The following is a 72,089-nucleotide window of genomic DNA, read 5'->3' as shown; positions in this document are numbered from 1 at the left end:
CTTTTTAAGGACAGCAGTCCACGTGGAGTGGGGGCCCACCCTACGGGAGCACAACCTCATCTTAACTAACAACATTGCCAAATAGGGTTGCATTCTCAGGTACTGGGGGTTAGGACTTCAACATATTAATTTTGGAGGATCCAATTCGACCAATAACAGCAGTTAAAATATGCTCAGGCCTGACCAGGCGGTGGCGCAGTGGATAGAGCGTCAGACTGGGATGCGGAGGACCCAGGTTCGAGACCCCAAGGTCGCCAGCTTGAGCGCGGGCTCATCTGGCTTGAGCGAAGAAAAAAAAGCTCGTCAGCTTGAAGCCAAGGTTGCTGGCTTGAGCAAGGGGTTACTCGGTCCGCTGAAGGCCCACGGTCAAGGCACATATGAGAAAGCAATCAATGAACAACTAAGGTGGCGCAATGAAAAACTGATGATTGATGCTTCTCATCTCTCTCTGTTCCTGTCTGTCTGTCCCCCTCTCTCTGGCTCTCTCTCTGTCCCTGTAAAAAAAAATGCTCAGGTATACTCTACTGTACCCACTCCATCCCCCCAAAAGCCTCTCCTGACCTTCCCCTATTGTTTACTCTCTGCTCCCCATTCTTCAAGAATGTATTGTTTGCATTCACTGTCTCTTTATATTCCTCCACCACCTTCTTCCCACCTCCACCTCCACACCCTTATCCTGGTAGCAGCACTCTGATTGGTCAAGGTCAAACTTTGGTTGTCAGACCCAGTGGGCTATGTTTGGTTCTTATTGTATTTGACAAACTTGACACCAGTGGCTACTTCTTCCTTCTGGAAACATTTTCTGTCCTTAGTTTTTGACACCCTCTCTGAGTTTTCCTCCTGCTCCTCAATTTCCTCAACTGAATGCCTCTCCTACAGGCCATTCCTGAAATGGTCCCCAAGGTTCTCTCTGGTCTTGTCCTGTCCTTTCCTTCTCTACATCCTCTCTGTCCTATTCCATCCATTGTCCTCATTTCAGTTATCATTCATATGACGGTTGTTCCCACAAGAAAATCTCCAGCACAGATCTCCAAGTAGAGCTCCAGATCTATATACATAATTGCCTTCTACACAGCTATTCTTTCTTTCTTTCTTTTTTTTTCATTTTTATTGAATTTACAGGAGTGACGCTGGTTAACAAAATTACACAGGTTTCAGATGCACAGTTCTACAGCACACCATCTGTACGCTGTATTGTGTGTTCATCGCCCCCAGTCAAGTCTCCTTCCATCACCGTTTCTCCCCCCTCTACCCTTTTGGACCTCCCCCCTCCCTACTTTCTCTGGCAATCGCCACACTTAGACAGCTATTGTTGATTGTTCCACAGATCTCTGCAGTTCAACAAGACTAAACTCATCTCCGAAACTAAAATCATAGTCTCCAATGCCAAAGCTGCTCCACCTCCTGTGTCCTCTATTTTATTTACTTAATAAACACACATTTACTATGTGGCAGACACTATTCCGAGTAGGTCACTATGATCTCATGTAATCTGCATAACAACTCTATGATATAAGTACTCTGCTTATCTTTATTATAGATGAGAAAATGAGGCACAGAGAAGTTAAGAAGCTTTCCCAAGACCACACAGTAGTAAGTGGTAAAGCAGGGATTCAAACCCAAGTAGCTCCACTCTGGCATTTGTGCTCTTAACCATTATTATCTGTTGCCTTCGTTGAAAGGTAATACCCATTCCGTTTGTTCAAGTCCAGAAATGTGAGTGCCATCTTGATTCTTTTCTCTCACTCAGTTCAACTCCCAGTCCCCTTATTCCATCACCTACCAAGTCCTGCCTATTGTGTCTTCTAAATAAATCTATTGGTCCTCTTCTCTTTATCTCTAATGATACTGTCCATTCCTTCAGCAACTAGAATCGTTTACAGGGCTGTCCTTGCTCCCTGTCCCACTCTCCTGACCATCCTCTCTGCCCTGCTTCACATTCCCTATCATAGCTCTACTGAACTATGTTCCATTTCTCAGACAGACCCTGAGGCTTTTGCCCATGCTGCTTTGCCCACATGCTTCATTCGATCTTTCGCTTTCCACCATTTTGGGGTTAACTCCACCTGATGTCTCAGTAAATATCATTTTCGGTTCAACGTCTTCTCTGGTTCCCCAAACCTGGATTCTTCCTCCAACCATGTGCTCCCACCATGAGCCACTTATTGCCCCTAAAAGATCAATTATCACTCTGTATTAGAATTGTGGGTATAGTTGTTTTTACCTCCCTCTAGACTGGAAACTATACATAGGCTAAGGGACTGTAATTTTCTTGTTCACTATCTTATCCCAAGTGAGTAGACAAATTCCTGGGACAGAATAGATGTTCAGTAATATTTATGGAAAGAATGAAGAGTCAATTAATTTACAGTGAGAAATCACTGTCACGGGAGCTGAAATACTCTTAGTCCATATGACCAGCACATTCTTTCTCTACAGGTAGGTCGACACAAGAAAACAAGCTGTTTTTGGATGACAAAATCAGAACTAAAGGATACTTACAAAAGCCAATGTTGAATGGCAACTGGCTAGGATAGCATCACATAACCATCTCAGATAGCAAAGGTCTCACCCATGGGGCTGGTATTATCAGTCTCCCTTTCTCCTAGACATTGGTAGGAGGAGCTCAGACATCCTTTCCCCCTCTCAGCATCATAAGACTGATAAGCTCTTTCCTTAAATAGGCAACTCTGGCACAGTCAGGTTTTGAAAATCTGAGAGCTGTTCTGTTTTAGGTGGCTAAGGTGACTCTAGATATGGTTTAGCTTGTCCCAGACAATCTTTCTCTCAATTTCAAGCTCTGGGGAGAGCCCCTCTATAATCCACTCTGCAGCGGCAGACCATCCCAAAGGTTACTGCAGTTCAGAGGTGCAGAGGATCACTTCCCATTGGATAATCAAGAAAAGATTTTATGAAGATAGTTGCTTTTGATTTTGCCTTTGATTCTGATAGGGAAAATGGGTTGTATTCTAGAATATTAGGGAGAAACGACAATTTCCAACTAGAGGCCGACGAGTAGGAGAGGCAGTGTCTGGAGGTTACAGGGAGCTAGTGAAGGTTTCTGAGCAGGGGAGTGATATCAAAAGAACTGCTTCAGGCAAAGCAGCCTGGCCTCTGTGTATAGGAGACGGGGCAGACAGAGGTAGGAAGAAGAAGAGAAGGCCCAGAGAGCTAGACAGGAATTAGAAGGTGACTATTTTCAAATAAAAATAGTTGATCAGGGCAACGGATACAAAAGCTGTTTCTCTAATTTGTCACTACAATAGTATAATATTATACCCCCATACATAAGCATATCATACTAAAGTATAATGAATACTGGTGAAAAGCAAATAAACAAAAAGAACTTCATGTCTGAATAAATATTTACTAAGTGCAGATTGGTGGTGGGTGGGTGAGATGGAAAATTGTCCATCAGGATAATACGGTCTGGTTCATTTTCCTCACTCACTAGGTGAATCTACAGATTAAATCTGGTTACAGTGGGCTCTAAGAACTGTCCACATTCAACTGATTGGGTTAAAATAGTCTGAGATACTATTCAAGTTGGGACACCAACTGGAAAACCTTTTTGATGGAAATAATTGAAATACTTTCTGTTGTAGTGACATCCACCCTAGACCCTTAGGATTATTTGCCCAACATTTCATTTACAAACCCAAAAGGGTTGTGGAGGTGAGATGAAGGTAGGTAGGGCTAATTCTGGAAGGGGATGCCGGCAGGTAGACTACCTCCTATATCAAACCCATTTATATTTCAAAGTCTTTTCCTGTAGCTGTTCTCCAGCGATCAAGTTGTTGGATGGAAGGGAGAGTGAGGTGGTTACATATGGGTGCTACTATTGTTATGTTGGAAAATACTTTTTGATGAACAGTCATTTCCTTCCACTGCCAGAGGGTGTTGATAATGAGCAAATTACCTTTTACTCCCTCTGGTATGAATGTGAAATTGGCTGTTAATAGAGTTGCTAATGCTACCGGGTTAGGATGTGATTGTTCTATTTTAAGCCAATTTAAGTTATATTTGGGGAGTAGCCAATCAGACAGCTCTCGAGGAATATGGGCCCAACGGCAGCATTTAATATCGAGAAACCTGCCTCCCCCACAGATGTGGCTGTGTGCAGAAAGTGCTGAACATGCCGTCGTTAGCACGAACTGTTTTAATACAATGTCTTTTTCCCTTTGTAGGTACAAGAATGGTCTCATTAGGCAAATACGGAATGTTTTTATCAGAGGATGGGACCTATTGCAAACCCCATCAATATAGAATGCTATCAGCCAACGATGTCCTTGGTTTAATTTAACAATGGGTTAATATTGGTCATTTCATTAGCGCTTGTTATGCAGAGAAAGCTTATGAGAAAATGAAATGTTCAGAAATTAGTTGAAAGGAGCAAAAGAGGTGAGGGATTTTACTGAGTTATTTGCTCGACTGGGCTAATTAAAGGTACAGATGCATTAGTAGGTAATGGGAATATCTCTGATTTCTAAAGATGCTTGCCCAGGAGTGGGGGGGGGGGGGTGTTCTAACCATTTCTGGCATTGTGAGTCCCCCAAGCGAAGAAAGCACCATTTTTCTCTGGCATTTTTCCCCAGCCTCCCCCCGACAGCACCTCTAGCCACCTGGCACCTGGTGGCTAAATTGAACGCAATGCCTGGGAAGGTTTCTTGATTAAATAGGATATTCTCAAACAAAGTGCTGTTGATTTGTGATTTTCATGTTTTACTGGCTTTTCATGTTTTAAATGTAAAGCTCATTAACTACAGATGGAGAAGGAAACAGGTATGAGGGATGGAAAATAAAACTCAACCGATGTGACACAGAAAGGTCCAGTGTGTGCCATTCTGGTTTGGATTAATTGGGCTTGGCACCCTTACAGCTCCCGCCACCTGATCAGTTTACTGAGCTGAAGAAATTGCGGGAATGGAAAGTGCTGGTGGCCCAACAACACCCTCACCTCACCCTCTGCCAAAATATCTTCCCAAGGAAAATTTCAGCTCGTGCTCTCTGTCTTACCATCGGGCCTGGCTGCCTATGGAAGGCCCACCCCTTAGGATCGTCGCTCACTCAAAAGACATGTAGAGAGCCTGACCTGTGGTGGCGCAGTGGATAAAGCTTCGACCTGGAACGCTGAGGTCGTTGGTTCAAAACTCTGAGCTTGCCTGGTCAAGGCACATATGGGAGTTGATGCTTTCTGCTCCTCCCTTCTCTCTCTCTCTCTCTCTAAAATGAATAAATAAAGTTAAAAAAATAAAATTATATATAAAAAAAAGACATGTAGAGAGCGGCCCTGTGCCAGGTTGGGACACAGAAGTGACTGGGACAGGCCCCTGGCCAAGGGAGCACACAGTGTTCTGTCTGGGGAGACCCTTATCTAAAAAACATAATACATGGTGGTGAGGGGCTAATAAGAGATGATTAAAAGCTTGAGCATTTGGAAAATGCATTTAGAATTGAGCCCCACCCCCCCTTAAACAAACACACATAGTACTTACAATGTTTCAGGCACCTCTCTAAGGGCTTTACAAATATTAACTCCAGAATTCTCATAACAGTCTTCGGAGGCAGATACTATCTTTATTCTACAGTAGAGGATAATGAGGCACAGAGAGGTGAAAGCTTTGCCCAAGCTTGTCCACGGACAGTCACGATCTGAACCTATGCCAGCTGGTTCCAGAGCTCATGCCCTCAGCCACTACCTGCTGCCCTCCCTTCAAGCCAGTCCCTGAAGGGCAGATGGAGAAAAGGGCACTGGGTGAGATGAGGTCAGGGACAAGCGTTGGAACAAAAGGACATGCTTGCCCAAGGGCATTGCTGTGTGACTGCCTGTGGCACATGAGGAGGACCCCAGTGGTCAGAACGGCAAGGTCAGAGGGAGTGCAGTTTGGGGTGTGAGTGGAGGGGTGGGGAGAGAAAGGGGAGTTGGCCAAGAGGGATGAGAAGGAGCCCACAGAAGGAAAACCCGCAGAGGGACCTCTCCAAAGGGAGAGGAATAATGGCGGGGTCCCTGGGTCATGGCTGCTACAGAAGCAGGCCATTCATTCTTCGGGAGAGCAGGAGGTCACTGCTGACCTTAGTGAGCACAGGGTGGGTGGAACGGAGGACTGAAATGATGCTGTAGTTGCTGAGGAGTTTCTGGGAGGAGAGAGTGGTGTGAATGTTCTTCTAAAAGTTTTCCAGTAAAGGGAAGAGGGGAGAGAGAGGGAGAGGGAAGAGAAGGGAAAGGGAGGAAGTGGAAGGGAAGATAACAGGCTTGGCTAAGGGTCCAGAGAAGGGGGCAAGCAGAGCCTGAGGAGGGAGGGAGAGTGGGGCGGGGGAATCCCTGGAAATGAATAAGGTTGAGGTTCCGAACTTCTCCCCTGCAAACCTCAATCCGATGTGCTCTCTGGAGAACAATACAATTATTACTATTCAGGCACTAATAATAATTATTTTCAGGCACTGAAACATACCATAAAAAGGTTCAGATACAGATTTAATTCAGGGCACTTTACAAGACCTCCTAGGCTGTGAGGACTTAGTGAGAAAAGTGAGCAGAGTACCAAGCAGAGAGCAGGGTCTCAGAACATGTTTGTTGAATGAATACATGGGTCTTATTTACATTGTTATTGTGAATATTAGAAAAAAGAATATGGCACAGATTTTAAAACACTCAGAAACACAGTAATACAAAACTAGCATTTTAGGGACTGCAAGTTAATTTATGAAATGTTGCAAATGCACATATCCATCTTGCCTGAGGCCTTAAAGTAATAGGACCATTATAGGATTTCTCATTGGGTCATCAAAAAAGTTTCTGCTCTCCTATTCCTGCTACTTTACAGACAGACTCTGTATTTTATTAAAGGTAGGAAAAATAAATTGTTTCTGAAGCACAGGGTATAGTTAAAGGTGTTAAGAAAATGTAAAACAATTTTACTAGTGTCTTTACTACTAATTTGGATAAATGTTTATTCTCAAAATGTTCCAGCATTATCTTTTCTCTTCCAGAAAGGTCAGGCGCATGCCACTAAAAATACATTTGGTACATTGAGAATATTTTTCAAATGATTTATTGGGGTAATGTATGGACTATTTATTTAAATATATCTCTTATTTCCAGTAATGCCACAACCTCATTAGAAGTGACTTGGCTCATTGCTTAAGCAAAATGATTTCGCTATTTAGGACCTCTCTTTTTAAAATAGGCTATTTTCCTCTAACCATTTACTAGAATTGGGATCTATTTTTAGAAAAGTCCACACGAATGGGCAAGGACAGAGCCCTGAGCCTTAGGGAATTCCTCCCGAAGTTGTGCCTGTTGTACATTCTGGTTCATTTTTCTCCTCTCCCGATTCTCTAGAGCGGAGGGATTCTCCACTTGAGGTGTGAGGAGACAGCCACTTCTCTGGGGGACTGCGGAAGAACCCTCCGGAGAGACTCTGTCCTGTATTCTCTGTGGCAGGCACCCAGACAACAGTATGGGGCCTGGTTTTAGCAGTGAAAAACTGCTTATGCTCTTGGGGGACATTTGAGCACTACATTTGACATAGTAGCCAATGAAATTTGCTAACTAGTGAGTGTGCAATACACAATTGCTTCTCTGTGGTTGGCACATTCAGGTGCTTATCATATGCATGTAAGTTATGGAGCAGAACAGTAAAAATGAATACGTGCGATAACTCTGGGGATCACATTCCCAATGTGGCATCTAAGAATTCCCTTTGCTTTATTCCTCTGCCCCTGCCTTCCTGCTCAGAGGTAACAACCACTGTCCTAAATCTTCTGTTTATTATCTGATGAAAAAAATGCTTTTATTACATATATATATGTACCCCTAACCAATATGTTCTTAAGTTTGTTTGCTTTTTAACTTTATAAAAGTTGCCTCATACTGTACTTAATCTTCTGCAGCCTGCTATTTTCATTCAACGGTGTTTCCAAGATTCAGAGGTTCACGTGGTTGCATTTAGCTGTGGTTATCCACTTCACTGCTATAGGACAGTCCACTGTGGGAATGTGGCACGGTTTATGCATCCCTTTCTCTGCGCAGTTGGGTTGCTGGCAGCTCCTCGGCTGTGATGGACAGGGCTGCTGTGTGTGTCCTTGGGCGTTCTCATGCTGTCATGCAAGCGTGTGTGCCTGGTTCACAGGCCTGCAGACATTTAACTTTATAAGACAGCGCCAGACTGTTCTTCTCAATAGTGCTGTTTGAATTTCTTACCCAACTTAATGAAAAATATGTCAATGCAGCTTTGATTCAAAAAAGATAGGCAGACAGGCACGCAGGCAGGAAGAAACGAAGGTAAGAAGGGAGATAGAGAGAGAAGGAGGGAAAAAGGAGATTTCCCAGTAGTTCAAGGCCAGTATAGAAAATATTATACATACATTTCTTCAGGTGTTTTGTTTCATCTAATGATCCAAATTCAACTCTTATAGGATGTTTGTTATTGAATTGAAAGATTAAAAAGTTTATTAAATCCAGTTGGTGTGCATATGAGGAAACTGGCATTTTCATTTATTGTTTGTGGAGTGTTAATTGCCTTCTTTCTTGAAAGCAATGTAGCAGTATGAGACAAAAGTCCTAAAAAACCCTACAATTGACTTGGCAATTCCCCTTATAGAATTATATCCTAAGAGAAGAAAACAATAAGTATACAAAGCAAACAAAAATGTTTGCTTAAGGGTGTTGACTGCAGTGTTCCTGGTAGCAATAAGAAAAAAGGAAAAGTAATCTAAATGGCTAAAAATTATTGGTTAAATAACTGTGCAGTGAATTAAAATGATGGGTGTACATGTTACGGTGAGTAGAAAAAAACCAGTTATTTAATACAGTGGTCTCCAACCCCCAGGCCATGGACTGGTACCGGTCCATGGACCGTTTGGTACCGGTCTGCAGAGAAAGAATAAATAACTTATATTATTTCTGTTTTATTTATATTTAAGTCTGAATGATGTTTTATTTTTAAAAAATGACCAGATTCCCTCTGTTACATTCGTCTAAGACTCACTCTTGACGCTTGTCTCGGTCACGTGTTACGTTTATCTGTCCCACCCTAAGGGCCGGTCTGTGAAAATATTTTCTGACATTAAACCAGTCCGTGGCCAAAAAAAGGTTGGGGACCACTGATTTAATATATATATGGACCATCTTATATATAAGAGCATCTAACCTTTAGAAAGGCAATTTCTACATTTATTTTCATAGGGAAAATTATGGATGCAAATACATCAAATTTTATAAGCAGTGGCAGGATTTTAGGTAATTATTATTATTATTGCTTACCTGTATCTCCCCCCCTACAAGATTAATGTATTATTTATTTTGATTAATAAAGAATAACTTGTTGTAGTCTTTTTATTAAAGATGAAGCTTGGGGATTTTTGATACTGCCTATACTCCATTGTCCACCTGTGAGTTATCCGTAGAACATTTAACATCAGGCCCTGGCTGGATGGCTCAGTGGATAGAGTGTTGTTTTGGCGTGCTGAGGTTGCAGGCTTGATCCCCAGGCAGGGCACATATACGAAGCAACTAATGAGTACACTTTTAAATGGAACAACTAAATGAGGCAGTGAGTTGATGCTTTCTCTCTCTCTCTCTCTCTCTCTCTAATCAATGCAAAAGTTAAAAAGAAAATTTAACATCATAGGTTGACACATACTTCATGTGTTGACACATGAAGATTTTCTCTCCCTTAGTCTCCGGGGGATCTAAACTGATTTTAGATCAGCCTAAAAAACAAAAATACAATTGTGTACCCCCAAATGCATTCCACTGAACAAAATGTTGAGTATCTGTATTACTCCACAACACCGCCCGTCAGCCCGGAGGGCACGTACCACCACCAGCTGCTCCCTCCCTTACCATGTTTTCCTCCAGGTGGTTTAATATTTCTAATTTCATCTGTCATTATAACATCCCCATGATGGGGGGGGGAGACTGTATAGTATCAGGTAATTATCGAGGTCACTGTTTGTTTTTTTAATTTGGTAAGACAGGTCAAATAGTTTCATGTTTAAATTTTTTTTCTATTGATAAAGAGAGAGAGGAAGAGAAAGGGAAAGAGAGAGAGAGAGAGAAGCATCAACTCATTCTTACGCTTCGTTCTATTTAGTTGTGCCCTCACTGACTGCTTCTTGTACATGCCCTGACTGGGAATTGAACCTGTGACCTTGGTGTACCAGGATGACACTTCATTCGCTGAGCTGCCTGGCCAGGGCCCAAATATTTTCATTTTATAATCCCTGGTTTCTTGGAGCCTTTGAAAATAATGGGCAGTAGTTCAGCAAGTTCATTAACTAATCCCCTCGAGGTTGGGGAATATACATGCTCTGGACCTGCTGATTTACATATTGTACCATGTTTTCAAGTATTCCCTTACCTGGTTTACTTCAATATCTATATCTAAAGGTCTTCGTTACTTCCTAATTATCTATGCTCCCTTCTTTTATTTTTCTTGTTAAAGACCAATTTAAAAGAGCAGCTTGGTATCTCTGCCACTCAGAGTCATCATTAATTCCACTCGCCTTCTCATTGATTACTCTAGCCACTTTATTGCACATGCTTCCTCTTCTGTAGCCTATTTTCACTGCCTCAACCTCTTGGGTGGCATTAACTCATTCTGCAGTCTCTGCTGCTCTCATCTTTCCTCGACAAGCCTTACAAAGAGTTTGTACATTCATTCGTGTTAGGGAGGCTCCTTCTCATCCTTTCTGGATTTCCACAGTAGGCTCTTTTTTTCACTTTTAGATCTTTCCAAGGCTCTTTGTCAAGTGGCTCCTTGCATTTTTTTTTTCAAGGTGTTCTGGACATCTGTGGTTTAACTGTGATTTGAAAACTTTGTACCCTTGCCCGTGGTCCTATCTGGGTTTCTTAATTCACCCAAATTGGATTTATAAAAATCCTTGAACTTGAGCAAGTTCCTCAATGTTTTTAAATACAGAGATCAGGTTGTATCGCCAGGGCAGGGGCATCTCAGGGTCAACAGCATCAAGGACCGTTTATAGGAGGGAGAGAAGCAGCACAGATATGAGGTCATTGTTCATGCTTGGGAAGGATATCGACATTCAGAGACCCCAATCCATCCTCAACAAAGAAGCTCAAGCGCTACTGGTGTTCCAGGTTATTGACATTGAACTTGGTTTCCTGGGCAGAGAACACACCATGGATGGCAGGCAGCTTGCCATTTAGAAAGGTGAGATTAATAAAGGCTGCTCAGGTGTCCTTCTTTTTAGTTTACATTAGTTACTGAAATGAGAACAAGTGATAGAGTTTACACTTATCAATTCTGACGCACCCACCGTGTTCCTTCATTCTGTTTTTGATAGTGTCCGTGTGTGGACAAGGGAATCTGCTGGCACATCTGTGAAGGAACAGTTTTCCTTCAGGTCTGTGGCAGAGACTTCAGGGTCATGCTGCTCAATCTGCCCCGAGGGGTGAAGTTCGCTGGCAGCCTCGAGCTGTGTTTCCGGGGTAGCCCTCAGACAGCAGCCAGGCACAGTGCCAGATGTAGGGATCATCTTTTCTGGATCTTTGCACCAGCTCGCCCTATGGGGCCGGCCAAGCTCTTCTCCAGATGCCCTGCAGTCTGAGGCTCTTCCTAGCTCATCTTCCTTCCTTCCCCCTCTCCTCTTCACCGCCTGCTTGGTGGTCTGAAGGCTCTCCCGGCACACTCCTGCTTCCTCTCCCCTTCATCTTTCACAGGCGCTAACTCCACCGAATCTCTTGCACTTCTCACACCATCTCTGCACTTGCTTCTTGGAGGATCTGAACTAACTAAGGGTCCAGCCTTCTTTTAACCTTGTTAACCCTTCCTGCATCCCCCACCCATCCTGCCAGGCATGAGCTCAGCCATATTCTTTTATGTTACTTGATGGGAAACCCATATGATGTTACACAGTCACAGGAGGCATTTCAGGCTAAATAAAAATGGAATTGGGGGGGTCATCTCTAGTCTAGGATTATGTATAGTCCTACTCTCATTCATTAATATGGATAATTGATCCCTTTCCAGCTTGACCAAATTGGTCAATCCTTAGGAAAAGAGCCTGTACTTAAACCACAGGATCACTAGGTGACGCTGCTGCCCCACACAAAGGCGACAGCCTGAGCTAGGCTTGGCCACAGCCATCCTGGGCTGGGGGTCCAACTGTATCCTTGGCTGGATAGAGCCTATGGGTCTGTAACCCACTCCAGAATCTGAAAAAGTAATTTCCAGTTCCCCGAGTCCAGACTCTAGAAAAGCAGGATAAATCAATCTCTCCCCCCTCCCACCTGCAGAAGAGTGTATGTGCTTGTGTTTGTGTGTGTTGTTCTCTGGTACCCTTTAATTGATTCAAGAACTAACCATGGCTGATCTAATCTCTCCAAGTGCCTCCCCCCCAGTTTACCTCACACGACTGCAACCAACTGAACAACTGAAAGCTCAGCAATCCCCACCCTTGGACCCAGATAGGGGAGAACAACACATTTGAGTGGTTTTGACACCAAAGTCTTTATATCTAGAGTCCCTCAAAGAAGTTGTACGTCCAGCCACCACTCACTGGTGTTAGGGGTATCGGGAGACACCAATCATAGGGTGCAGGGGCCTCTTCTATGCCTGGCAGCTTCTTTGATAAATACAGAACACACGCCTCCCTGGCCGGGTTTCTGACTTGAGCACTGCCATCTTTTACCGTTGCCTCCCCTGCCTTCTCACATGCACAGTCAGCAGTCTGTAAACATAACACCTGCCTTGTAAATCCTCATAGACAAAGCTGCTGAGTGGCACTAAAAATTTAACCCTGCAATTCACTCATCATCCCCAGACAGCCCTATCTGTTCTATATGCACAGTGCTCCTTTCTTGGAGCTGTGGGTTGGCACATTGATTAATCTGAGTTTTAAGAAGTTATTTTCTTACACATGGGATGACTGGTTGCATAGAAGATACTTTCATATTTACAGGACTGAATTTATTCATGCTTCCATTGGGGAATTTCCAGAACCACAACCATCAATCCACTCTTTACATTTCTTTAATATTGCCCAATATATACAGTATATATTTTTTTGTCACATTTTACACCAATAATGGTTAGGGAATTCTCAGAAGACTTTCGGCTCAGTGCCTTATATAGAGACAACGTGAGGATGTCAGTGGGTAATTTTTGAAAGATAGCCCTAATATTGCTAATAGGCTCCACAATCCAAGAGAAATTCTACTCAAATTTGCTTGATTGTAAGAATACAGATTCCCAGGCATCTCCCTTGGAGATTTTCACTTGGTCGATATTTTAAACAAGCACCCTAGTGATGCTTATGCTCAGAAAAGTTCAGAAAACACTGCCCCACGAAACAAAGTGAGATCTACCCATGAACCAGGATAAAATTTCAATCAGACACAGCAAAAGCTACAATGCAAAAAAACAAAACAAAACAAAACAAAAAAACCCCAAAACAGAATGAGAGAAAGAAAGAGAGAGAGAGAGATTTTTAACAGCAAGAGGAAGAACCATCTGAGAGTCATGCGATGCCCTCTCCAGGTAACTGCGCACCTAGGATCATTGCTGTCACCTGGAAGCTTCTGCTAGAGAAAGCACTGGGGAGTCTTTTATCAATATATTTAATGTGCTTGACTATAGGGTGAGGTAGGGAGTAGAGAAAGCCAGGAGGCCTTGTTAGCAACCCCTCCCTGTATGGTGGATGGCTGGAAAACAAGCTTTTCTTTCTCAGGAAAGGTTGAGTTCAACCCTCGACTGTTTTTCTTTGGGGAGAAGCCAGTGGGCATTTACGAGACTAAACAGTAGTCTTTCTGAAAGGACTTGAGGGGGATCCCTGGGGCTCCATGGGCTCTGCGTAGGGGATGGTGTGCCCAGCCAGCCACAGAGACTTGTGTCATGGGACTCAGTTATGGATTCTAGGAGAGTGCGGTCTGTCATGTAATGTCCCAGGCTGCCCTCCGTTCCTGAGGTTGGCTTGAGAATCCCTGAGGGCCCCAGAATATAGACCCACTCAGTGAGAACTCTCCCCACAGTCTCCTCATGGCTGAGGGCCCCAGAATATAGACCCACTCAGTGAGAACTCCCCCCACAGTCTCCTCATGGCTGAGGGGCCAGGGCAGCTCTACCCACTCAGTGAGAACTCTCCCCGCAGTCTCCTCATGGCTGAGGGCCCCAGAATATAGACCCACTCAGTGAGAACTCCCCCCACAGTCTCCTCATGGCTGAGGGGCCAGGGCAGCTCTACCCACTCAGTGAGAACTTCCCCCACAGTCTCCTCATGGCTGAGGGGCCAGGGCAGCTCTACCCACTCAGTGAGAACTCCCCCCACGGCCTCCTCATGGCTGAGGGGCCAGGGCAGCTCTACCCACTCAGTGAGAACTCCCCCCACAGTCTCCTCATGGCTGAGGGGCCAGGGCAGCTCTACCCACTCAGTGAGAACTCCCCCCACAGCCTCCTCATGGCTGAGGGGCCAGGGCAGCTCTTTCCCAGTTGGGGGCTGGCTACAAAAACCAATGCAGAACCTTCATAGGAAGCTGAAATGGGAACCACGTGCCTCAGAGAGCCGAGTGGCAACTCTGACCTGCAGGTTTTCCAGGCCACTTCTGTCACTTTGCACTCAGACCGACATTATACTTGCACACACACCACAGCAGGTAAGATTCCCACCTGCCTTCTCCCCAACAAAGTTGGCTACCCCATGGAGAATTTTTTGTTTGGTAGCAACAGCTAATTGGAAATGTAATAAATAATCTCTTCTCATCTGAAGACCTATATGCAGATACACAGTGGGTATGTAGATAAATCATACTGCAATTGGGCCATCTTTTTGTTTTCTATCCCCGAAAGTGTCTGCCGTGGCTTTTTGTATGTGTGCTTTTTTCATAAATAAATATTTTAACTGGAAATTTCCAAGCGTATGACAGGCCTAGAATGTGAACTTGAATGTACTGTAATAGAAATCATCAGTTGCCATGGCGACGTGTTCCAAGAGCAGATTGCACCAAGTCACATGGTCAGAGAGTGCTCAGTAATACTAACACATCAGAGAGCGAGGCCACTTAACCTCAATAGCTTCCAGCTATTGTGCAGAATGCAATTGAATTTATTCCTAATTTCTGCCTGTGCTAAGGAACAAAATTTCCCTGCAGATTTTAATCTTACTCAGGCAGCCCCAGCCAGTGCTCATACACTGTTCAGCACCAATATTCAGCCCAGTTATTCGCCCACTTTACAGTTCTATTTTCTTAGTCTTATTTTTAATAATAGCTTCCCTCTCCCTGGATCCTGCACGTCCCCCTGCCCTGGGGAGAACTCCCCTCCTCTTTTCTGAATGGCTGCACAGTTTCTCTGACTCCATTCCACTAACACAGGGAATGCAGCGTTCAGAATAATACTGGTAAAAAAAAAATTGACAGGGTTCCATTCTCAGCAATAGTTCCCCCACCCCAACCCCAAACCTGTTCTGAAATATAATTCCCACCGGCTTTGGGCTGTACCTTGGAATACTACAATTAACAGCTCCTTTCTAAGAAAGCAAACCTGCAGATCAGTAAATGATGGAAACAAAGTATGTATTTTCAGTCATCTCCCACTTCCCACACACCACACGTCCCCAACCAGGAGGGCAACACAGATTAGCAGGAGGTACAGCTGCCGATCACAGAACACTCATTTCGAGAGCTTATCCGCTCTTATGAAGGCTGATAAATCAGAGTCCCTCATATACGACAGTCTCAAGTTAGCGGCGTCATCGATCTCCCCTGCCCCTTTAAAGTTATTTGTCTTATTCCCTCCCAAAGATGGTATCAGAGATGCCAAAAGCGCCTTTGTTTTCCATGCTCTTGCTCTTGCTCTTCCCAGGGTGAGCTGCGGTGTTGTTACAAGAACCGAGAGGAGTGCTTCGGGGCCCAGCCCTTTGTTTTCAGCCCAAGGTCACCTCTCCCCATTGGTTCAGGAGTTGTCCACGGTCTGCCTGTGTCCCCAGGCAGGAGGCAGCGTCCTTCCCCCCTGGCTGACAGGTTTTGCGTGGCCCTAGCCTTCCAGTGACCTCCCCCTTTTATGAATGGCACTTAAAAAAAAAAAAGGATGTGAAACCTGTTCTAATAACTAAATGAGAAAGCAAGGAGAGTCCAGCCCTCAGAGAGCCTACGTGGAAGGTCAGGCAAAGGAATCTTAAAAACATAGAGAAATTATGGAAAAGGTCTTTTGAGATTAAAAAAAAAAAAAAAAAAGGAAGAAAGGTGGTTTCTGTGGTGGCTTCCTTTAGAGGGCAGGATCTTGTAATAAGGGGGGAAATGGAGTAGCGACAGGAGGCTCACTCAGCTGGGACTAAGCCGCTGTTGTGAGGCTGCTGTGCAGCAACAAGAATGTGGGGAGAAGCAGAGGAGATGGAATGGCAGCGTGAAATCAGGACGGGCTGCTGGTGCTCGCTGCCGATTCTACAGAGAGCGTGGTGACGATGGAAATGCTCACGGAACCCGAGACGGACATGTAGCCAGAGAAGAAAGGAAGAGAAGCCTTGCGATGAATTTTGGATCAGCACTGTGACGTTTGGATCCGAATAGAGAAAACCCCTTGCTGAGATGCTGGTAGCCCACAAGGTTCTATACTCTATACCTGCCCTGCTGCAACAGAGACTCTGGAAGGCCGTTGCCAAACAGCCTCGCCCCGCACCTGCCTGTCCACAGGTCAGGGAAGCACGGTGTCCTCAGGTAGAGTCGGCCCTCCAGCCTCTACCAGGGACTTTAAACCAGCCCCCCCACCCCCAACTATGAAGGGGAAGCGCAGTACTTGTAATTGGCAAATTGTCCAGCTACTCGCAACACTGAACATGTTTTCTAATCAAAGTTGGTTTGATTTATACTGGAGCATCATTTCCAAACTTACTAGTTTAAAATATAGTCATGCACTGCTTAAAGACAAGGATACATTCTGAGAAATGTGTCATTAGGGAATTACGTTGTTGTGTGAACATCATAGAATGCATTTACACAAACCTACATGGTGTAATTGTAGGTGCTATACTTCTAAAAATATTTTTTTTATTGATTTTTTTTTAGAGGGAGAGAGAGAGAGAGAAGCATCAATTTGTTGTTTGTTGTTCCCTTTATTTATGCCTTCATTGGTTGATTCTTGTTTGTGCCCTGATCAGGGATCAAACCCACAACCTTGGTGTATCACTTCAACACTCTAACCAGCTGAGCTACCTGGCCAGGGTGTGCTATACTTTCAGACGATTGGCAGTGCAGTAGGTTTGTTCATACCAGCATCACCACAAGCACGTGAACAAGGTGTTGCCCTGTGACAATATTACAGCTACGACACTAGGTATAGGAATTTTTCAGCTCCATTATAATATTATGGGACCACTGTCATATAGGCAGACCCTACTTGACCAAAACATCATTGCATGGTGCATGACTGCTTGCTGACTCTCTTGCTAGAGTTGTTCAGGCAACTAAGGCCTTGGAAGGTTCTAGGAGGATGTTTGATCTATAGCTGAGCAATGTCTCTTCAGGCAGAGTGGCCCATACAGAGGTATGTGGCTGGGGACCACTGAGCCTTATGGCTTCCCACTGAAAAAAGATGGCAAGAGAATGTAGGCAAAAAGCCTGAGCATTCTATCCTGGATGAATTTCATTAAAGAGAAGCGCAATCTGTGCTCTCATGCTAATATCTGCAATAGCAATTTTATTATGTTCATTACTCTATAGTAAAGGAATAACATTATTACAGTTCTTATAGCCTTTCAATGTACTTTCATAACTATTACCTTATTTGAACTGCACAGCAACCCTGCGATTAGGTGGGGGACATTTTACAGGTGAGAAAATTAAGATCCAGAAAGTTGTGGCTAGGACACGATCAGACAGAATAAGGATAACTCTAGGTCTGAGGATGCCCATCTCAGTATTCTTTCCACCATCTGTGGCCCACAGACAGGCTGAGGCCCTGAAGGCCTGCCTTCTCTGAAGGAAATGGTCCAAAGAGGCTCCTTTCTGCAGTTGGAATAGTCCTCTATGTTTGGAAGGAACCAGCCGGCCCCTGAGTGAATGGAGGGGAGTTGGTGTCTGAGCAAAAGGCAGTCATCTCCAGTAGAGCATGAAGGAGCCAGCTGCCTCTAAACAAGCTGGTGTGGATTCTGCTCACTAGAGTTGTCTAGATTAAATGGAGGCAACCCAATGCCTCTGACCTTCTCTTATGGGAGGCGTGAATCCTGGTGGCCAGTGAGAAGGCAGTTCTCGTTCGCCTTTGCAAGAAGCCAGTTCTACAGATCTACTAAGAAGCAGTGGGACTCAGAAGATGGTGGCATTTGAGGTTTTGGTGCAGTTGTGTTGACTCTGCCAAAATATATACAAACGATTGCTGCATCTTCAGCTACATGCAGAAGAAACAGACATCCCTACCCCTTCCCATGTCTCCCTCCATCCAAACTCTTTTCTCTACCCTCAGAGTGATGTGCGATGTGGTGCATGTGGGTAAAGGGTTCTCACCATTGGCACAGTTGACACTGCAACCAGGTGATTCTTTGTTGCGGGGCCGTCCTGTGCATTGTGAGATGCTTAGCTGCACTCCCTACCTCTACCCACATGAAGCCCGTAGCACCTCCCTCCCCAGTCATGACAACTAAATGTCTCCAGACACCGCTAAATGTCTCCTGGTCCCCAGATAATGGTGACAACAATGATGATGATGATGATGATGACACCATCACCACCACCACCAACAGAAGTAGTAGTAGTGATAGTTAACTCTTCTGTGGTGCTTACTCAGCGCCAGGCACCATTCTAAACACTTTGTTAATTTTTAACTCGTTTTGTCCTCACTATTACCCTACGAAGTAGGCACACCCTCATCTTACAGATGAGGAGATTGAGGCACAGAGAGACTAAGAGACTCCTCCAAGGTCACACACTAGTAAGTGGCAGAGCCACCATTCGCACTCTGGTCACGTGTCGCTGCTGTTCTCCGCTATAAGCCCTGACCACAGCAATATTTCCCTTTATTTAAGCCAACTCATTCACCTCATCTAGGAAGAAAACCCCCATAACACACACTTTTTAAGCAAAAAAAGAAGTTTTACAGTCACTTGTGATACAAATGTTTCTACATTTGACAAGCGTTGCTCAAATAAGATTTATTGAATTGTCCGAAGTGGGTATTTTTAAGTATGAGGTGTTAGGTGTGTCTTCGCTCCAGCAGTCTGTGGGGCCTTCCTCTGGGCCACGCCCTCTTGTATTGTGGCAGCACGGGGGTTTTGGTTTCAGTGGAATACCTACGAAGGCTAGGTGCACATCCACAATTCACCAGGACACCTGCTGCTCTCCTCCCCGCCTCCTCTGTCCTGGGGTCGCAAGGCAACAATCCACTTAGTGCTGCTGGACCCTGCTTGAAGGAAACAGCTTGCGTCTTAGTGGGCGTTCTCTACCAGGCTTTGGGGAATAGCAGGCTGCCTGGGGAAGAGGCAAGTAGCCTGCGGGCCCAATTCTGCATGCTGCTGGTGACACTCATAGAGACTGTCATACGTGGGGTCCCTGGGTTGTTTAACTAGATTATGACCCTCTGTTGGACAACTGTCCACTTTCTGGTCTTCCCCTTACTTTTTTTTACCAGTGGGACAGACTCACAGAGCTCCCCAGATTGTCACAGAATAATCCTAATTGTGACTACATTATTGCTTTTCCAGCACTTTTCCCAGCACTGCCTCCGCACCGACCTGGGGATGTCTGATGGGAAAGCTAACATCTGGCTCTGTGGCTTCAGTTCTTGGGCTCTCCCTTGAGAGAGTGATGAGATGCTAATTTGAGTTCATAATTTTATTACCCTTACAACAATACATTTTGGATTTAAATTTAAATTGGAGTTTGAAAGGTGTAAAAGTTATAGAAACGGTGTCCGCATTTTTATTATAGATACTTCTCATTCTCAACAAGTTGTTAGAAAGATCTTCAACACTTCATCTGGTTTCTTAATTCAGTAATTCTCCACATCATGAGAGTGAACACGTTTTTAGAATACAGAAAGGACCGGCTATAAAACAAACACTAATAAAGAATTCAAGCAAAGCTGCCAACACCAATCCTTTAACACTGCAGTTGGCCAAGGGCTTGTACTGCTTTTTTGACCTTATATTCCACCACCACATTTATTTACCTTTCCTCCGGGCCCACTTCAATCCCAGAAAAAGATGATTATTTATAATTACCAACTATATGGCTAGATATCATCCTTTATAGATATGATCTCAATTCATTAAAAATACTTTGAAAGCTCATTATTTAGGTCACAAGACTAGATATATTGAGAAACAGCTAACTCTACAAGATAGGTGCTGGCCATGTGGCAGAGTTCTCTGGTTGCTCAGAGAGACTGAGCATCCGAGGCTGGGGCGCTCATGAGGTTGCTTCCTCCTGGAAGGCCTACCAGCTGCTTCTCATTTCCCTTCCCCAAACTGAAGTTAACGCTCCCATCCTGGAATTTTTCATATTGCTCTATTTCACCGGCTACCTCGTACTAGAGCTATTTGTTCGTGTCTTATCTCCCTATGAGAAAGAAGTTGCTTAAGGAAGATGGTCTCTTTCACTTATCTCCCTATGGACACCCTGACTAGCATGGTGTATAGTAAATCTTGTGCCCAGAAGGTAAAGTAGGCTGAGTAGATACCTTTGAATGAATGAATGAATGAATGAATGAATGGAGTTGATATGGAATTTGAGCTAGATCTTGAAGGGCGGGCTGGTTCAGACATTCCTTAACAATCAGTCACTAAAAACTATAAGACATTCTGGCCAGCTTCCTTCTAGAGTCCTTCCTGATGTTTTCTCTAAGCATGCTAAGAACCATGCATTTTTCCTCCCCTGGATCCCACCCTGACACATTGTTTACTAATACCATGGTCTTTAGAGACGTCAGGCTTTATTGGGGTAGGGAGCTGGCACTTTATTGCAGAGATCCCATTACTTCCCTGTAGGAGGCTGTCACTTCCGCAAAGCGCACTACCTCTGGTGCCAATCTCTTGCTCACGCACTCTCCTCCTGACTGCTGGGAGCACGTAGGCATGCCGCATGTCACCTGCTCCTCTGGCTCTTGACAATCTCCTTCCTTTGTTTCCAAATCCTAAGCAAATTGCTCGGTTGACAATCAAAGCCTGCTAACATCAAACAGCTGCTAGAGACAGGTGTGGTCTACAGTTACCTGCTGTTTGCTTTCCTCAGCGGGGACTGATATGACAAATAAAACCTGGAGCTGGGTGCCAGCTTCCTCCTAGTGTTATTCAGACTTGGAAATTCACCCTAAAAACAGCCTCCCTTAGACTTCATCAGTGTGTGGGATGCTGTGCAACCCCACTGATTACTGCAACTCTAACAACCACAGAAAAAGCTAAGAACCCCGTGGCTGCATCTGAGCAGAGAGGCTGCACACTTCCAGAGCTCTCGCTTTAGAAAGTGCGCCTGGGCACCTTAAACTATGTTCCAGATTTTTCTTTCTTGTTAATGTGATTATATGAGTGTTGTCTTCTGCTTTCTGCTTTTAGAAGTCTTCTCTAATGTCCCAGGTTCTGGCCTTGAGAGTAGCTCTCGTCACTCTGGATTATGACTGGCCACCGATCTCCCACCACTGGGGGGTCTGAGGGTGTGGCAAGCTGGAGCAGGTACAGCTTCCCATTTCTTTTTTTTTTTTTTTTGTACTTCTCTGAAGCTGGAAACGGGGAGAGACAGTCAGACAGACTCCCGCATGCACCCGACCGGGATCCAACCGACCGGGATCCACCCGGCACGCCCACCAGGGGCGATGCTCTGCCCACCAGGGGGCGATGCTCTGCCCCTCTGGGGCATCGCTCTGCCGCAACCAGAGCCACTCTAGCGCCTGGGGCAGAGGCCAAGGAGCCATCCCCAGCGCCCGGGCCATCTTTGCTCCAATGGAGCCTCGGCTGCGTTCCCATTTCTTCTAACGCTCCTTTCTGTACTCTGGAGCCTGAGAAGCTAGCAACCATTATCTCCCACACTGTCTTTTATTTACCAGGTGCTTTTGCACCCAGGGTTCTGGATGTGATGAAAGTCGTGCCAGTTATATGTACCTGCGCGAAAGGTGGAGAGGGACAGGTGGGTGGCGCCCGTGTTTTCTGGGGCCACGGTTTCTCTGGCAGCGGATCATGGATGTGTCAGGATTCTCGCTGGTGGCCACTTCCTGACGTGGCAGCTTCCTGAGCACAAACCAGGCAGCAGTTTCCTTGGTGCTCAGAGTGGCTCCCGAAAGCGCTACCTAGTATCTATGATTTTAGCTTCGCTGGTAATTTTGTAAGTCATTTAAGACAGTGCTTTAACTTGCTAGAGTGAATTTTCTTTCTATGACTGACCCTTAATCAAAGCAGAGGGCAATTGGGCTAGACATTCATCCCCGTGCTTGGCAGGGTGCACTGAGGTAATCAGCCAGCCAGCAGGGGTCTGGCACGGAGCCTCGGGCTGGCGGCTGGGAGAAAGGAGGACCCTGTTCAACCAGGGAAGAACCTGTCTGTCTCGGCGACTCTGCTCAGGCCCTTCCTCTGGCTTGTATAGTCTTTCCCCCACCTCCTTCTCCCAAGCCAGAAGCAGTTTTTGCTTCTCTGAACTCTGTGAGCACACTTGTCTTATCACATGATTACTTTCTCCTCATATTATGATTCCTTGTTACATTTCTTACGTTCTGAACCAAACTGTCAGTCCTTGAAGAGCCGGAGCAGGGTCTGAATCGATTTGGCAGATTCTGAGCGTCCCAATAGCTGGCAGTGCCTTGACTTATAGGTGCATAATATTCACGACAGGGAGAGAAGGACGGAGGAGTAAAGTTAGGTGTTCCCCTGCCATGCTAAGTGGCTTTTCCAAGGGAGTGGTTGCACCCTCAGTTAGAAACCGTTCCTCTCTCCCTCTCCTTGCCCGCCCTGTTCCTCTCTTCTCACCCCCTCCCTTGCTGTGCACAGTCTCACAAGCCTATGTGCAACTCCACCCTTGAAAGTAGGAGCTTCTGTATGGTTCACCTGGAGTGGAGGGAGGTTGGGGAGGACTGGCAATCTCTCTTCTTCAACAACTTTCTCCTCCTCTTTTTCCTACGACTCTGTTTTCTTTCTCATCCCCAATTCCCATGTCTCTGCAACTCCTCCTGGCTGACTGACCACGTGAGACCTGCTCTCATCCAGGGCACATCTGACTTTCACCAGGAAGTTGATACTGTGCTGTGATGAGCCTCTCACACATCTGCTCTTAGAATAAACCTAAATAACTTACTTTTTATTATGGGAAATATCAAATATATACAAGATTGAGAGAAGAATGTAATGAACCACCCACTTGAATGATGATCAGCAGTTTGTCATCTGACTTCATCCATTACCATCTACTTTCTTTTTCTTTGATTTTTGTAGAAGCAAATCTGAGTCACCATATCATTTCTTCTATAAGGATTTCAGTAGTTATCCCTAACAGGTATGCACTGAACAATATCATTGTCCTGCCTAATAAAACTCAACAACAGTTCTTATCCTCATCAATATTTAGATGGTAGGTCCACTATTTTTTTTTTTTTTTTGGTATAAGTAAAAATTTGAATCTATTACTTTTTGAGAGGGCGATTTGGCATAAGGTTCAAGATTTTAAATGCCTGTACCTTCTGACTCTGCATTGCCTGTGTAGACATTTATCTCAGAATGTACTACATCCACTAAACTATGCAAAGATAGCGTTGTTTACCATAATAAGACATGGGAAACAACCTGAACGTCCATTAATAGGGGCTGATGGGGCCATTGATACTAAATCCATGTAGGTAATGAAAAGAAGGTGGCAGCTCCAGGTGTTTTGATATGAGAAGCCATCTAAGACTACTACTGAGTGAAAAACAACGGCAGAAAGGACATACAAGAAACTTTTGGGAAGGATGTGGAAGGAGAGGGCGATAAGGAGACAGAAGGGACAATTCTCCTTTTCCCCTGCTGCTTTCCTGTGCTTTCTTCATTATTTTTACCATGAAGCTATATTTCTTTCATGGTTAAAATAGTTAATAAGAAGGTGCATTCTCACCAGGGCAAGTTTGGGAAATTCTGGTTTCCGGTAGTTTCTTACGTAAAAATTATGGTACAGATGAGCAGTGTGCTTGCACATCTGGCTCTTCTCTCCTTCCTGGTCTCGCAGGAAGATGACATTCCTCTGCTCCTCTGCAGTTAGGTAGGGCCATGTGACTAGTTCCAGACGCTAAAGTAGATGTTCACCTCCAGGCCAAGGCATTTAAAAGTTAAGGTGCTCTTTCCTTCCCTGCCTTGGTCACTCTGGAAGTCTCCTGTTGAGGCAGGAGTGCCCCAGATTGAGGGAACCAGGATCCCTGAGGCACTGCATGCACAGAGAGCCCCCAGTGTTCAGACTTTGCACGAAGAAGAAAAAGCTTTTGTTATATTAAGCCACTAGATTTCAGGGTTTGCTTACTTCAGCCTAGTTGATCTTGTTCTATAAGAAACAGGCTTCCACAGACTGCATGGCCTACCCTGGTGATGCTGTATAGAAGAATTATAAACCTTTTCACTTGCTAATGTTGGGAGAATCAGGCATTTGAGCTGCAAGAAAGGTAAGTACAATCCTTAGGTTCAGATTCATAGTCATCTTCAGGCCACGGCGATGACTTCACTAGGGACATCTACCAGGAAGGCTGCTCTCAGACCTGTAAGGTAACACCAAAGCCTCCTTGGCATACCGACTATTCAGCAGTGTCACGGCAGCTCAGCCCCGCCCATCACCCTTGATACCCCATGGCGTGACATAAGCAGGTGAACTTTAGAAGCAGCAAGTGCTCTGAGGGTCTCCGCCTCTTCCCTTCCCCCTGCTCATGAAGGTGGGAAGGTCCGACTACAACAACCTGAAAACCAGAGCAGAAATTTCACTGCTTTGCTTTGCCTCAGTTCAAATCAACTAAAAATGAACGAATGCCCCGACTAGAAAACTTGCTCCTGGATGATGGGGTGGGTACCTGAACGAGCGAGTGAGAGTGACCAGGACGGTATGGGAGAGACAGGACAAAACCCGCGGCACAAGGAGAAAAGCACAGCTAGATCAGAGCTTGAATTCCAGCTGTGTAGCCTTAGGCAAATCACCTGGCCTCTCAGAGCTTCAGTCTCATTTTATGGATTGTTGAAAGGTGACATGAGATAATGCACATGGCAGTCCTCATGGAATGTCTGACAAATAGAACCAGAGGCACCTTTGGATAAGGGACCTCTATGACCTACACCTATTTATAACTTTGGAGGGTGAGCCAAGAGCAGGGGGAGCACCAGGATGTCCCCTCACTCATGGCCATGGCACCCCAGGAAGGCAGCTCGCTCCACGGGGTCACTCCACTACTGCCTGGGCAACTCACTATCAGCGACAATGTGACCAGGACTAGAACGCCTTTATTATGAGCAGTTACACCTGTGTCACCACTTTCTGTTAAGCCTTACAATAGTCCTATGGGTGTGACTATTGCTATCTCCACCTCGTAGATTATGAAACTGAGGCCACAAGAGATTCAGGGGTTTGCCCAAGTTCCATACAGCTGGTGGAGCTAGGATTCAAAACCAGGGAGTTTGTTCTGAGAATCCACTGCCTCCCCCAAAACCCTGCTCTCGGCTAACTCAGGGAGGGTGGTAATGATGACTATCGCTAGTAGAAACAACAGTAAAGCAGGCTAGGTAATGTTTAGCTCCCTAAAAGTTTTATAGTGAACTTCATGTGAATCATATTTTCACCCAGAATGTATGTAATCTCAGAGTTAAAAAAAAAGAATGCGTGTAGGAAGGGGATTTTGAATGGGGAAAGTATGAGTCACTTACGTTTCGATATTTTTCAGTGTTGGAAGGAATGCTGGGTGTGCCAGGAAGGCAGCTCTGTACAACATGGCTCCAGTGACCTGGAGTTCTATTTCTGTCTCAATAGCCAGCCTGGAATGGTGGGTCAGATGGCAGAGGGGCTTAGAGGCTCAGGAAAGAAGTCTGGGCTTTGCCTTGCCTGAGTCACTGGAGGTGACTGAGGAGGGGACAGATGTGATGAAATAACGTCCTGCTAAAATCAATCTGGCAGTGATTTGCAGGGTGAAGGAAAGGAGAGGTGAAGGCAGAGGGGCCAAGGAAAAGGCTGTCACATGCGGGGACAGGGGCAGGACTAGGGTTGAGCAGAGGGAATGAAAAGAATTAGGTGCCTGGAAATAAATGGAAAAATCAACAGGATTTGGTGATTAATTGGATCCTGGGGTGGGCGAAGCAGACTCAGGCGTTTTCAGCCACCGGAAGAATTAAGAGGAGGAAGAGACAATGTTGAGGGAAAAGGGACAGACACACGGGCTTTTCCGTGAGATGGGAGTGCCGAGGAGAAGTGGCTAAAAGGCTGAAGGAGACACATGAAGAGCAGATGTTTCTGTCTGAGTCGGAAAGCGGGGAAAGACCCACGTGCCAGCTCGGGCTGGAGCTCCCTCTTCCTCAGACTTTATCTTCTTTCTGTTCAGGACTTCCACTGATTGGGAGGGGCCCACTCCATCCAGAAACACCCTCACAGGTTAGTTCAGGATAATGCTTGACCCAGTATCTGGCTCATGGCCCAGTCAAGTTGACACATAAGATTAGTCATCACGAGTGTCATGAAGTCAGCTTTTGGAGGCTAACTAAGGAACGTGTGGTGCTGAAAGAGAGGCAGGAAGACATAACCACCTCTTTGGGAATGTTTGCAGCTGAAAGAAGGAGAAAAATCACTTAGTAACCGGGAGCAGCAACAGGCTCATCCAAGATTTCTTCTTCAAAGGATGGAGGAGACCTCTTGATTTTCTTCTTTTTTTCACTAATCTTATATGGACAGTCAGTCTCTCATTTCCTCCTACCCTGCTGAAAGTTCTTAAACTGAATACAGAATTTTCCATTATAAACTATATTTGCCCAGAGCTAAGCTGACGTCAGGTTGCATCTTTGGCATGCCAGCAGTGGCGGAGCAGGCGGTTCAGAAACGACACGGGGCAAAGGAAAAGCCAGCTCACGATAAAAAACGTGTTGCAGATAAAGGTGCTCACTGCTTATAAAGATAATCAAAGTAACGGTTCTGTGTTATTTGTGGCTTTTTGTCAATGATGCAGAATGCATCTGTTTCTCGCCAGCATGTCAACTGCCTTAGTGTTGACTTAAATACAGGGATGTACACCTTTTAAGCGTTGGTGCCAGTTGAGTGAGAAGGAGCAAAGCAACCTGTACTTTTGTCAGTTGGACCCAGTGGCAAGTGGGCCATGGCCCAGTGATATGTCCCTGCACCATTTCCCGTCTATTCAATACTCCAGCATGAGGTGGGGGTGGGGGAGGGAGAGAGGGAACGCAAGCGCACAATGTTCACAGTGGAAGAATTGAGACTCTGAAAATCCTTAAAGGGGGCCCCCTTTCCACCACACATCTCTGTTCCTAAACGGAGCCCACGAAGCCAGCAGGGCCTGGCCACTCACTCAGCCTGGTAAGTCTTCTTCCCAGAAGCTGCGTTTCTCCCCTCCCATCACTTAGCCTCTTAAAAATAAGACCATGCAAACACCACTCAGTACTTATGCCTCAAAAGTCATGTGCAGAGTGTACCTGGCTAAACGTACCCAATAGCTGTCATTTTTCACAGGCTCCACTATTTCCTTACTTCTATTTCACAGAAAGTCCTCTCTTTATTTCCAGTTGAGAGCTACTTACCGATTTACAATGATATCTGACACGTGTTTTCAGACTCATCACTACATTATTATCCTATGACACATAGGTGCTCAATAAACGCTCTTGTTAGATTATTTGAGTATAATTATTATAGCATAAAAATATAATTGAAGGAAAAAGATTATAGTTAACAATACTATATTATATACTTCAAAGTTGCTAAGAAATTGGATCTTAAACGTTCTCACTACTAAAAAGGAATGATAATTATGGAACATGATAGAGGTGTTAAGCTAATGCTATGGTGGTAATCACATTACAATATGTTCAGTGTATCAAATTGCTACACTGTATACTATAAACTTATATAATGTTATATGTCAATTATATCTCAATTTATATATGTATATATGTCTATTTTTTTTCAAAAAAGAGATACCACTATATATTATACAAATGACATGAAAATATAGTTAACTCTTTTTCAATTATATTTTTATACTGTAATAATTATAACAAAAAATCTAACAAAAGCATTTATTGAGCACCTATGTGTTCAGTATAGGTTAAGACCCAAGGGATACGGAACAAATGGCAGACATATATTGGCCCCCACACTGACTACCCACAAGCTAGGGAAACAAGAGACATATACAGGAAGGGACAATTAATTGTCATCAGGCGCATGTGGGAGCCTGGGAGGCAGGAGGGCATTTCTTCCTTGCTTCAGCCTCTCTGAGAAGGTCACATCTTTCCAAGACTCCAGTTTCTGCTGGGCCGCTCTTCTAGTCCTCACTGGCCCTGGTAACACTATGTTCCTCCCCTGTTTCTTCAGCCCTCAGAGAGTTACAGTCTCCAGCTCTTGCTAGTCTCTGGGCACCTCACCTTTTCTGTTTCCTTCATCCTGACCCCTCCTCTGTCAGTAGCCCCTTCCTTAAATTCTCTTCATCTGTATCACTAGGGGTGAATTTGGTTTTCTGCTGAGACTCTGACTGACACAGTGAAACTTAAGAAGTTGCGGGGAGGGGTTTGCTTTGCTTCTTGGCACATATTCTAAAGCAGGGGTAGTCAACCTTTTTATACCTACCACACACTTTTGTATCTCTGTTAGTAGTAACATTTTCTAACCGCCCACCGGTTCCGGTTCCACAGTAATGGTGGTTTATAAAGTAGGGAAGTAATTTTACTTTATAAAATTTATAAAGCAGAGTACAGCAAGTTAAAGCATATAATAATAATTACTTACCAAGTACTTTATGTTGGATTTTCGCTAAGTTTGGCAGAATCAATCTTTATAAAACACCTTACTATAGTTAAATCTATCTTTTTATTTATACTTTGGTTGCTCCACTACCGCCCACCATGAAAGCTGGAACGCCCACTAGTGGGCGGTAGGGACCAGGTTGACTCCCACTGTTCTAATATATCAACCAGAACAAATACTTGTTTGGTAGAGAAGAAAGGGTTTGTTTGGCCTTCCCCAGCAGGAGATGGGGAGGGGCTTTGAAAGCAGACCATTTACAGAGAGCAGATAAGCGAGGGCTTGAAGTGAACAAATTGGTGGTTGAGTGCAGACAAGTGTGATCTGCAAAGCTAATTTTTAGACTTTAAAAAGTTAAATGAATCTTTCCTGGAGGCTTGTGCTTCCTGTCTTTTCACTTATTCGAAAAGAGAGCTATGTCAAAGCCTTAGGCTCCTAAATTTCCCAGAACCCAACCTTCACAGCCCTGCCGTGGACCCTGCCAGTCCCCTGTTGGGAAGAGGCGTGGCAGTGAGCAAGGAACCCTTCCTGCTTTAATTAACTCCTGCTGGAATATTCTTTTTCAAGCTTTGCTAATTGAAATTAAACAGCTGCCATGTTTGGACAGGGGCAAAAAGGAATTCATTTTTCAGTCTTCTTTGATTTAACCAAGACTGACAGGCTGTGAGAACACCAGGGGCAATATTTCTCCCATGGCTACTGAGTCCCCCATTGGTTGACCGAAAGCAAAACCAAGAGAGCTGAGGAGGCAACGTGGTTCCCACTATGGGAGGAGCCATGCCATCCAGGAGTTCACAGGACAAAGGACACATTAAGTTAGCTTTCGGGCCACTGTCAGTGAAAAACGATCCAGTAACCTACTCTTCTCAGTGCCCCAAATTAACAAGCTGTCCACTACTATAGGCTGGGAGGGGCTAGAAACAATGAAAGAAGGAAGAAAAATGTCTGCCCCAGTGGATCCTTTGCGAGGTAAGTCCTTCTCCAGGTGGGGAACGGTGGCAAGGGGTGGTTTGATCACCCTAGGGGCCAGTTATCAGTAAAAAAGTGCCGAAGGAAAAAAGAATCAGCAGTGCACGTATGGGTCTGCTGGGTGTTTTCAGCAAGGGGGCCTTGTACAGTTCCCACAGCAGGGCGGTAGCTCAGGGCTTACGAAACAAAGCAGACTGGCAACTCGAGGGCTTAAGTGTGTGTGTGGTTTCACCAGAGACTCCTGTGTTTTAGGTCTCTGTAAGAGCTAATCCTCACAGGTGAGATATAATCAACTTAAGCATACTGATTTCCTTGGATGAAAAGTTCAATCTATGTCACGAAATATTAGTGTGAATAAAAAAGAATGAAATCATAGGAGCTAAAAGCAGAGATGAACACTCAAATAGTGACAACAGCAACCATAAGAACAACAAGTAACTGTTATTTAAAGCGTTTTTTTTTTTTTTTTTTTTTTTACCAAATATAGTTCTTTGGCGGAGGGGGTGGGGGTTGGTTAACTCACAACAATAAATTCTTGTTGGATATATACTAAGAAATGAAAATCATTCAGGTCTGTGCTCAAGGTCCATATAATCACAGAGGATTTCCCTGAGCACCCGAAAACATAGCACCCTGTCACTCCTCTTCCTTTACCTTCCTTTATCTTATATGCTTACTAGTTTATAATCTATCCACCTCAAATAGAATATAAGCTCCAGGAGGGAAGTGATGTCTCTTTTTACTCACTGTTGACTCTTCAGTGCCTATAACAAACAGTGCGTGGTACATAACAGGTACCCAATTAATCTTTATTGAATGAATTTAATAATGATATCATAGAAAACTCAGTGTTAAATGATTTTTCTAATTTTTCGTTGTAGTAAAATACATATAATACAAAACTTACCAACTGAACTATTTTTATTTTTTTATCTATTTTAAAAAAATTTTTATTTATTCATTTTTCTTTTAGAGAGGAGAGGGAGAGACAGAGAGAGAGGGGTGGGAGGAGCTGGAAGCATCAACTCCCATATATGCCTTAACCAGGCAAGCCCAGGGTTTCGAACCGGCGACCTCAGCATTTCCAGGTCGACGCTTTATCCACTGCGCCACCACAGGTCAGGCTGAACTATTTTTAAATGTGCAGTTCAGTGGTAAATACATTAATAATGTGCTACCATCACCACTAGTTATCCCCAGAACCCTTTCCACCCTGTAAAACTGAAACTCTATACCCATCAAATAATAACTTTCATTCACCTCCCACTCACCCCCGGAAGCTACCATGCTCCTTTCTGTTGCTATGATTTTCACTACTTAAGTACTTGATATAGGTGGAATCCTACAGTGTTTGTCCTTTTGTTATTGGTTTATTTCACTTAGCATGACATTCTTAAGAGTCATCCATGTTGTAGTATGTGTCAGGATTTCCTTCCTTTTACAGGCAGAGTATGAAATATTTTGATTCTCACAAAAATTTTTGTATAGCAGTACTGTGAGCTACCCCATCACTCATCCAATCTTCTAAATATATGTTTTATGAAAATGGTAACAATATTGAAAAGTAAATCTCACTGCAAAACAAACTCGGTGAATAGTCACTTGCTCTAATATTAAGGGCAGTATCAAAAGTATATGTGAATATCAACCTAATTGACAGGTGTAGACTAAAAAGATTCAAGTATAAATTAGAATACTTAGGTCACATTCAGTTCTTTCTGTTCATGACAAATTGAAGAGGTAAGTGAAAAATACTCTATATTGTATCACTCATTATGGTGAAGGTTTTGCCTGGCAGTGATGAACCACTTTTACCTACTGAATATCCTCACTCAGGTCACTCACTCTAAAGAATACTTGGTCTTCCAGAGCTCAGTAAGCAACATTCCTTTCATCCAAGGTGATCCTAAAATAAGACATATAGGTCTCATTTAATATGGTAGATTAACCACATGTGTTTATGTCTATTTACATCTGAGAGCTTATTAAAATGATAGCACAGGGATTTAAAAATATATATAAACCCACTGTAAAAAGAAAATGAAAGAGGTGACCCAGCAGATAAAAGAAAGTCAACAATTTTTTGGAAGTTAGGAAGCAGATGATTAAATGAGATGACTCATCAGGCAAATAGAGGAAGCAACAACCTAAAGTTCATGTAAGAGGATGATAGGCCTTTGGATTTAAGCACAGGTGCTGGGTAAAATCAGTGACCAGAGCAGTTGACCTTCTCCCACCTCCTAGTCTCAATACACAGAAATTAAGCAGCAACACGTCTATCCCCCAGGCAGGAAGTAAGAAGTTTGTTCTCACCTAACCAGTGGTGGTGCAGTGGATAGAGTATCAACCCTGAGTGCTGAGGTCGCCTGATTGAAATCTGACATCACTGGCCTGAGCAAGAGGTCACTGGCTTGACTTGAGCCTGAGGTTGTCAGTCTGATCCCCAGTCAAGGCAAGTACAAGAAGCAATCATGGCACAACTAAGTGAAGCAACAAGTTGATGCTTCTCTCCCTCCTCCCTCTCTCTCTCCTCCTATTTCTCTCTCTCTCTCTCAAAAAGAAAGTTTGTTTTCAAGATAAACCAGATGGTCCTAAGGACTAGCCTTCCCCATACTAGTATTCTCTACCCAGCAACCCCAAAGTGGAGCTCATTAGTTGACAAGCTCTGCTCCTATCGCTAAGTGAAGTCCCGTTGTTTAGAATCTCACATTTAAGCAGAAGTGACAGGCAAGGGTTTATTAAGGAAAACCCCTCAAGTGAAAGGAAGAAAAAAAGAACAAAGGGAAGAAGGAGAGGGAAATAGAAAAAATGTAGGGGAGAAAAAGAAACAACTTCTAGTTTATATCTACAGAGAGAGTAGAGAAGATATTATGCAAAGAAAACATTTAGAGGATAAGAAAGAGTTCTTAGAATTTAAAAATATAATTTTTGTAATAAAAATACAATAAAAGAACTAGAGTGTAAAAGTAATAGAAAATATAAGAACAAATAAGAGGCACAGGATATGTCTATCTAGAAGAGGTTGGCAATTAATGGCCTATGAGCCATATCTAGTCCGTGTTCTGTTTTTATATGTTGCTTAAGCTAAAAATGCTTTTTAAATTTGTGACAGATTGTATGTACATTATATATATATATATATATATATATATATATATATATATGAAAAGAAGAATAAGGAACAGAGGCCATATGTGGCCCCAAAAGCCTAAAATGTTTACTATCTATCCAAAAAAAATTTTGCTGACCCCTGATCTAGAAGGTCCAATGTCCAACTAACAGGAATTCTAGAAAGAGAGGAGATAAAATGGAAAGAGGAAATCATCAAAGAGAGTATATAAGAACAATTTCCACAACTTAAGGACATGAGTCTGAGACTGGAAAGGTGCACAGAGTATCCAGAACATTAAATGAAGACTAATAACTTTACCAAAAAATATCATCGTGAAAGTTCAGAACATCTGGGATAAAGAAAAGAACCTGAAAATTTCCAGATGGGATGGAAAAACAGGTCACTCACGGAAGAATGAAAGATTAGATTTTCTTTTTTTCCTTAGATCAGACTTTTTTTTTTGACAGTTGTACTTGATGCTAGAAGAAAAGAAAATAAAGCGAGGCCTTACAAATTCTGATGGGAAGTAATGTTTAACCTTGAATTCTACAGCTGGCCAAATAGTAAGAATAATTAATACAAATACAATACAGATATGAACTGACTTAGAGAATTTACCTTCCCAGTATCTTTGTTAGGGAGCAGTGGTTATAGATATGCTCCTCTAAAGTGAGAGAGAGTCAACCAAGACAGGAAATGATGGAATCCAGGAGAAAACTCAGTGGTGAAGGAAATTCTCCGGATGTTGGCAGAGAGCAAGACTAGAGATAAACTAGTCTGGATTAGAGCAAGAGAGAGAAAAATAAGAGTGTGGTAGGTAGCTTCCAAAATGATTCCAAATGATCTCAGAATCCTGGAAGCCCTTGTATAAATCCCTCCTCTTGAGTATGAACTTAGTGACCTGATGATAATAAACAGAATATGCGATCCAAGAGTTAGGATATTACTCCCATGATGAGGGTAGAAAAAGATTGTGGCTTGCATCTTGTTTGTCGTCTCTTACTCTGCTGAAAGCCAGCTGTCATTGTTGTGAGCTGCCCCACAGAGAAGTCCATCTGGCAAGAAACTGAGAGACAGTTCTGGCCAAAGCCCACCAGGAACTGAATCCTGCTAACAATCACTTGAATGAGCTTGGAAACAGATCCTCACCTAGCTGAACCCTGCGATGACTACAGCCTTGGCTGACACCTTCATTATAGCCTTGTGACAGATCCTCAGCCAGAGGACCCAACTAACTCAAGTCTCATTCCTTTCCCACAGAAATTTGAGACAATAAATGTTTTAAGCCATAATGTTTTGGGGACAATCTGTTCCACAGCATAGATAACGAATACAAAGTAGTTGAATAAAAATCTAATATGAAGAATCATTTGGGGAAAAAGGTCAAGAATAAGTAAGTAGCAAACTTTGCACATAAACAAGGAGAAATTTAAAGTTGCACTGGAACTTGAATCTTAACCCAATTTAAATGCAATCATAGTTCATTACTCAGCTCAACAGTAAACAGTATTAATATAATCATACTGTTGTAAATACTGAACATACTATTATTAAAAACAGGAGTGAAAGCCCTGGCCGGTTGGCTCAGTGGTAGAGCGTCGGTCTGGCGTGCAGAGGTCCCGGGTTTGATTCCCGGCCAGGGCACACAGGAGAAGCGTCCATCTGCTTCTCCACCCCTCCTCCTCTCCTTCCTCTCTGTCTCTCTCTTCCCCTCCCGCAGCCGAGGCTCCATTGGAGCAAAGATGGCCCGGGTGCTGGGGATGGCTCCTTGGCCTCTGCCCCAGGCACTAGAGTGGCTCTGGTCACAGCAGAGCGACGCCCCGGAGGGGCAGAGCATCGCCCCCTGGTGGGCAGAGCGTTGCCCCCTGGTAGGCCTGCCGGGTGGATCCCGGTCGGGCGCATGCGGGAGTCTGTCTGACTGTCTTTTCCCGTTTTCAGCTTCAGAAAAATACAAAGGAAAAATAAAAAAATAAAAAAATAAAAACAGGAGTGATATAAAGTGGAATAAAAGAACTAAATTCTTATTTATTATAATATGAAGAAACTGGATAACTTCTAACATTGCAAATAAAAAATAGAAGTTAGATACATTATTTATAATGTATAAATAATTATTATAATGTATTTATAAGTATGGAGGTAGCTATCCGCATAAACAGCTAAAAAACTGAAAATAATAGAACTTCAAAATGTTTAGGAAAAATAACTGACAACTTTGAATTTTTACTCAACTAATTATTATTCAAAAAGTGAGGTGATTCAAAGATATTTCCACATGAAGACTAAGAGTTTATTTGTTTCAGACCCTTGCTTGAAAGAACAAATAGAGGAAATGGTTTCAAGAACATAAATTAAACCAGAAGAGAAGAGGATGCAGGAAGCAACAGTGAGCAAAAAAATAGGTAAAATATGTTTGTAAACTACATAAATACTAACTATAAAAACGAACAACAACAAAAAACAACCAACCAACAGAAACATCATTTGTCTGTCTGTCAAAAACAAAATGGTGAGACTAAAACAACAGCAACAACAACAACAACAAAAGTAGAAAATCCTAACAGGAAAGATGGGTGGAAAAAGTTAAAAAGTTAGGAAGTGAAGGCATCTTAAGATCCTTGTTTTAGTCAGGAAAAGGGTAAAAATACTAATTTCATCCTGTTTGTGTGATCTAGATGGCACTGTTTACCAGTGTCTGTTTTTCCTCTCCCTGGATACACAGCTAAAGCACAGAAGCTGCCTGTCATGTAGGTGGGACCATGACTGAGTTCTGGCCAAAGGCAAGGGGGCAGTGGGGGTGGGAGTGATAGGAACCCTGCCAGCCTGGGCCCTATAATCCCCCACGAGGTTCTCTCTCTTCGCTTCTTTGTTGGATGAGCGCAGAGGATGCCGTGCTGAGGACCCTCAGCAGACTCCGGGGGACATGAGCCATCGGGTAGAAGAATCAGTATCTCAGAATCAGTATCTGGAAGAGAGTCACCCTATTACAAAAGTCTACATCAACTTTCCATTAGGCGTAAACGATTTGGTTGTGCTAAGCTGCTAGGATTTCTCTGTTACCATTGCTTAGCGGCTAAGCAATGGTAAGCCTTAGCCTATCCTATTTTGGCTAATACAGAAATTGGTACCTTGATGTGAGGCGCTGCCCTAATAAAAACCTAAAATATGTGATGCGGCCTTAGTGGTCAGGCAGTGAGTGGCAAGAGGGTTGCAGTTATTGGGGTGAAAAAGATGAGACCCAGGGTATGCAGTGGTAAAACATGAAAAAACTGTTACCTGTGGTAGCTCAGTCTCCTTCTACGCTGCTAGCTCTAGAGCAGGGGTCCCCAAACTTTTTACACAGGGGGCCAGTTCACTGTCCCTCAGACTGTTGGAGGGCCGTACTATAAAAAAAACTATGAACAAATCCCTATGCACACTGCACATATCTTATTTTAAAGTAAAAAAACAAAATGGGAACAAATATAAAGATATATTTAAAATAAAGAACAAGTAAATTTAAATCAACAAACTGACCAGTATTTCAATGGGAACTATGCTCCTCTCACTGACCACCAATGAAAGAGGTGCCCCTTCCAGAAGTGCAGTGGGGGCCGGATAAATGGCCTCAGGGGGCCGCATGCGGCCCGCGGGGCCGTAGTTTGGGGACCCCTGCTCTAGAGGAAGAGCCTAAAAAGTAGATTATTTTTAATGTGTGTTGATTTTCACTGGCTGCCTTTGCTGAGCTATTATTATAAGGAGATGAACTCAGGAGAGAATTGGCAGGTCTGTATGCAGAAATAAATGAGAATAAAAGGAGTTCAGACATTTGCAGAGTCAAAGGGTTGAAAAAGCTCACGCTCCTAGACCCCAAACAGTAGCGGACACATGACAGAGGCCCGATAAAACCTCTCAGGTGAACAGTGCAACCCAGCGTGTGGCAAAGACCAGACCGAAGGTATGACCTTCACGCTGATGGCTCCAGATGGCCCCAAGCCAGCTGCTATTAAACTGAGAGAGTCCTTTATGAAGGCGAGGAAGCGGAGGAATGAGGCAGGGTTGACAATCGTGTCCAGGAAATAACTGGTTGTAATTACTGGGTAATGGAACTAACTGGGAAGCAAACAGACTAGAAGCCTATATTAGTTTTTGAGAGAAAGAAACCATGAGTCTTGATTAAACAAGGCTTTAACTGCTTGAGACACAAAACACCTTCAGGCTCCCAAGTGTAAGCCAAGAGCAGGCCACAAGCTGTTAATTCTGTACAGCTCCCCAAGGACGGTGAGCTCCCCAACACCCATTTCAGATGTGACCTAGAGACAAAGGGATTTCTTCCCAGACTGCGGCGCTGGGTCCTCGTCAGGGCAGGAGGCCTTTCCAATGCCAGCCCCACAGGAGCCCAGCATTTTTTAAGAAGGACTGACTGTACTGTATACCCTTTTCCATTCCTTTACGGACAGGGATTTTTTTCACTGCAATTCTTGCCCCTGCTTTACTATATTGTATATGGGCTGAGGTTGAAAGTGGGGGGCAGAAAATAACTTCTTTTTCTTTTTTTTTCTTTTCTTTTTTTTTAGTTTACTGGTTGCCATGCCAGAAAACTTACATCTGGACACCAAGTTGAAAACCGTCCAGGGTGTGGTGAGCAGGTGCTGCAGCGATTATAGCATGACTGATGATTTGGTCTACTTCTCCAACGAGGCTGTGACTAGCAAAGTGCTTCTGAATGTTAGACAGGAAGTTATTGCAGTTGTGGAAGAAAATATAGCGTTCAACAGAGTGAAAAAAGAAAAGTTACATCTGACCTGACAGAGAAATCTATGTATCATCTAGAGATCCTGGATCTTGAGCCGGAGTGCAGTGACTGGATGGGACTTCGGGCCGTTCCCTGTGGGGAGAGATGAGTGTGTTCTACGTATGGGAAGGGGACAGTAACTGATACTTGGTGACCAGAAGGACAGACTGTGGAAGAGACTGGTAGTGCTCATGAATGTCCACTTCTCCCTCTCCTAACACATAGCTACATTAATTACTCTGTAATCCTGGCATCTAAGTGAAATCACACGATTGAATTCTGGCCAATACAGTGTAGTTAGAGGGAGTGATGTGCTGGTAGATGTTTAACAATGTGCTCTCCGAAAAACAAATATGCATATGTACTTGAGTTTCTTACAAATTTACTGATATAAAAGGATGTGTAGCACATTATTTATAATGAATAACATAACAATTAAAATATAACATTTAAAAATATGCAGTACAATTGATTAAAACTTCCATATAGCCAAATGATTCTCTCAGAATGCTCTGGGTGATTTTTACCATATGTTTTGTATTGTAGCCAACCTATGGTTACAATTGATGAATGAGTATGTAGTTCCAAACATCAAGACTGGTTGATATATATATTTTTTACATTATAGAGTAAGTGAAATAATAAAGACATATGTCAGAATTTTTTTCTTATTACAATCTTTTCTTTTTTTTTTAAATTTTAGTGAGAGAGGAAGGAAGAGAGAGAGAGACAGGAATATCAATTCGTTCCTGTATGTGCCCTGACTGGAAACTGACTGGCAACCTCTGCCTTTCGGGATGATGCTTTAACCAACTGAGCTATCCAGCCAGGGCCATATGTCAGAATTTACTCCTTCACCAGTAACCCAGTAACATAGGTCACTTTACTTAATTCAGTTAACAGTTATCAAATACTAGAAGAATATTTCGAGATTTTGTGCTATTCACAGTATAATGACTACAGATACAATATGCTTTAAGTTAATCTGAATTTTTAATACTTTATAACTTTTAAAAGACAGATTATCAACAAAATAAGTCAAGCCCTGATTTATGGTGCTTGCCAATTTTCATGGTGAAAATACCCTCACCATCTTCTCTTTCAAAAAACTAACAGGAAGAGATGCACAGTAGCTACCACCATTCTATAGTATTTCCTACTTATAGATACAAGAGACATAAATAATCTCAAACATAGATGATAGTAAAATGTAGCAAAATAGGAAGTTTCAATAATTATTACTTTTGTTTTTATTTAATTTTGAAAAATTTAATGGTATGTTTATATCACTAATTTTTAATAATGTCTGTGTTTAACAACCAGCTTGCAAAATGTCTGAAACTTTAATAGGTAGCTCTTGTGAGCCATAATGAGTTATTCTAGCACATCACATAGCTGAGATATGCCACTTACACCCTGGCCTCTAAGATGTGCAGCATAGCCCTTCACATACCCTCTCTTCACTCATTGGCCAGCCCAATGTAGAGGACCTAGTGGAAGACCCCAAGAATGCCCTAGGGCAGTGGTCGGCAAACTCATTAGTCAATAGAGCCAAATACCAACAGTACAACAGTTGAAATTTCTTTTGAGGGCCACATTTTTTCCTTATAGAGGTAGGTACATTCCTTATAGAGGTAGCGCCCGCATGTGGTATTTTGTGAAAGAGCCACACTCAAGGGGCCAAAGAGCCGCATGTGGCTCGCAAGCCACAGTTTACTGACCAGGGCCCTAGGGGATAGCAACACTTAGTTCCCTGAGTCACTAGGGAGCTACCCAGAAGTGCCATCCTACTAAAAATATCTACCTTAAACTTTGCGTGAGCAAAATATGCTTGTTGTGTCAAATCTCTGAAATTTGAGGTTGCTTGTTATAGCAAAACTTATCATGACTAGTATTTTGCTAGAAAAATTTAAACATTTAAAATAAAATGAAGGATTCACTTATAGTATTAAAAATAACTCTAAAATATAGTGGCCAGTACTATAATAATAGTAATGCTATATAATACATCCAATGCCAGCCATCTTCAGTATCATATCTAAAAATATTGCTATTACCCTTGCTTAGTTATGTTGACTTCTGTCCGCTGCTAATACCTGTTCTTTTCTGTGTATATTCAGGGCTTAAAAATCTCAAAAACAATGCCTTTGATGTCCAAACTTCACTTATAATCATTAATTTATTTGACAAGTGTTTGGGATTAAGGGCCAAAATCTCACAATTCTAGGTAAATTGTTGCTACTGGTCAGAAGGCTTTTTAAAAAACATCCTTCAGCTTTAAGATAATGCTAGAAAGATCCTGTTTTAACGGTAAGACCACTAGATATTAAGTTCTGCATCTGGATACAGAATCTTATCTGAACCAATTATCCCTTAAAGCTAAAATCTGTAGTCGCTGAATATTTTGACAATACTTACAATGAGCACAAGGACTCAGTGGTAAAAGCACTAAAAAGAACCTTTCATGGAAATTAAGAAGTGTCCAGTAATAAGTGAAATGGAGTCTACCAGAGAACAAAAATGCCGTGAGAAACTATTTTATCCCAGGTTGAAAGGTTCTTAAAAAATTTAAAATATAAACAGAGAACCCCCAGGTTGAAGGGTTCTTTAAAATTTCTAATATAAATATCTAACCTAATGTATAAAACAGCCCAGAAAGTACAGTGGGTAACAGCTTGGAAGGTAACACATTTCTACAGATGCGTTCTCTCTATCTTCATTCGGCAGACATTCACTAGGCATCGACCTTGGGTAAAGTATGCTCCAGGTGGGAGCTATAGTGGTGAACAAGCCTTCATGGAGGAGACAGCATGAGGCTGCTGTATGGGGAGCAGGAAAAGGGCATTCCAGGCTTACAAAATGGCCTGAACAAAACGCATAGCGTGTTGGAGAAACGAGTAATTGTGAGAAAATAGAAAAAAAGATATATGTATATACACACACACACACAGACACACACACACACAGACACAAATTGTTTTCTGTCCCCATTTTCTGGCACAAACTCCTAAAACCCTTGTAATTTCCTGAGTGAGAAGAACACTAGGAACATCTCTTACTCTGATATTTGCCTTTGATCCCATCCCTCCACAAGGCTCCTAAAACCCTTGTATATTCCTGAGAGATAAGGACACTAGGAGGGTCTTTTGTTAATGAGGTGATGCTGGGTGGTCTTCTTGGTGGCTCCTGGATGGCAGCTGGTCACCAGAAAGACCAAGTCAGGATTCTTAGAAGCTTGGAATTTTCAGCCCCACCCGTCATCCTCCAGAGAGGAGAGAGGGGCTGGAGATGGAGTCAATAATTGACCATGCCTATGTGGGGAAGCCCCCATAAACTCACAACAGTAGGGGTGTGGGGACCTTCCAGGTGGGGACACACCTCCACACAGGGAGGATGATGCACTCCAACTCCACGGACAGGAGGAGCTCCTGTACTCGGGACCCTTTCAGACCTCGCTCTATGTATCTCTTCATCTGGCTGTTCATCTTCGTCCTTTATTGTATCCTTTATTATAACATAAACCAGTAAATGTGTTTCTCTGAGTTCTGTGAGCTGTTCTAGCAAATTCATCAGGCCCGAAGAGGGGGTTGTTGGAACCTCCCATCTACATAGCCAGTTGTTGGCAGAAACGTAGGCAATAGCCTGAGCCTGCGACTGGTGTCTGACGTGGGGGTGGGGAGGGGCAGTCTTGTGGTTCTGAGCCCTTTACCTGCCTGGATCTGATGCTAACTCCAGCTAGATAGTGTCAGAGTTGAGTTAAACTGTAGGACACCCAGCTGGTGTTGCAGAGCGTTGCTGGGTGTGTGTGTGGGGGGAAGCCTCTGCACATTTGGTGGTCAGACGCACGAGGGGTGAAGTGTTTTGTGTGAGTAGTAAAGGAAGCCAACAGGAGAGACGCACAGTAGGGAAGAACAGGGGTTTTCCCTACACAGGAAGGGAAGTAGTTTTATTTCCCTTACAGTGAGGTACTAGGGGTCAAGTCGTGTTAACATCCCCTAATGACATACTGAGGATTTTGGACCTTGTTCTATGTACAAGGAGGAAATCATGGTAGGGTTTTCACTTGTGTTAGAAAGACAGCACTCTGGCACTTTAAGGGGCTAAAACACAGAGGGAAGGATGGTAGGCAGTTAGGAGACTTTTGTATGGAAGGGAATGTGTGGGGAGGCATATCCGCAGGACTGGCTGATGGCTGCATGTATTGGGGGCTGTGAGGACACGGGCGCATGGCAGAAGACCCCCATATCTGGACCTTGTGGGAGGTGCTTCAATAGGGCACCTTTGCTCGAGATGGGAAAGGTGAGCATGGAGATGTGTGCCTAGTTTTGGAAACACTGACCGGGAGAGGCCACGGGGCAGATGGAAAGAAGACACACAGAGATACAGTTTCAACTTTCCATTTCTGGGTTAAGTCATTTTAACACATATTTGTTAAACCAATTTAACACACATTGTTAATTGCGTCTCCACTATATGCCAAGAGATAAATCTAGGTCTTGGCCATGCTGGGGTTCACAGTCCAGGGAGTTCTCTAGAAAAAGCAGCCTTAGGTTTAATGAAAACATAACCCCAAAAGGGGACTTAGTGGAAAAATGACAAAAATACATTTAAATCTGCCTGATTAGTAAAGTTTTTTTTTTTTTATAATTGTAATACTCCATGCTATTGCAAGATCAAAAAAAATAAATAAATAACCACACTTGTTTATTATTTTGGAAGTAAAGTGGCATAATACTTTGGAGAGTAATTTAGAAATATATGTCAAGAGCCTCATCAAGGATTATACTAGTTCAATCAGTAATCGTTCAGGCTATTCCAAAGGAAATAATCCCTCATATTTTAAAAAAGCTTTCTATAAAAAGATGTCCATCACGATGGTATATCTGATAACAGTTTGAGAATTAGCTTAGATGCCCCGTTACAGTGCAATGGCTTAGAAAATTATGACAAATCTGCTAGATGGAATATTAAACAGCCATTAAAAATGATGTTCGACAAAATCAATGAACAAGCGGAACAGAAACAGACTCATAGATACTGAGCACATTGTGATGGTTGCCAGATGGGAGGGGGCTGGGGAGGCTGATGAGTGAAAAAGGTGACGGGGTTAAGAAGCGCAAACTGGCAGTCACAGAACAGCCACAGGGACGTAAAGTACAGCACAGGGAATGTGGTCAGTCATTTTATAATAACTGTGTTTGGTGTCAGATGGTACTAGATTTATTGGGCTGATTACTTAGTAAGTTATATAAATGTCTAATCACTGGGTTGTACACCTGAAACTAATATAAAATTGTATGTTAACTGTAATTTAAAAATAAAAAAAATTATGTAAAGTAAAAAAATGTTTGAAAGAAATCTGTTACTTATGTCATAATGTTAAATGGAAAAAAAATGATACTCGGTAACACCACAATTGCATAAAATAAATTCATGAAGAGAAGAACCATGTCTAGAAGGAAACACGATAATTTTAACAGTGGATGTTTTTAGACGCTAGAACTTGGTTTTTCCTTATCTGACCCATTCTTTTGCATTTCCCAAAATTTCTCTCATAAGCATTGAATGACCATTTAATCATAAAAATAAGTTCTAACTACGTAGCAAATACAGAAAGAAGACCGATGAGGACTCAGTGGCACTTTGCTCTGGGCCTTGCAGGATGCAGAGGTGGATCTGGTGCCTGGAGCTTGGCAGAGACATTTGGGGGACCAGGTTCTTTGAACAAATATCTGGATGTTAATAAGCCACCCCCTGAGTCGTTTCTGTCATTGGTATTTCTCCCAATCACTGTCTGCTTTGGAAAAGGTTCGGTCACCTAGTAAAAGTACCCTCTGAACATCTTCACTCAGGGATACTGACTGTGCCCTAGAACTAGCAATTTCCTGAGGTTGGTTGGATCTTTTCTCCTTTTCCTGTGGCAGCTTCTCAGACTCAGAGAGCCCAGAGCAGGTGGGGGAGGGGAGCAGGAAGCAGCAATTGCTCTGAGACACACCATAAGCCCATAAAGTCTAAAAGGTTAAGCAAAGACTGAAGCATGAAGAGTGAAATGTCTCCATTCAACAATAATCTCCCCCCACCACCTCTTCTTAAAATGGAAAGAAAAGGTGCAAGATGACATTAGGCACTTTAAAATATGCAAAATTAGGAGCCGGTGCAGACCTCATTAACACCCGCCTCCAACATCATTAAGATGTTTCCAAGAAAATTAATTGAAAGACTCATTAAAAATAAATTAAGAAAAATGTGTTGCAGAGCGCCTGCACTCAGCTCATAAATCACAGCTCAGAGCTCCAGCCCGCTGCTCCGGCAATTAACTCCAACCTATTTGTTTTATTCTGACTGTGAAAATTAGAAAGCAGACGTGGAGATTAGATTAGGGACGTCTGTCAAGCGGAACTTGAAGTGAATATTTCAGGATAGAAAATGGAAACCAGGAAAACAAAGAAAGCAGAGATTTCATTCTGAGGAGCTTGTCTTTGAAAAGTGACAGGCAGATGAAGGGTGTTTGGAGGGAGAATGTGGGGAAGAAATACATTCGCTCAGGAGGCAGGAAGGGCGGGGGAGAGAAAAGAACAGTCATTTCAACTACTCTGACCAGGAGTAGCACAATACATCTGCATTATAAATATAAACAGATCCACATCTCAGTAAAGATGGCATTGAGACTTAAAATAGGTGTTCCTGATAATACTGGCATATATCATATTTTAATGTTTAGACATACAGCCATTTGGCCTAATCACTCAAAACAGTTACTGGTCTCCTGCAGTATGTTATGTATCAGGATGACTACATGCTCCTCTACATGATGTGAAATATATCACTCCCTTCCGTGTATCGCTTACTCAACAACACAATCAACAATTATGGAGTAGCAGGCACTTTGCTGCCCTAATTCATATACGTGATATCATTTAACTTTCACATCTCCAATGAAGAAAACCATTTTACAAGATGTGGAAACTGAGGCTCAAAGTAAAGTGATATACATAGGAGTTTCTTGGCCAGGAAATGGCAGAGTTGGGATTACAACCCTGGTGTTTTGAATCTACTAAAATTTATATGAAAATTTTATACATAGTAATTATATAGAAAACAAATGCATATACTAAAATAATTTATATAACAGGAACAAATTTGGTCTGTGTTCCTGGTTCTTGGCACACAGTTCCTAAAACCCTTGGAATCTCAAGGATGATAACAGTGTCTTAAAAACAAACAAACAAACAAATTTGATATTTATATGTTTCAGGGGTTCTGCATTTTGGTCAAACAATGAAATAATGTACAAAGTGATCCTTCTCATAATTCTTGTACCCACCTGACCCCACACATAGTTATTATAATATTATTAACTATATCCCCTATGTTGTTCTTTGTATCCCTGGGACTCTTCTTACTCCCTTTTCACCCATTCCTCCCAGCCCCCTCTCATCTAGCAACTGCAGCCTGTTCACTGTATCCATGAGTCTGCTTCTGTCTTGTTTGATCATTTATATTGTCCTTTGGACTCCACATATAAGTGAAATATCATATGGTATTTGTCTTTCTCTGACTTATTTCACTTAGCATAATCTCCTCTGAGTCCATCCATGTTGTCACAAATAATAAGATTTTGTTCTTTTTTATGGCTGCATAATATTCCATTGTACATATGTACCACATCTTCTTTATCCCATTGTCTACTGATAGGCACCTGGATTGCTTCCATATCTTGACTGTGGTAAATAATGCTGCAGTGAACATAGGGGTGCATATACTGTATCTTTTCAAATTAGTGTTTTGTATTTCTTTTAGATACATTCCCAGAAGTAAACTTGCTGGATCATAAGGCAGCTCCATTTTTAATTTTTTTGAGGAACCTCCACATTATTTTCCACAGTGGCCACACCATTTGCAATCCCACCAACAGTGCACGGGGGTTCCCTTTTCCCCACATCTTGCCAGCAGTTGCTTGCTGATTTATTGATGATAGCCATTCTGTGGGTCACAGTATTTTTTAAACATCAAACTAGAAAGCCTTTATGTTCTTCCTTTACTACCTCCTTCCCCTTATTTTTCCTTCCCCGAAGATTTATTGCAAACCCACAATATGTCAGGCACAGTACCAGACCAGGTGGAGCCTGATGGTTGTCTTGTTGCGTTTGGAGAGACAAGCACTGAATAAGTCGCTGCAAATGTGAGGGCTGCTATAAAGGACATTGTGAAAAGGGGAGCAGAGACTGTGCATCACTCAGATCAGTTACTGAATGCCTACTATGTACCTGCACCGAAGACCCAGGTGTTCTGCTGCGGGCTCTCCTAGTTACTAGTTGTGAGACCCTGGATCAGTTCTTTAACCCCTCAGTTTCTGCATCTGTGAAATGGAGACAATACTAGTACTTACCTCAGAATTTTATTTTGAGGGTGAAATGAGAAAATCCATTCAAAGCCCTTAGCAAAGTGTCTGGCTCAAACTGAGGAAATGTCACCAATTATTATTTAGAAGTGACATTTAAGTTGGCTCTTAAAAGAGCAGTAGGAATTTAATCAGAGCTCCATTTCTGGGGACAGCTGCAGCCTCCTGGGTGATATTTAAAAGTACGTGGATCTTTCAAATAAAAGAGAGAGTGAATAATCTTGGATAATAAGAGCCAGGCCGGACTGTCATGACACAGCCTCACTGGGTGAAAAGCCTGCTGCTCGGGGCCGCAGGGCAAGGAACAGGTAGCGGCTTTGCTTCCCTTCCTCCAAAGCACATCAGAGGGACTGGGGCAAAACCCCCACGCGCAGGGGAGGAAGGGTCAGGTTGAGGAGGTGTATCCCATCACAGAATTTTCCCAGCTCCTTCCTACCTTGCCTGGGAAACAGTTGTGGATCAATGTCAGTGGACTGCCAGCTGGGAAACAGTTGTGGATCAATGTCAGTGGACTGGCATCAGTTGCCTTTGGAAATTCAGGGATAGTGCAGTGGATTGTAGTTTATTTTTTATTCCATGTTAATCTAGTTTTCAAAAGACTGGGTATAATTCTAAGCTATGTGGGCCTGACCTGTGGTGGCGCAGTGGATAAAGCGTCAACTTGGAAACACTGAGGTTGCCGGTTCGGCACCCTGGGTTTACCTGGTCAAGGCACATATGGGAGTTGATGCTTTTTGCTCCCCCCCCCCTTCTCTCTCTCTCTCTCTCTCTCTCTCTCTCTCTCTCTCCCCTCTCTATAATAAATAAATAAAATCTTTAAAAAAATTCTTGGCTATGGGTCTGTTGGCCTGTCCTTATTTGTAAGGCTGTAGCAACCCAGAAGATACAAATATCCAAGCTGATGCTTAGCGGGGTATTCTGATATGGTCTTAACAGTTGTTTGTGGTTAGTGGTTCTCACAGACCCATCAGTAACTGTGCTATATGGAGTCAGTCAGTATTTTGAATATGAACCCTGCCAATAAACAAGACTGGATTGAGGCAAAGTTTGAAATGTACAAAACTTGAGAATAAAAGACTTCCTAATTAGTAGGAAAATTACTCGCTAACATTAGAAATGGCCTTTGAAAGGTTTCTATCTCTTCCTTAAAGCTTAGCAATCTGGGGAAGGACAAGTACTTGGGAAGGGTAACACTGAGGTGCTTACTAGGCAGGATGAGTTTCCCACCCTTTCCAGATGACAGACTGGGGCAGTGAAAGGAGGAGGCACACATGGCCCTGAGAGCAGAAGAGGGGTACTGACTGCACCGAGCTCTCTGCAGCTGAAAAGAAGGCAACCTATTTCAAAAATTTATAAAGGGCTGGACTGATGATAGCTACACTTGAGAAGTATCTTCAACTCTGTCCTCTCCTTGGCCCAAGTCCATGTCGGCGCCATGTTCTGTGGCTTCTGCATCATCCATAGCCTCTGCATCCACCTCTCTATTCCATCCCTCTTATGCCAAGTTTGGCTCTCTTGTCTCTTGGGCTCTTGCAAAAGACTCCTACTAAGTGTCCTCTCCTCCAGTCTGACCTCCTTTACTCCACTGACTGACTTATCGTCCTATAGCATAGATGTAACCATGTCACTCCTCTGCTTCACGCGTTTGCTGTCTATAGAAAGAAGCCTAAGCTCCTCAGCTTGGCCACCGTGAATCTACCCACATGTGATCTTTTCAGGCATATCTCTCACTACCTCCTCCTTTCCTAATTATACATTTTTTTTTTTTTTTTTACTTTTCCCCTCAACTAGACTACTCACTATTTCTCAAGCACACTCTGTATGTTTCTCATGCATTTTGCTCCCCCATTCCACCCCTTTGTCACACCTGCCTCAGTTCATCTCTGGCTAACAATTTTACTCTCATCTTCAAAGCCCCATCCAAACACTATCTCCATGAAGCTTTGTGACTTTGCCTCCCCCAACCTCAGGGAGAATTTACTTTTAGAATTTGCACAGTGCCTGTCGATACTTGTTGAGTGATTAAATAAACTTTCAAATAACAATTATCACAATGTCCGTTACAACTCAATGGTTGCAATATACGCATTGGTCTGTCACCTCACTAGATTCCAAACTCCCTAAACATATGAACCGTATCTTGTCTGCATTTCCCATGGAACCTATATCTTACACATAGTAAGGGCTCCTTAAATTTTGTTATACTTTACTTAAAGTGAAATTTCAGTGCTTTGACATATTATTTCATTTGTTCTGGGTTACTTATATAAATAAACAGAGTTTTAGCCTTCATAATGGAAAATTAATGGCCCCTGTAGATGAACTGTGAGTCACGGTGGAGCTAAGGCCACCGCCCCAATTTCTGGTCCAGTGCTTTTTGATCCATCGTAATTTATCCACATATCAACATTCCCTGGAGAACTGGAACACTTCACAATAGTGACTTCTTTAACTACCTAGAAGTAGATAATCTACTGGAGAAGCAATGTTGAAGTAGGATAAACCGTGCACCCTTCCCCACACCTCAAATGATGTACAGATGCTAAAGCAGTGCTGATCATGCACAAAACACCTTGTTTTCACTTACTCTTTGAGATCAAACTTACCACCTTGGGTCACTCTTTCATCTCAAGACAGCAGGGAATTTAAGAAGTCGATAGCCCACTCACAAAATCCTAGAAGCTCTTACTTAGACATAATCCTCTTCACATAGCCTATAAATGTTAGGTGAATAGTCACATTTCAAGAAATAAGGCTGTGTTGCTGATAAACAAATCACCCCAGTTTGATCTTTTACTTGAAGGCCACATGTGCATGAGTGCATGTGTGTGTACCCACACACATTCTCACCCACATTCACACACACACACACACACACTCACACCAAGTAGCCATCTTCAGGGGCCAAAGTGTTTCTAAGCTAACCGATAATGGCTCTTTGAGATGTCCTGCCGAATTTCTTCCTGTCAATGCCGTATTTCCACTGCGCAGGGTCATTCCCAGCAGGAGAGTACACCCTATGCTATGGACTCTACCATTCCTGTCAAACTAAATATTTTTATGCTTTATTGTCCAACTGGGCTGGCCCAGGCTTTGTGAGCAGTGACTGAGTATTCCACTGGGAATTCCTTGTTTACAGGATTATCCCTGGCTGTGGCTATCTTTTGATACTTTATAGATATTATCTAGTGTTTCCCGAGATAATAATTAGAGCAATTAGCATGGCCAGTGGCTTTGGAACTGATTTACTTCTTAAGCTCATATGCAGGTAGGAAAAATGTAACCGCTCAGGTTCTGTCAGGGTACAAATGATGCTTATATTTCCATTGCTTAGCCAAGCGTTTCTGGGGTTAATTTTCATTAAAATGACCCTGACACTAATGATAAGTGACTGTTTCTGCCCCCTTTTGCAATTTTATAATAATATCCTTTTGTTTGCTTCTCACTAAAGGATATACGAGATATTGCCGAAAGTCTGCTTTTGCCCCATTACATATCATCCTTAATTTTAATTTCAGAATTGTTTCTTTAGAAGGACCTTGTCTCACTTTTAGAATATAAAACATATGAGGAAAGAAACTGTTTAAAAAAATTTTTTTTTTAAATAGTCAACAGTGTAGGTCATTGAAATGATAAATAAGCAAACAAATAATTCCACATCTGAACCAACACTATTCTGGGAATTTACAAACAAACATTTGGGTCTGAATCTGGCTACAACATATTGTGAGAGACCTTCTGTGAGTTCCTTAACCCCTTGATTTACATCAGGGATAATAATGCTCGCCTCAATAGGTTTTAGTGAAGATGAGATAAGGAAAATTTTTGTGAAAGCACGGTATGGTGCTCAGATGTTGAATGCATCAGAGTATATTATCATATTATCAAAGAGCAAAGATATAATCAAAGAATCCACCTTAAATGACCATGAAAATGTAACTAAAGCAAAAACAATTTAATACATTTTTCATGCCCCTGCCTGATTTCATCTGTACTAAAAATACAAAAGAAAATAAAAACAAACAAAAAACATCTATCACATTTGGTGTTTTTAGAATTTGTAAAGACTATTTACTTTAACTTCCTAATTTCCTAGGCAAAGCAACTAAGATCCAGAGACTTTAACTTCAAGGTTATGACCAATAATTAGCATAGACCGATCTTCCTTACAAGCTACACATAGAATAGTTTGCACAGTTGTTCTGAAAGATGTATTATATAATTGATCCTTCCTCTGAGTCTGGGGTGAGAATGACTGATAGAAACATTTTTTTTAAATGCTTCTAAAGGTTTAAGGGAAAATATGCTCATTATAGAAAATTTGGAAGAAAAGAGAAAGAATTAAAATTACCTGCAGTCCTTTTACTTGGTGGTAAATATTTTTCACATTCTAGTATGTTTAATAAAATTGGAATGATTTTTCTGTAAACATTTCCTCCATATCATTAGTCTTTGAAAATATGATTTCAAAGGGTCGCCTAACATTCTTCCATGTGGTTTTATCCCAGCTCAGGTAGCAGAATGGCATGCCAATGAGTTAGATCTGAGATGGAATTCCAGCCCCACATCTTAATAGCTGGCTGAGGTAGAACCAGCTCCTCACCCTCAGTAAGCCTCAATTCTCACATCTACAACGTATTGCTAATTCCCATCTCATGAGGAATCTATCAAGGTTAAATGATGTAGAGTATATATATAATATATACTTAGCATTGTGCCTACACACTGTAAGCATTCAAAGGTAGCTATGTATTATTATTGTTGTTGTTATTATTATTATTTTATCACACTCTTATTATTGGACATTTAGGCTGTTTCCAGTTACAAATAAACACCAGGTGAAGTATCCTCCCATATGTCTGTGTGGTCACTCTCAAAAGTTTTCACACTTTGTTTTCAGCAGTGGGACTCTTCCTGTAACTATTTTAAAACTTCCCAAGTAACTTGGGTTGTGCCAGGTCTGGGGCTCAGAGTCTGAACCAATTTCCAGCCCCACCCAACTTCCTGTGGACAGGGCCCCTAAGGCTTCTGTGAGAAACACTGGGGTTGCTCTGAACACCCTGGGAAGACCTCTGACTTAGAGTGAAAGTGAGGCCCCAGAACATGGTGTACGACTGAGCTCTCCAAACTGTCCATTCCTGAAACGACCCTGATGAGCCCGAGGTAGTTTCTTTTCCTACCACTCTGCTTATGTTGTTGCTTCTGTCTGGAATTCTCAAGGCTAACACCTATCCCCAACTCAGCCTGTGCACCCTTCCTCCAGGAAGCCTTCCCTCCAGCAGGCTGCCGAGCTCCTCCTCTTACCTAGTCCCACCATACCCAGTCAGGTTCTCTGTCGTTATAGGAGCCGTACCCCTGATACGCTGCTGGACTGGGAGCCGCCAGAGGGCAGAGACTATTTCTCATTGACAGTTGTATTCCCATTTCCTAGCATCGTGTCTGGGACTGGTGGATGCTCACTACAGATATTTGTTTAAAAAAAATAAACACACGGGTAAATTTCGAGGTGGCTCTCTATTTCCTTAGAATAGTTTTGTAGCAGCAGGATTACTGGGTGAAAAGGAATGAGCATTTCCAGCCCTCTTGATGTGTACTGTTGGTAAGATTTATCGCACTCAATCAATCAATCAATAAATAAATAAATAAGGTTCAACATTCATTTGAAACACAACTCTCTTTCCTCTGTCCATTAGTGTTTGCTAGTTGTGTTTGGGGATAGCTGAAGGAATTGATTTTTGAACTACAAAAATTGGCTGCTTTGGGGGTGCCTGGTTTAGCTGAGGCAGACAGAGGTACTAGCACATAGAGTGACAAGCACAGAGTAGGGCCCTATATACGGCACTGTCCAAAACAAAGCCTGCCCCACTAGATGGCTAGAGACACACAGTGCTAAAGTACCGGGACTTAGGCACTTTCCACTCGTGTAATTTCTTTTGAGTCTATTTTCTCATCTGTAAATGGGTTTTAGTGATATCTTTTAGGGGTTCACGTGATGGTTGAATTGAATCCTAATGCATATTTTGTGTGATTTTACTAACTGAATGAGGAAGGAGGGCTGAGTGAGGGGGAGTTGGATAATCTGGTCTAGACCAGAAGGTAGAGTTCCAAGTTTAGGAAACATTTCACCTGATCTCTCCGATCAGCTTCCTGTTTCATAGAACCCCGCGATACCCATGTGGGAACTGTTCGGCTATAACTATTATCTTAGTTCATCACGTGAAAGATAAAGAAACCCTATTAAAAATCTTAAATTTTAAGGGGAAGTTGAATAAATTGAAATAGCTCTAAGATCCTTTAAAACATTACATTTCTCTATGTTCTCATTCAGCCCTGTGGCTTTAACAATTATACATTCATGAGTTAAACAATCCGACTCTAGAAACCAGACTTTGCTCCTAAGCTCTAGACTCCTGTCCAGCTGCCTGGGTGTCACACGGGGAAACGCAGTGTGCTCACGTCCTGGATCCGGCACATCAGCGCTCCCCATCCTTAACCGAACTTGCTCTGCCTCCTGCCTTCCGACCGCATCACCACCCGTTTAAGTCACCCTGAGCCCAACATGTGAGAGTCATCTTCCACTTTTCCTTTTTCCTACCCTCCATATTTAGTCACCAAATCCTGTTGTTTTATGGCCTAACTACTTCTCCCACTCGTCCTTTCTTCTCCATCACCGCTGTCCCTATCCTAGAAGAGTCCCTCATTATTTCTTGCCTGGGTTACACCTCACTGGTCTCCTTGATTCTGGTCTTGTGTTCTCTGTTCTATCACTCGCCTCCCTGTCATGAACCTGTAGTCAAAAATGGATGAAAAGAAGCTGTAAGTGGCAATACACATCAATGTCTTCAAATCACATTTTAAAAAAAATATGATGTCATAGGTTAAGACATAATCAGTTAAAACATAATTCTCCTGGAGACAGGTCGACTGCCCAGCACAAGAATCAAATGAAATGTAACAATGAAAACAATATATTAGTTCACTTGGAATAATACTTATGGAGAACCAACATTTATTGGATTGTGCAGAGATGATGTCAAGGTTAGTAACGCTGGAAGGGCACAGTGGATTAAGATGAACTTCTCCAGCTTGATATTCTAGGAGCCAAAGTCACAACCAACAGGAACAAACTTTTCTATTTTCCAAATGATAAATACCTTGTTAAGGTGGCTAGAGGGAACTTCATCAGCTTCACGACCACAGTGAACCCCCGAATGGCAGGGGCTTTAAAAATAGGGTGCAACCAGTGCTTTAAACTTTTAACATACCTACAGCCTGCAGATTAAAGAGGAGGAAATGTTCTTAATTTAGAATGTTCAGAGAAAATGGCAGTGAGTATGAAATGGAATGAGGTCTGAAAACTGGAAAAAAGCAAACAAGTAGCGATGAGACACGGTATTTTAATTAGTGGTTTCCAAACAATCTATGGTAAAGACCTTTTTTTTTTTTACAGAGACAGACAGAGAGTCAGAGAGAGGGACAGACAAGGACAGACAGGAACGGAGAGATGAGAAGCATCAATCATTAGTTTTTCATTGTGCATTGCAACACCTTAGTTGTTCATTGATTGTTTTCTCATATGTGCCTTGACCATGGGCCTTCAGCAGACCGAGTAACCCCTTGCTCGAGCCAATGACCTTGGGTCCAAGTTGGTAAGCTTTTGCTCAAACCAGATGAGCCCGCGCTCAAGCTGGCAACCTCGGGGTCTCGAACCTGGGTCCTCGGCATTCCAGTCCAATGCTCTATCCACTGCGCCACTGCCTGGTCAGGCTAAAGACCAGTTATTGAAAATAAAATATCCATATCACTGTAGACATGTATTTTTATAAAATATAAAATATTAGAAAAATAGAATGTAAAAGAAATATAAAACACCAGGTCATATTTTTTGTATTTTTCTGAAGTGGAGAGACAGAAAGACAGAACTCCTGCATGAGCCCTTCTGGGATCCAACCAGCAAGCGCACTATGGGGCGATGCTCTGCCCATCTGGGCCATTGCTCCATTATAACAGGAGCCATTCTAGTACCTGAGGCAGAGGCCATGGAGTCATCCTCAGCACCTGGGCCAACTTTGCTCCAATGGAGCCTTGGCTGTGGAGGAAGAGAGAGAGAGGAAGAGAGAGACAGAGAAAAAGGAGAGGGGGGGAAGGGTGGAGAAGTAGATGGGCGCTTCTCCTGTGTGCCCTGGCTGGGAATCAAACCCCGGACTTCCACACTCCAGGCCAATGCTCTACCACTGAGCCAACCAACCAGGGCCCAGGCCATTTTTAATGACTAGATTACCCAGACAAAAGAGTACAGTCAAGCTGCTATATGATTTTCTAAATGCTCATTTTTAAAAAGATTTTTTTTAAAAAATTGTTTTTATTTATTTATTTTTATTTTTTACAGAGACAGAGAGAGAGAGTCAGAGAGAGGGATAGACAGGCAGGAACGAAAGGATGAGAAGCATCAATCATTAGTTTTTTGTTGCGCGTTGTGACACCTTAGTTGTTCATTGATTGCTTTCTCATATGTGCCTTGACTGCGGGCCTTCAGCAGATCGAATAACCCTTTGCTCGAGCCAGCGACCTTGGGTCCAAGCTGGTGAGCTTTGCTCAAACCAGATGAGCCTGTGCTCAAGCTGGCAACCTTGAGGTCTCGAACTTGGGTCCTGCCGCATCCCAGTCGGACGCTCTATCCACTGTGCCACCGCCTGGTTAGGCTAAAAAAATTGATTTTAGAGAGAGAAGAAGGGGAGAAGAAAGGGGAGGGAGGGAGAGAAAGAGAGAGAGAAACACATCGATTTGTTGTTCCACTTATTTATGCATTCATTGGTTGCTCTTTTTATGTGCTCTGTCCAGGGATTGAACCTGTAGCCATATCAGGACAATGCTATAACCAACTGAGCTACCCAGCCAGGGCCTAAATGCTCATTCTTTTTTTTTTTTAATTTTTTTAAAATTTATTCATTTTTAAGAGAGGACAGAGAGAGGGAGAGAGAGAGAGAGAGAGAGGAGAGAGAGACAGGGGGAGGAGCAGGAAGCATCAACTCCCACATGCGCCCTGACCAGGCAAGCCCAGGGTTCCAAACCGGCGACCTCAGCATTTCCAGGTGGACGCTTTATCCACTGTGCCACCACAGGTCAGGCCCTAAATGCTCATTCTTAATTGTTGTATTTATCTCATCATGACCCCGTAACAACAGTTCATAGACAAGCATTGGCCAAGGACCACACTTCAAATTGTACCACTTATTAGAGATAAATGGCAAAGACTTTGTTCACAAAGATCTACGTTTGGGAAGCTATACATTTTTTGTTAATTAATGTTCATGTATTTTTCTTTTGAAGACTGAAACATTTTGGCTGTTTGGGTCTTGGAAAATGTCTATCTCTGGTTAAGTCAAATTGAGAAAATACCTGTCAAACTAGTGAGCTTCATGTCAAACTCTAGAGAAACAATAACTGTGTGAATTTAACACTCTTATCAGAGAATACATAAGCTGTGACTATAATGTTGACTGTATTGTTTAGTGGTGGATTTTTTCAGTCAACCAACCATTAAGAATATCCCTCCGTCAGACCCATAACTCAATCAATTATCATGATGTCTGATTTGATAGGCTGATAGTCACAGTGATAGAAACACTAGTGATCATGCAGGTTCCTTTAGCATGTATTGAACAATAAATATCCATCAAGCATGAGCTATATGCAGGCTTCTTGCTGTCCTTATTCTAAATGCAAAGGCAGCTGTCTCTCTCTGAAAAGGTATGTAGAGTCTATGCAGAAACAGCAGACAGAAGATCTCAGCATCTCAGATGCAGCACTTTTGTTGTTGTTAAAAGGGCTAAGAAATATTGATGAAGCAGAGATGGTGAAGACAAAGGGTGGATAGATTTTTATTTTGTACCTATATAATCTTGTTCACGGCTGAACTGTTCTCATACTGTGCCGTGACCCCCTATTACAAGATATTTCATGTGACTCTCAGGACTGTGTTTCATTTTGGTCAATAGTGAAATGATGGTTAGTGATCACTTTAGAAATAAGGAAATTGATATAATGCATAGAGAGAACACATGTATTCTTTTTTTTTTTTTTGTATTCTTTTGAAGCTGGAAACTCCCGCATGCGCCCGACTGGGATCCACCCGGCACGCCCACCAGGGGGCAACACTCTGCCCACCAGGGGGTGACGCTCTGCCCCTCCGGGGCCATTGCTCCGCCCGGACCAGAGCCACTCCAGCGCCTGGGGCAGAGGCCAAGGAGCCATCCCCAGCGCCCGGGGCCATCCTTGTTCCAATGGAGCCTCGGCTGCGGAAGGGGAAGAGAGAGAGAGGAAGGAGAGGGGAAGGGGTGGAGAAGTAGATGGGCGCCTCTCCTGCGTGCCCTGGCCGGGAATCGAACCCGGGACTTCTGCACGCCAGGCCGACACTCTACCACTGAGCCAACCGGCCAGGGCCCACATGTATTCATTTTATATCAACCTGTAACTTGAGGGGACTGACATGCAGAGTTTGGAGGAGAGAAGACTTCAGGGAGAGAGGTGTTAAGCAAGTGAGAAACAGAAATCCCATGGAAATGGGAATTGAGGATGGCAAACATGCCCTGACCATGTTCTAAGCATTGGAGATGCAAAGTTAAAAAAAAAAATGTCGTCTTTCTTCCCACGGTCTGGTGTCAGCTATACAAATAATTACGGGATTGTAAGAGACATGCGGAAATAGGAATTTGCACAAGGTACAGATGTTGTACAGAACACAGAATGCTTAACTCTATCGGGTAGGAGTGTTATAAGAAAATAAAAAAAGTTACAAAGCAATTTATATCAATAAAGTGACTTCCAAAATGTCAGGTAAATAATTTCTAGAAGTTACTAAAGGGAAACCGAAGGTCTAATTCACCTTAAGTCAAGTATGCACATAAACCTCTCTTTGTTAGAATAATCACCCTTCACCAAAAATTACACATACACCAACTAACAGCCCTGTCCCTGAACCCAAACTCAGCAAAATTTTTATTCAGGTAGAACCGTACTGAGTGCTGGAGGGGTCCACAAAAAGACAAATGATAATGTGTGAAAAGAATGATCTCTACTTGCCTTCAACCTTCAGGAGTTTGTTCCCAAGTATTTTATTCTTTTCATACTAATTGGAATTTTCTTCTTAATTTCACTTTTGGATTTTTCATTGCTAGTATAAAGCAATACAATTGATGTTTGTATATTGATCTTATATCCTGCAACACTGGTGAAGTTATTTTCTTAGTTGCAATAGTCGCCTTTTTTTTTTGGATCGTTTAGGATTTTCTATATAAAAGATATTATCTGAAGGTAAAGATAGTTTTACTTTTCCCCTTCCAATGTAGATGCCTTTTATTTCCTTTTCTTGCCTAGCTGCCCTGGCTACACCTCCTGTACAATGTTGAATGGAAGTGATGAATATGGACTTGTTGTCTAGTTCTTGATCTAAGGGGGAAAACATTTAGTCTTTACCACAAAGGATGATATTAGCTTTGGGATTTTGCAGGTGCCCTTTATCAGGTTGAGAAATTTTCCTTTTAGTTCTAGTTTATTTATTTTAAATCATAAAAGGGTGTTGGATCTTGTCATGCTTTTTCTGTTATTTCTCTGTTTTTGAAATTTAAAAGTTTCATTGCTTAAGTCTGGTTTTTCTAGGAAGGAAGATCATGTACCTAATTAGCTTGCGGATTTAGGTAAAGAGGGTAAGAAACAGAGCATTTCTAGTGTGCCTTAGTTTCTATTGGCTACATTTAACAAGGTAATAGAAGAGAAAGCTCAAAAAAGAACTTGCAGATCTGTAAATGAGATAGAAAAATGCAACTATTTTTTCATTTAAAATCAACAAAAGATAACACTGAGAAATGTTTTGAGCAAAAGATTGTTTTAAAAAAACCTCACATCTAAGACCTAGTCAAACTCATGGCCGTCCTCCTGTAGAAATTTCTGAATGAACTTGGTGATGCCAGTTAAATGCTTTCAGTTTTTGCACAAAGTGACAGAGGGAAAGAAGTGATGACTGAACCACAACATGGCTAAGCTTCTGCTGGGAAGTTTTGTCTATCACTTCTACCCACATTTCATCGGTAAAAGAAAGTCTCATGACTAACCTAACATCAAAGAGTCAGTCGTCACCCATATCATACAATAGATACTGAAAATCAAATGAAAATGAGTGGCATGTATAATTATATCCCCAGAAAGGACAGCAAATAATTAATAAGAGCAAAAAAAAAAATCTGCCACAGTCTGTTCCTTCGGTGACAAATATGTGCTCCCCCTTTTATATGCATAATACTTTTACATCTTCTTGAAGTAGAAGGCACCTTAGAGTCTCATCCAATCACATTTCAGACTTAAAACACTGGGTCTCTGATAGATCCTCTTGATCCATACACTTATAAAGTAACAAGCCAAGTTACTTGCCCCACGTGCCCAACTTATAGTGGTAGGAGAGGACCAGGGTAACTACACTCTCCCATTTAGAAAGGGAAAGAAAGGAAATCATACAGCAGTCACTGATTCACAGCAATTCTGAAATCTTTGTGGGATTACATAGTAAAGGCCCCCCAGGGGTAGGGACTGTTCTTTGATTGGGCTCTTGTTCTGCTCCCTACAGGAGCCTCGCAGTTCATTGTTCTCCATGGCTCTGGGAGGTCCCTCTCCCCCCTCCCCCATTATCCTCCTTGGCCACTTCTGAAAAGGGCATTGAAAAACATGCTCTCCATTGTGGCTCAGCCTGCTTTCTATGGAAGACTGGGGGCTTTAAGGTAATTTTTGTCTCAAATAGCCATATATACGCCAGGCTGGTGGCTTTTTGGGAAATGTTGAAATCTTTACAATATGAAATTTTCCAATTCCATGACCATAGATGTCTTTTCATATATTTAGATGTTTAATTTATTTCAAAATGTTTCATTTACAGTATGTCTTTTTCAGAAACATAGTTGGCTTTGTATCTATTTGAACCTGGTCAACTCTATATGTCAATAACCAATTGCTCACTTCTATTTGAGACATGTCTCCCTCCAGACTAGATTACCGGTTATCTCGAGTTCTGAGTTCCTTGGGAGAACCAGTCAGAGGCAGATCTAATGGCAGGCACACTGGGCGCACACCCTGGGCCCTGACTTTAGAAGGGCCCTGCAAAACCCCAACTTTATACTTTTTTCCTAATGACACCAAGTTTGTTTTCATATGTGCAATTTTAACATTAATAGTACATAATATTTTTATTTATTTAAAAATATGGTTAACATGTATTTTTATTTTCCCTGTTTCTATTTTTTTATGGGGCTCAATATTTTCTTCTGAGCCCAGGGCCTCAAAGAGACCTTAATCCGCCTCTGGAACCAGTCATTAGTCATGGCAACATCAGGGACCATGAAGTATCTCTATGTTTCGAACACATCATTACAAATGGGGGCCTTATTGTATAAATAAAGATCGTCTCCAAAACTTAGCCTATTTTCCAAAATGAGAATCACTCCCTTCTGGTCCAGTGACTCACTGGTGATTTTGCTCCCCAGGGGATATTTGGCAATGTCTGAAAACATTTAACTTGTTACAACTGGGCAGTGTTACTAGCATCTAGTGAAGAGGCCAGAAATGGTGCTATATATTCTCAAACGCACAGGACACCCCCTTCCTGACTCTTCTCACCCTCTCCCACCCCCAGCCAAGAATTATTCAGTATAAAATGTTAATAGTGCAAAGGTTGAGAAACTCTGTTCCTAACAGCATGATGGAAACAGAAGCCCCATGAATTCTCCCGATAGCTCTCCAGAGCAAAAACAGATAACATGATTCTGTTTATCCCACCAGCCGCATGTGTGTTCTTCAATTGTTTCTTTCCCAGAAGCAAAAAGTTGGATCAGAGAGAATATGAAAGCCCACTTGTTTTGATACTTGCAGGAATCACAATTTGTTTTTTTTACCCTTTCATTGTCTTTTGACCACATCTCCATCCTCGATCTTATTTGTTAAGATTTCTTACACAATACCTAATCTTTTGATCCCTTCCTGTATCTGCCAACAATTCTCTATCATGCTAAAACATTCTCAGTGTATATGGGTTTTATTTCTCCTTTTCAATTCTTAGTGCAAGGCTTTCTTGGGGTTATTTTAGAAGGAAAAGCAGAGCTGGGAGGTCGTGTTCTGGTTTATAATAATGTCTGATTTGTCATTATCATCACCTAGTGCTTTCAAGAATGTTTCTATAGTCATTAAGTGTTTTGTGAAGAAAAGCCATCAGATTTCACACTAACATCAGGGATATACTTGAGGGTGCAGGGGTTTCATGTTCAGGAGCTTAAAGTCCTCAAAGCACCATGGAGATATTTTATTAAAAATGTGCAGAATATTCCGGAAAAACGATTAGTCCAACAAGAGACAGACCATAACAAAAAGGAAACCATAGATGCAAAAATTCCTCTCAGGTCTTATCAGGTAGACCTGTCCTCAGAGAGCAGGGCAGGCCGTATCCTTTAAAAACCTAGATTCTAGAAGTGCTGGTTCAGTCCTGATTTCACACCGTGTCACTAGATTATAGAGGTCGGGCAGGATCTCAATGATTACAGCGAGAATCCATTCCTGACTATGACTAAATTATTCTAATATTTCAGGTGAAAAATAGAGAGAGAAATAAAGCAGTGTCACCTTTGTAAGCAGCACTTGCTTTCTTGGCTAGTCTCAAATGTCTCTAACTCCTTTTTTTCAAAAAGGGACAATTCTGCCTTCTAACAGAATTCCTGACTAGGCAGATCGTTTCATGAGATAGATGTTCTATTAACATTTTGTTTCCCTTCATTTCATACCATTTTCCATTTTATTCTTTTGTATCATGGTTGAAAATATATATGATTCTTATCTCTTCCTCAGGTTTTTCTTTTTTTCACTGTGACATCGGTGCATTAATCACTGTGTGGCCAAGCTGCAGAGACCTGATTCTTTCAATAGGAAAAAAAGCATGCTGCGTGGACAGCACGCCAGCCTGCAAGTCAGATGTGGGACACTGGCGTGGAATCTGTTGTTCTCCGTCTGAGTGTCCCAGGACAAGTCACTCTCTAGTCACAAGACCATTAGAGTTTTACCCTGAGATCTGTAAGGGGTCACTTTCATCTCAAATATTCTCTGTATGTCTAATCTTCTTCTGTATACATGAGAACAGTAGTATGGCAGCTAAATATTTTCTTATTTTGCATTAAAGTATAGTGTGTGTGTGTGTGTATGTGTATGTGTGTGTGACAAAGTGACAAAGGTAGGGGTGGAGAATGAGGAGAGAACGGACTAAATCTTGGTAGACAATGAAAAGGTATAATAATCTGTAAACATAACTTGTGTTAAAAGAGATATGCAGGTATATAAATACCTCTGTTAGAGGACATATGTAAGCATTCATCATGGTTACAAAACAGCATTCTCAGAAATGCCATTGTCCCCCTCCCCCCAAAGTGCCTGCAGACGCTGACCAGCTACTGAAACAGCCATGAACCCCCTCGTGCTTTTGTAAAGCAGGACCAGGCTTTGAAGCTTCAGCTTTAAATTGCCCCTGCACCTCCCAGCTGTAATGAGGACAGCATTTCCCTAGTCAAAACATCCTGGTTCTATTTATAGGCACTCACTTCTCTGAATAATAAACAGAAGTAGCAGGCTATTCTTACATTATTTTCCTTCCATTACCTTACCATTTAATACAATGCTAAAAAAATTTAAAAATAATTCCACAATGCATAACAGTGTGTTTAGTTAATTACCTTAGAGAAGACACTGCCCAAAGTATATTTGAATAGTCAGAGTCTTGTAAGAATATTTGAATGGCTTTTGTTTACCTGGGGTTTCCAATATCTCCCTTGCTATTTCATGGAGGAAATAAAAAGGTTTCAATTCTTTAAATGATTCCAGAAATATCCAATCTCCGGAGGTGAAGGAAGGCTGTATTCATCTGCTAGATAAACTCCCTTAGCTGATGTTGCTTTAAATAAGGATGGCAGACAATACAGCATCCATAGAGACAGCCACAATTCACTTCTGTTCTTTTTCCAATGTAAGTTTGTATTAGGTTATTTAATGGACCACATTATATTCAGTAGGTACAGAATCCATTCCCCCCAAATGGCTGGTGCTTTAATTTCATCCCTCTAGTCTGTTTTAACTAAGACGTTTTCTCCTGTGCCTATAATCTTCATTATAATAGAAAGTTATTTTTTAATTTATAATTAACGCAGTCTCCTTCTCATTATGGACGCCTTGATCGATTTAGACCCTCCAGACACATCTCATCGGGCACGGCGCTGGCTTTGTCCTGCAGTTCTCTGAATGTGCAGTAGGTGTCTATCTTAGCCTTTCCTTCCTCCTTCCTCCTCCTCTTGTCTCTGACACCGTGATATAGTGCATAATTCCAAAATGGCAGCTTTTTGAAAATTCACCTTGATTATCAGACATTAAAAGTGACTCATCCCGCAGTGACTGTCTGGCAGAAGGGATGGGATCAGACAGCAAGACAATGAGGGGACTGGGCGCATTAGCGCACTAGATTACAGAGCCCATCAAAAATACCTTTGTTCTGTCAAAGATCCGATCATTTACTAGTTGTGTTCTGCAGAGGAGAAAGAACAAGAAGAAGAAAAAAAAAAATCCACCAAACAAACAAAATCCACCCAAGAATTTAAATCCTCCTCCGATCACTTTATTGTAAGAATAGAGCGAAGTGTCTGATCGACCATCTCAAGAGGAGGAAGATGGGGATTGTGCTTCTGAAAAGGGAATCTGTGAACCCTTTCTTTCAGTGGCTATCAGATTTTCTACACTAGATCTGTCCTTTTGCGTTACGGTAAGAGGGAAAATGGCAAACTCTCAGGGTTTGGTTTTGCCCATGGCTACTCTCAGCCTGATTTACAGCAGAACGCTTAGAAGACAAAATATTTCACAATTAGGACATTCATTTCCATTAAAAGCAAAGCTTCTGATTTCTATCACGTCATATTATAATGCTAACCAAGAAATGCCTGACAGGTGAGAGAGGGAAACAAGCAGAAGGGTTATTTTTGATAAATACTTCATAAGCATCGAAACTGACCCACGTCCAAAGGCAGCAGGGATCTTTGAAAAGATAGAGCATATGAATTCTTGCATCAAGCATGTTTTGGTGTTTGTGGGCAGAGGGGAGGAGGGGACTGGCGAGGGGGAGGCGAGAGAGGAGGGCATTCTCACTGAGCCCTGTGTGGGTGTGTGGCTGGGTGGGAGGTGTGCAGAGCCCTCAGCATGGCGGCAAGCCTGGCCAACTTGTCCGATTCTCCAAGGAGACAAAATAACCAAACAGGAGGTTGGTGGCTGACTTTCTTCTTCTTTTTTTTCTTTTATCATTTTCATCATTTGCCTATGAACTCAGAGGAGCAGTTTATCAGTTGTGGAAAATGCCCCAAAGGGGCCCAGATCAAAGGCAGGCTTTGAATAGTGTACTTAGGTGGATTTCCCTGCCAAATACATTAATGAGATTAAAACACAAATTCCCAAATTCCATAAATAATTATTTCCCATCTGTTTAGCAATAGTATTAGTGATGCTATGTGCATCAATGGTGTTTTTTTTTTTTTTTTTTTTTTTTTACAAAATGTACCAAGTAAACCCAAATGCTCTCCTGCAGATGGATGCTGCAGAATTTTGGGAGCATTTTGGAAGGTCTCATCTGCCAGCAAGACAGAAGAATGGCTACTGTCATCACGCAGGGAATCTCTTGATAAGAAAGAATGGTTGTATTTTAACTGACGGTCACTGAGCAGCTAGCAGAGTCATTAAAACAACTCATTGCATTCCACCAACTGTGCCTGCTACTGGGCGGTTTGTCATTTCTGTCCCCTCCATCCATATTTGTTTCCACTGTCAGGTACAGAAAACATAATCCTCATTTTGCCTCTTTTAATTACCCTTAACCGACTTCTTCCTTTGTTGACGAGGGAAGACAGAGTCAGTAGGAGAGCCTGGTCAGAGTGGCTCAGTAACAGTCACACATTCAGAGATCCATTCACGTTTACTTGGATTCACAACACATACCCTGAGTAGGGGGAAAGAGAAATCTATCAGCTATAAAAATCTCTGCCTAAACCCGACCAAGAGATTAAAGGGGAGGGCCCAGACCAATTTCCACACACCAGTACTCCTAACACAGGGACAAGATTCATGAAAGAGAAACCAGTGCGAGAGTTTTCCTCGGCGGAATTTTAATGAGCCCTAAAGGTTAGGGCTTCAACTTCGTTAACAAACAGCCCTAGAGATCATTTCCCATTTTCTGTGTTTATAGGATAGTGGTCCCTTTGTCATAATCAAATTCGGAGACTGTTGAGAGCCTCTTTTGCATGTCCAGCTGATGCTGAAACATAAGCCATCAGAAATTATTAAGCGTGTGCTCAAGATCAAATGGGAAAGAAATAAAAAAAAAAAAGGAAGAAACTTTGCAAATTAAAATGATCGCATTGACCTCCTCGGATGAAATCAATTTGGTCAAATGCAAAATACTTATTAAAAAGAAAACCTGCACAGATATTTTAGCTGTCAAAAGGGTAATGATTACTTTAATATTTAAACAGAGACAAAAGAGAGAGAGAGAGAGAGAGAGAAGAGAAGAGAGAGAGAGACTAAACAAAAGAGCAAAGCTGTACGCCGAGAGTGAGAGACCAGGGTCTCTGCTGCATGTGTTTCAAAAGTACAGAAGCCAGATTTGCCAAAATGGACACAAGAGGACAGGTCAGTTTGCTGAAATGTGTCCCCTCTCCCTTTACCCCCCTTTCACCTTCCCTCTGTCTTCACTTGCCGAATTGCCATACTTGCACCAGGAGGGGGAATGGGTATTTTTTTTAAAAAATAATTCCAGCCACATAAAAAAAAGAGCAAAGGGTAGTTAAGACAAAAGATAGAAAAACCAAAGATTCGGCTTTTCTGCAGACTCTGCAGCGTTGGATGGAGAGTAGACCACTTGCTCTGAAAGGCTGATGATCAATCTAGTGGCACGGGGCCAACAGCAGGTGCTCGAGCTGTGAATGCTGGGAGGAACATTCTTTAGGTTATTTAATGCTATGCTAAGTTTTATTTCCTCCAATGTAACAAATCCCCTTTCACTCCCCGGGCTCACCACTTCCCTTCTTGATCTGCAGCGGAATGGAAGGGATTAAAACAAAACAAAACAAACCCAAGCAGTGGCCTGAGGTTCTGGAAAGCCAGGGTGCAGGAGGTTAAGGAGTGAAAGGCCCAGCTGTGCTCGGCTTTGGTCAGTTTTTGGTATGTCAAAGGGCACAAAGGGCACGGGATTAGGCTGGCAGGCCCGAGTTCCCATTCCTGTTTTGCATCTTACTCCTACTCCCCCTGTAAACTGGGGGAGGGGGCATCCATGTGTCCTGAAATGTGTCCCCTCTCCCTTTACCCCCCTTTCACCTTCCCTCTGTCTTCACTTGCCTAATTGCCATACTTGCACCAGGAGGGGGAATGGGTATTTTTTTTTTAAATAATTCCAGCCACATAAAAAAAAAAAGATAAAAGGGATAAGCAATTCAGGTATTGCTAGAATGGGGAGGGACTTCAGGGATCATTTAGTCAATTTTCGTTATTTAACAGACAGAAAACGAAACGGCAGTAACCATGGTAATAGTAATAATAATAATAATAGGTAATATCTTCAAGCATTAAGTAGGTGCCAGGCACTATTCTAAGCTCTTTACAAGTATTATTTTATTTTCACAACAACCTCCTGCGGTAGGTTGTTATTGTTACTGCCATTTTATAGATAGGAAACGGAAGTGCCGTGAGGTTCAGTATCCACGGTGATGCAGCTGGTAAATGGTAGGCTGGGTTTCAAACCCAGGTAGCCTGGCTCCAGAGGTATACTCCAACAAGCCGTGAATTCCCCCTTTACCCTCTTTTGTACAGGGAGAGCACTCATTTGGGGAAAGGGGACGCTGCCTGAATGAGTGCTGCACACGGTCCTGAAAGCACAGACCCTACGGAGAGGGGACCCCAATGTAATGGTAGTAGCTGACAATGGACACTCTGCTCCTTTTAGGTGCCTGGAGGTCCCAAGGTCCTCCAGCCAAATATTCACAGGTGTGGTGCAGCCCTCCCAGGATGCCCTGCTCTATATGGCGCCCTTCTCAAAGTCAGACTGCAACCTGTCTCCAACAGTCTGCTGAGCATTGCGTCCCTCTCTCTTCCACCATTTCCTTAACTCTCACTCCGGCTGCTATTGTACTTGTATTTAAACACCCAGCATGGTACTCTTTATTTCTTTGCTCCAGCACCAGTACTTACACACCTTTTGTTAGCCATATGGATCAAAACTGCTTCCCCAAACAAAAATAAACTGCTGAAGGAGAGATGATCACAGAAAAATACTACCATTGCAAAAGACGCTCAGGTCCAGATTGCGTGGCGGAGCGCTCACTGAGGAAGACAGGCTGCAGAGTGGGTGACACTGATGCTCACGGGCGGGGAGGAGCGACGACAGCTTACCACCCAGGCTTTCATGAGCTCACATCACCCCGTGCCTGGGAAAACTGTATTACCAGTACATGTTAACGGGCTTTTGCTGAAAGGACAATAGCATGCACATCAAATTATTGCTGTGTGGAGAAGTGTCAAATAGGCTCTATGTATCCTAAGCTCAAAGAAGTTTATTGACCTGTCCAGACACCTGGACAAGGCGGTCTAGGGAAACTCTCCTGCCTTTTCCTTTACTCGCACTCACAACACTCTTCGTAACCACCTTTGACATCAGATGGGTAGGTTTTTCCACGTTAAACGATTCTCTGACACCAGCTGAGTGTCCTACAACTTAACTTAATTCTGTCGGTAGCCAGAGTTAGCAAAGGCCCCACAGGTGAAGGGCTCATTCTCCTGAGACTGGTCCCCGCTTCAGACGCTGATCACAAGTAGCAGGTCCCCAGGTAGCTACGACTTCTGCTGGGCTTGGCTACAAATGGAAGGTTCTGAGGACCGCCTCCGTGGGTCCCCATCAGAGAAACGCAGTTACCGGTTTATTTTATAATAAAGGGTACGATAAAGAATACAGAGGAGCAGCCAGATGAAGAGATTCACTGAGTGAGACTTGGAAAGGTCCTGAACCCAGGAGCATCTGTTGCCATGGAGATGGGGTGTGCCGCTCTCCTGGCTCATACATGTGCTCACCAACACAGAAGCAATCGAAACCCAAAACTTTTGGGATTTTTATGGAGGCTTCATCACCAACCATTAACTCAATCTCCAGCCCCTCTCCTCTTCGCAGGGGATAGGGTGGGGCTGAAAGTTCTCAGCTCCTCTTTATAGCTTACTCTTTCTGCTGACCAGCCCCCATCCCGAAGTTGTCCAAGAGTTCACCATTGTTTTTTTTTTTTTTTTTACCTGATTAGAACAAAAGACACTCCCATCACTCAGGTAATTCCAAGGGATTTAGGAGCTCTGTGGCCATAACTATATTTTTTCTATTACTTTACAAAGGCACATATGGTCCTGTCTGATCTGGCCTTACCTGCCGTTTCAGCCACTGATCTCACTACCTTGACGTCCTCACACCTGCCATCCCTTCTGCTGAAGGTAGCCACTTCCCCAGTCCCCTCCCATCAACCCCTCTTCCCCAGTTGTAAACCCTGTTCATCTTCAAGATCCGGCCCCCAGATTACTTTCCCTGCAAAGCTTCCTGACTTCTAGGCATTTTCTGAAGTACACATGGTTAGAGCACTCATCACACAGGACTAGAAGGGGTTACTCATTCCTCTTTCTCTCCTCCTTAAGGAGGGAAGTCCTCGAGGGCAGAGACTCTCACTTACAATTGTATCTCCAGTGCCCAGCACAGGCCTGCCTCATCTTGTTTACTCAATGAATATGCAAGAAAGGATGGGAGAGAAGGAGGGGGCGGAGACACGTCCTCCTGAGACCAGGAAGCATTATAGAAATAGGAAGAATTACTAACCAGAGAAAGATGTCCACTGTGGGATGCCCCTCCACTGCGCAGGAAGGGGCCTGCTCTTTCCAGGGGCAGGATGCTCTGGTACCAAGTGGAGGCCAGGGACAATGCTAGCAGGAAGCGACTCCTCACTCCTCATTTTATCTGCCCGGTGAGGGGGTAGGTACACCGTTTCCCCAAGGCAGAAAGACCGCCCTCAACTAATGTCACTTAATAGCCGTGATCTGGTTAGCTGAATAAGCACAAAACTAAAAAGAATACAGGGGCTTAAGGAACTGTTTCATTCACGGCGCTAAGATATTTTATCAGGTGGCACGTAGTTAAGTGCGCTGAAACACAATCACAGAGCTTTTTGTTTGGTCACCCTCAGCTGGGGGTGTTAGAAGAACCCGGGGAGAAAGAAGCCTCCTCAGGGATTTCTCCTTACAGTCCAATTTTTTACAAAAAGCTGAGTGTACAACTTGCAAAAATAATAAGCTTGGGTGATAACATGAGCTTCAGCCACAATTATCCCAAAGAGCAAGCCTGCTGCTCAAGCTCCTACTCATCCTCGTGACGACAGAACAGTCCAAATGTCACGTTCGCGTTGACTGCAGCCAATTAGGTAATTTCCACCAAATTGGGTCCATTAATACTTGGGCATTATCTTGAGGGAGAAATAGGATTCCCTAGGTACAATGTGGCTTGTTGAAATATTAGTTTTGGACAATCACAAATCAAGATTCAAGGGTATGTTAAATTATTCAGCATTCTTGACCTCATTATTAAGTGACTTCATATGGGTTTTTGCTTTATATTCATACAATCTTAGGCTCTAAGGAGCTTCATTTTGTTTCCTTCCCCCTGCCATCTCCCTATTTCATCTTCTGTTTGCCTTCTCTACTCTTATGCATTAGAGGTTCAGTGTAGATCTCTTTTTATTTTTTATGCTGTTTAATTTTTATCATTTAAAGGGCAATGACTATGGTTTTGTTTGAGGAACATGCAATAAGAACACTTGCTAATACAGCGACACAGCTCAAAAATATGAACATTAGTTAGAAATTAGGTTCCCATGCTTCTCTTTGCTAGCACAAAACCTCAGGTAGTACAAAATTTTCCCAACTCAACATCTCGCTTGATCCACCATGTAACAAACGGAGCTGTGATTTATAACATAGGGTTTTTGTAAATGAGTCAGAACTTAGTGCCACGTCTGCTTCTGGGAGTGTTCTAAAGTGATAGCAATAATATTATTTTCTAAAATAATGGGAGAAAGGCACAAAACACTCCAGGACTATCAGGTACCAAAGATGTTTTGTCGATTTCATTTTGTTCCAAAGATGTTTGGAACAATGGCTAGTTAATACTGACAAGATTTCCACAACTGGTAATCATGTTGGATATTTAAAACTTTCAATCATTGGTCCTGTAGGTCCTATAGAACTTTAGGTGATGGCACAATTATCCTAAGAATATTACTAACAGATATATCATTTAAATTTACACATTAAAATGTATCACTGTGGCAAAGCAATCAAATGGATCTAGAATGTGACCATCACCAGATCATGTGGCTGAATTAGTGAACTCATCTGCCAAAAAGGTTCTTACACTGGTGTTCCTTATGAGTTAACAAAAGAAATAAGGTAACATTAGATAGGGTTTTTGTCTTTTAGGCTTGTGGTGGTTTTGTTTCAAGTTTTTGTTTTTATAATGTTGCTCAGGATTCAAATTGTAACAAATACTTGGAAAGCAGAGACATAGAACTCCATTTCATCAGACCCCGACCAGATGGGACCGGAGCAGGTATAATCATTGTCAAGTGTTCTTTATACATCAACTTCTGACTCGCTCCAGAGGGGAGCTGTCAGCCCTTAGGTGCCCACTGAAGTTGAGAATTGTCCGCCAACTAAACACAGACATTAAAATAATGTTTGAATTAGTTTTAATCACTGTGGCCTAGATTCTCATGCTCCCCGGGACACTACTGCTTCTTCTCTTCCTTGTGGGAGATGCACGGGAGGGCTGCACCTGGGTAAGACTTACAGGAGTGCAGAACAGGAAGGAGAATTTAGGTCAATTACTTTTTGAAGTGTGACCGCTTTAAATAGCTACTCAAGGTAGCATTTTGCTAACTGAGCTGGATATAATAAAAGTGACCCTTGCTCTATTTCTTTGAATACTGCTTTTTTGGTTAGCGGCGATCAAAGTATTAAATTTGTGTAAGAGAAAAAAAAAAAGATCAAGAGAAGTTTCATCCATGTTCTTCCTGGAGTCTGCTAGGAAGGATCAGGTGTGTGGTTTACCTCGGTGAAAGCCGGGCCTTGCACGCAGGTGCCTCTCCAGCTGGGTCTCTGCTTTCTCCATCTGTTAGTGGAGGAGACAAGTAGTTTAGATGTCACCTCCAGACCTTTGGTAAATATATTAAGAAGTCATAAAAATACGAAGTAGATGAATGTGTAGGGAGATGGGAGATGAGGGCGGCGAGTAGTTACTGTGAATCCATTCTCCAAAGTTAAATAATATTGGGTATGGGTGTGTGTTTTCAGTAGCTCTTGAAGAAAAAAAAAATACTCGAATAAATAATTTGGAAGTTTTAAACATAATTTTTTTAGTGTAGAAAAACCTTAAAGTGCATTTTAATAGTAAAATAGTTTTATCACTTTTAATCTAACAGGGCTTAAACAAACAAACAAACAAATAAACTCAAAGCAACATAATGAATATGGAGATTACCATCTAAAGATCATTAAAGACCCTAGATGGTTGGCTCAGTGGTAGAGCATCGGCCCAGCATGTAGAAGTCCCGAGTTCGATTTCCAGCCAGGGCACACAGGAGAAGCGCCCATCTGCTTCTCCACCCCTCCCCCTCTCCTTTCTCTCTGTCTCTCTCTTCCCCTCCCGCAGCCAAGGCTCCATGGGAGCAAAGTTGGCCGGGGTGCTGAGGATGGTTCCATGGCCTACGCCTTAGGTGCTAGAATGGCTCCAGTTGCAACGCAGCAATGCCCCAGATGGGCAGAGCATCGCCCCCTGGTGGGCATGCTGGGTGGATCCCGGTTGGGTACATGTGGGAGTCAGTCTCTCTGCCTCCCTACTTCTCACTTCAGAAAAATACAAAAAACTCCAAAAGATCATCAGAGAAAACGATGCAAAATTTCTAAACATTACTGATAAAATGAATTGCTCTTAGTCATAAAAATAATACACATTTATAGTAGAAAATTTGAAAACTATGGAGACATATTAAAAAATAAAAATTACTATGAATCTTCCAAGCCATTATTCAGAAATAATGACTTACTGAATTTTCTTCCAGTATATATGCATATATACAAACACATGTGTATGTACACACATTGAAAAAAGGTCTTGAGGGAGATAAATAGCTGCACTTTATTTATTTACTCATTCATTCATTCAGTTAGTTAACTGGTTACAAAGTTTTATATCCATCTATTTTTCCACTGAACAAAAAAAATTTTTTTTTGAAGATTTCATTTATTGATTTCAGAAAGAGGAGGAGGGGTGGTGAGGAGGAGGAGCGGGAAGCATCAACTTATAGTTGTTTCTTTTATGTGCCTTGACAGAGCAATCCCAGGATTTGGAAACAGCAACCTCAGCATTCCAGGTGGACACTTATCCACTGTGCCACCACAGGTCAGGCCAAGTTTTGTTTATTTTCTTTTTTCTAGTGTGTGCACGTGAGTGCTCAAGAGAGAAAGAGTGAGTGAGTGAGAGACGGACAGACAGAAAGGGAGAGAGATGCGGAGCATCAATTCTTCGTTGCGGCACTTTAGTTGTTCACTGATTGCTTTTTCATATGTACCTTGATGGGGCGTGGGGGTGGGCGCTCCAGCTAAGCCAATGACCCTTGTTCAAGTCAGCGACCTTGGGCTTCAAGCCAGCAACCTTTGGGCTCAAGCCTGCGACCCTGGGCTTAAAGCTAGCAACCATGGGGTCATGTTTGTGATCCCACGCTCAAGCCGGTGGGCAGCCCCTCACTGAAACTGGTGA

Source organism: Saccopteryx bilineata, chromosome 9, assembly GCF_036850765.1.
Source record: "Saccopteryx bilineata isolate mSacBil1 chromosome 9, mSacBil1_pri_phased_curated, whole genome shotgun sequence".
NCBI lineage: Eukaryota > Metazoa > Chordata > Mammalia > Chiroptera > Emballonuridae > Saccopteryx > Saccopteryx bilineata.
The sequence above is the reverse complement of the archived record's forward strand: the minus strand, read 5'-3'. Positions refer to the sequence as shown.